General features: G+C 31.8%; 3 protein-coding genes across 3 annotated transcripts; all 3 read left to right on the top strand.

Moving 5' to 3' along the window:
• Window positions 1-7,520: 7,520 nt before the first annotated feature.
• LOC111710761 (uncharacterized) lies at window positions 7,521-18,876 on the top strand. Its single transcript, XM_023484888.1, has 14 exons — window positions 7,521-7,549; window positions 7,983-8,019; window positions 9,251-9,324; window positions 10,843-10,929; window positions 12,500-12,566; window positions 12,823-12,914; window positions 13,679-13,783; window positions 14,670-14,730; window positions 15,416-15,501; window positions 15,988-16,054; window positions 16,467-16,573; window positions 17,107-17,263; window positions 17,913-17,969; window positions 18,555-18,876. The coding sequence occupies exons 1-14, from the start codon at window positions 7,521-7,523 to the stop codon at window positions 18,624-18,626; spliced, it is 1,098 nt and encodes a 365-aa protein (XP_023340656.1). The 3' UTR covers window positions 18,627-18,876.
• A 2,276-nt stretch (window positions 18,877-21,152) lies between these two features.
• LOC111710759 (uncharacterized) lies at window positions 21,153-24,447 on the top strand. The gene is made up of 4 exons (XM_023484886.1): window positions 21,153-22,415; window positions 22,713-22,856; window positions 22,923-23,037; window positions 24,275-24,447. Exons 1-4 carry the CDS (start codon window positions 22,164-22,166, stop codon window positions 24,445-24,447), a joined length of 684 nt encoding a protein of 227 aa, XP_023340654.1. The 5' UTR covers window positions 21,153-22,163.
• Window positions 24,448-28,507: 4,060 nt separating this feature from the next.
• LOC111710758 (uncharacterized) lies at window positions 28,508-52,454 on the top strand. The gene is made up of 22 exons (XM_023484885.1): window positions 28,508-29,178; window positions 29,957-30,014; window positions 31,265-31,380; window positions 32,519-32,604; window positions 33,444-33,532; window positions 33,927-33,995; window positions 35,214-35,318; window positions 37,095-37,173; window positions 37,809-37,861; window positions 38,141-38,199; window positions 38,676-38,759; window positions 42,611-42,669; window positions 43,641-43,693; window positions 44,069-44,163; window positions 45,389-45,498; window positions 46,277-46,364; window positions 47,213-47,354; window positions 49,083-49,167; window positions 49,693-49,762; window positions 50,316-50,387; window positions 51,322-51,411; window positions 51,685-52,454. The coding sequence occupies exons 1-22, from the start codon at window positions 29,162-29,164 to the stop codon at window positions 51,797-51,799; spliced, it is 1,794 nt and encodes a 597-aa protein (XP_023340653.1). The 5' UTR covers window positions 28,508-29,161; the 3' UTR covers window positions 51,800-52,454.
• The last annotated feature ends 7,547 nt before the right edge of the window (window positions 52,455-60,001 follow it).

The following is a 60,001-nucleotide window of genomic DNA, read 5'->3' as shown; positions in this document are numbered from 1 at the left end:
TGAAATTTGATATTTTTTTCCAAAAACAGAGGGTCTGAGGAGGTCGGCCCGGCGTCTAAGACTAGGTTTCAGACTCTAAGATTCTACCCGGGCCTATCATTAAAATACAATATTTATACTACATCACTTTAAAAACAAAACCCTAAAGTAATATTTTAAAAGCAAAATAATAACTTTCCGGTTTTTTAAAATTTAGTTTTAAATATAAAAACAGTGTAAATCCCAAAACTGTTAAATAGGACATTTTATCAACACTCAAGCATGTATTTGATGTTGTTACAAATCAAATAGTTTTACTAGTTACTTAAAAGATAACTTAAATTTAATGGGTCCATGTCCACTGCACAATTGCTGTGTCTTATGCTTATTGGACATTTTCATAACTTGGAGTCTAAAAGTCGTCTTCTTAATCCAGAGTTTTATGATTCTCACTGTATAAATATATTTTATGACTAGAGTCTAGAAGTCGTCACAATCCAACCTTTGCTCACAGACTAAATATCTGTAATACTACGCTAAGCAAATTGAAGACCAGAGTTCGGAAATAAATATTCAACAATTCAGAGTTCAGAAAAAAAATATTGTAATAAATTTAAGAATGTTCTACTCATTAAAATAATTTGTCCAATATAAGTTAGGATGTACGCATTTAAACTCTAACATATGTTTACTATAAACAAACATAAAACTGAAGAAGAAAAAAACTTGATTTAACAATTTCTTATTTGTTCTATATATAATTATTAAATGTAAACAAAATAACAGCAAATTATTAAAATAATATGGCAAGCAATTAAAAAAAATACTTTTAAAATTTGTTTTTACAAGACTGTAAAAAATAAGCAATTTCAAATTTAACACTAAGACAAAACAGAAAGCTGTATCAGTATTTGCACATTGCATGAAACCGGATTTATTATTTTTTTTTCGGGGGGGGGGGATATTAATTGCTGTGCATAGAGGCCCCCCCCCCCCCTAACTTGACATTCATTGTAGTTCCTTTGTAAGCTATTTGCTGATATTTATTATGTACGTATTTGCAGTAAAGTATTTTTTATCACCTTTAAACACTGCAGTTGACGTAAACACACAGTCAAAGAGAAATTTGACTTACATATTTGAGAAAATCTGGTAAAAAATTTAAAGATTAATAAAAGCATGACGGTATATTAACGCATAATAAAGAAATCATTTTTAAACTGTGAATTACAGGTTTAAAAAGATTGTCAACGTGATTTAAAGTAATTCTCAATTTGAAAAGTTGAATTTTGGATATCCTTGTTTTTCTGACTTAAAATTCGTAATTTTTGATTGAGGAATCTCGATAAATGTGACTTTTGCCACAAACCCTGATTTTCTAAAAATTTTATACATATATCTTTGCAACCCAATATCGTTTACCTTTGATATTTCAAACTATATTAAATTATTTTAGATCACATAGTCTAAATTTGAAATATGAAAGGTTGACACCATCAGGTTCCAAACATATATGGATTGGAAAGTTTGTGTTTCTGTCAAAAATCAATTTCTTTACAGACATATTTTGAATTCCAAGATTGAAAAATGACGACATTATGTTGCTCTAACTAGGATTAAATGTAAAGATGGCATGAGAATGTGAATATAAATCATAGATTATATTGATCAGGTTGATGAATCATCTATAGGAACAAATATTAGGCATAAAATAAATATTGTTTACGTCACAATTACACAAACCGCGTCAGATGATTCATTTTGATTAATTTCTAGAATCTTTAATGAAAAAGAATATTAATGGTCAGCATAAAGCGCAATAAAAGCTGACATTCTTAGCTCATTTTATTAAAAAGGAATTGAGTCTTTTCCACAAAAACTCTGATTATAAACCCTATATCTATGCAACCCAATGCTGTAGACATTAGGAATTTCAAACACTGAATTATATTGGATCAAATAAACTGAGATTGAAATAAAAAAGTTTATACCATCATTGTGCAAAGATATCAGAGTTGAAAACTTTAGAATGGAATATCCCTAATCCTGATTTGTTAATTAATCTGGAGATTAATAACATGAGGAGGACAAGCAATATTTAATCTGGAGATTAAGAAAAAAGGAGATCAAGCATTGATCTCGATATTCAGCTCAGGTGTCATAGGTAAAGAGATTAGAAAATTTAAGATTGTCGCAAAGATTTAATTTCTTTGAAAGAAATTAAACCTCTTTGGCACAAAATTAAATTTTCTAAATTTTTAGTTTGAAATATCATATGTCTACAACCTGGGTTGCAAAGATATGGGAATTAGAAAAATTTTCGAAAAAAAAGGATTTACAAAATAAAAATGTATTTCAATTTTCTCATTATTTGCAGCCTTTTATTTTTGTAAATCGGCTCAGAAAAGAAGTTGTTATTAATAGATATTTAAAGGTTAGAGTAAAGAAATAAAAAAAGATGTTTCTTGCATTTTCCTAAGGTTAAAAGGGTGAACAGCAGGGGATCAGGAAAGGGGGGGGTGTATCCATGAATAGGGGGGGGGGGGGGTTTTTTTCTTTATGCTCTTGTTGTACTAACTACTGCCTGTGACTGCCTGAATTCTGATTATAAACCATTTCCGGTCTAACAGTTTAGCTAACAGGGTTAACTGTTTTATATCTAGAATTTATTTAATTAAACCTGTTTTCTACAGAATAGTAAACTTCTTTGTTGTAAGTTTAACGTGGTAAAGGCTGTGGTGTCGCTTTTAAACATCTAATTTGATAAATGTTTAATGCCATCATCGCAATTGACAGTATTCTTTTTTTCATTTGTGGATTTTCAAAGAAATTGTTTTAATCGAAACAAGCATTTTTATTTTTAATGTTTCTTCACAGTTGTCTATACAATATTATAATTCTTAATAACCCTCAAAATAAATAAAATTTAGAGAAAATTTTTAGTGACACTGAAAGTTTTATCGTCACAACACGTCAAAATAAAGTAAATAGGATTGATATATATAATATCAAGGATTTAATGCAAGGAAAGTGATTTCAGAGGTGTGCCCATTTTTTTTACTGCAGTGTACTGTCTTTAGGCGGAAGATTAAACACAAGACGGATATCACATGCCTGACATGGAATCCATTTTCACAAAAAAATCTATGAAATATTCTGTTCATAGGTAACTATTATGTGAATTTTCAAAATTATCAAATTAAATGCTTTTAAACTCCTCGGATACTAAACGAACACTGATGCAACTATTCTTGTTTACAAAGTACGCCCTGAGAGTACTGGTTTCAATATGTACGCAGAGAATTCGCGACCGCAATTAACTTTCCTTGCATTAGTACCTTGTATAATATCATATTCTTAAAATCATATTAAAAGCAATAGAACAGCGTTGTTTTGAATTTCTAATATATAAACTGATGAACTTCCTATAGCTCCTCATACTTGTACATATAATCAAATCTAGAGAACCTACAACGTCAACAAGGCGTACCAGTCATATTATATATAAATTTGGCTTGTCTGTTTGTCTGTTTGTCTGTCTGTCTGTTTGTATCCAATAAACGTCAAAACGGCTGAACCGATCGGGCCCAAATTTTTTGTGGGACATCTAGGGACCCCAGGGAAGGTTTATGAAGGATCAAAATTTCAAATATTTGTCTCCATCAAAATTCGATCGTTATTAAATTTTTGAAAATTTTGAAAATCCGCGAAATTTTTTGTGAAAATCCGCGAAATATTTTTGTTTTGTTTTACGATGTACACAAAGAGAACATGTTTACAATTAATTTAGAAGATGGGCGCGAAGCGCCCTCTAAGGCTAGTGTTATATATTGCTACATCATTTATATTTGTCTCAAATAACTTATATTAGGTCAATACATGTATTGTCTTCAAGAATCAAGTAAAAGTTGTATTTTTTATTTAAAAAGAAAAATATTGAACTTTCAGTGTAACTGACATTGCTCGATAGTTTTGAAATGAAGAATGAAATCACATATTTTAGTCTAATATACCCGTACGCGCCTCTCTTTTTCTTTATATCTTAGCTTTAAATGTATTTTGTAAAAAAATAAGAAAATAAAATTAAAAAGTATAATGGTGGATTTGCAAACAATTGATAAATGATTAATGTTTATTGAATCAAATGTACAATCATAAAGACCAGCATGTAAAATGGAATAAATTAAATAAAATTTTTTTTAATTTTATTAACTTATTTTGAATGAAGATAAGCTAGGTGCATCAGAATTAAATTGTTTTTTATTTATTTTATTTTGTCTCTTTCATGTAATAGGGTAATACCTGTTTTTTTTCTGTGATTTCTCCAATTTGTTCTACTTTTTCTTTTCTTTCTTTTCGTGACAAAACTCTAACCAGTTTCACTTATCTATTAGACTCTGAACTGTACTGTACTGCAACTTGACGTTATCGGCTAGTTGTACTGAAATATTTCAAAAAGAGTTTGTGACGATGTATGTGTTTGATTTGAGTAAAGATGGCTGAAGGTTGAGATAGATAGATAGTCTCAAGGATGATAGATAGATGGATAGATAGAGGATGGAGGTTTGAGCATATATTGTGTATACAGCTAACAATACAGTTCTCCTATTCTTTACATTTAAAAAATAATATTTTACATTTAAGTCAACCCTTTTTACGTTCATAAAAACATAAAATCGAATAAAAAAAATTCAAGTAAAATTCTTGAAGAACTTGAAAATATTGAGAGAAAGAGAAATTGAGAAAGTCTGTTGTGACGAAACATGAAAGCTTACGCTTTCTTTTTACACTTTCTCAGACAAATATTATGATTAGGTTGATATCAATCAAAGTTGTTGATTTTTAACTTGAAAAGGATTGTAAATCCCATTTATCAAAGGTAAATCATACATAAGATTAAAATCTTCTTTGTTTTCAATCAAAATTTCTCTTATTTAATTTACAGCTATAAAGAAATAAAACATTTTGCATTTTTCATATTTGTATATTTATAAATGAGCTTTTCTCAAATTTGGGCGTAAAATCAAAACTAGAGGAGCTACGATGTCACAAAGTCGTACAAGTATAAATGTTGCACAAATTTGACCCTCTTTTTTATTCTAGTTGGAAGTGTATTCTCTTTCCAACGTTGTGCAAAAAGCTTTACAAGTTATGAACAGGGAACAGGAATAAAGGGAAAGGAAATGGCGCTGGTCCGGCTAGAGAAAGCCAGTCGCACTGCTTTGCAGACCAGTACAGTAAACTGACACACACTCTTCTGGTACAGACACACAACATGACTACAGTCAAGGAAATTGTAGAACAATGTCGTCGATTATAATTAAATTTGAATAACGAGTAGTTTATTGTAAACTTTAATAAAATTATATTCTTTGCATAAAAATTTGGCTTTTTAGTGTTGACTTAAATATGTAAATAATATATTACATGTATATTAAACATATTTTTATTAAACAATTAACAATAAACAAATGTACTCTCCTAGACTGTACAAATCCCGAGATTCTTACGTACTGTTGTAACAAATTCTAGAAAACACGAAGACGATTACTACTGTGTAGCGAAGTTGACCGCGGAAGATTCACAATACTATAATACTATATCCGCTCCAAATGTGTCTCCTCATGTTCCCCCCCCCCTTACCGCCTCTACTTGTGGGGAACAGCGTCAGTTAGCTTTAGAATGTCGAGATGTGAACACCTCTGATCTGGAACTACTAACTCCTTCATACTGCCGCCGATGTCTACTCTAGCAACAAATGCTGCTAATGTCTAAGCCTCCATCATGTCCAAATCCACAAAGCAGTCGCATGTCCCGGGGTTGAGAGGCAATTCAAGTTCCTCCCTACACATGTTACAGACTGCAAACCCTCCAGGACCGTCGCCTAGATGTGAACCCTTTGCTGCCAAGATGCTGACACCTGTGAGCTGACCATCATGAAGCTCCAACTGTTCCATTCCTTTCAACACTATTAATCAATGTTATTTCATTTTCAACCGTTTAGATACTCCCAATTAAGGGCCAATATTTTTAAACTTTGCTTTTATTTCTCATTTCATGCTATTATTCAATAAAGTTACCGAATATCCCTGTTGTTCTTTTATTTGTGTCACCATTGTGTCAACAACTGTATAAACCTACAGTACAAACCTTTGGTACAGTAAAATGACACACACTCTTTTGGTACAGACACACACACATGACGTTTCCGCCCCCTGGTTATGAATCAAATTTTTAGACCGCGTCAGCTTTGAAGTGTCGCGACTCCATATAAATACTTCAACGTGCCACGCGCTTGTTTCAATCTCCAGTTAAAAAGGAGTGGTTGGGATACCCCTAATATATTTTAACTCCAAATTTCCGGTAATTTACCAAAATAATGTTAATCATAAATTACATACTCTACATAGTTATACACATATTCATTTAACAAAAATCAGGGATTACTAATAAAATTAGTTTATGTTTTTTATGTAGCAATTTAAATAATGTGCAAAATACTTGCAAAATTTTCAAAAAGTGGGTCAAAAAAGATCGATAAAAAATTCCCTGAAAAAAAATGAATGAAGTTATCGTAAATTTCTTTAGTTTAGTATTACACAGATGTTTAAAGTTAATGTATTTAACAGAAAAAAAATCATGCATTATATGACCTATTATAAATAGTCTAGTCTTCATCCGCCCTCACTTTCCCCATAGATAAATAAATAAACATAGATAGCTTATGTACGCAAAATCACCAAGAATTGTACAGTCCGAGAACTCATACTTCTAGGGGTCAAAGTGTACTTCAATGAAAAGCGGGGTGGTTTGGTATTTTAATGGATTTCATAATAGGGTGTAAAATAACTCCGGGAATGAAACTATTTGAACAATAATATTTCACTAAGCAAAATATCATATTGACGAGAACTGAAAAAGAATATGAGAAGGACTAAACTAACTTAAATTTCTCTCTACAGAACTCATGTACACCACAATTACTCAATGACAAAAGAACAGCCAATGTTCACAACCGACCTAGTTAATCTATATAATAGTAATATCTTTAAAACATCTCTGTACATTTATATCTTTCAAGATTAAAAATGTCGTCTTATGCGCAATCTAATGACTTTCCCCCTCTTTTAGTTACTGTACAGACACTTTCCCCCCCAGAGGGTGAAATTAATGTAAGTGGTCGATAGGGTTTGTGCGCATTTTTACTGAGACGTGCCACAGTCGCCACAGAGCCCAAAATTGAGTTTCGGCATAAAACTATCGGAACCCGAGTTTCGTGAATGGGTGTAATCAAAACAAAAATTGTAAACAAATACGGCCAGAAGATTCTTTGGTATCTTGGCACTATACAGCTTTTGCTCGCCGAACAAATTTTGAGAAAAATCATGGGAAAAAATATTGTAAATTATGTACACCAAAAATATATATATTATTTAGTATTATTAATATGGTTTGAATATTTTTGGCTATTTCGTAGCAAGATGAATTATTTTAGGAGTTAAAAATATCTGTGATATATAAGCACTGTGATTTTTAGAAAAATGTCTCTTCTCAAACTAAGAAGTAACAGGTTAAATAAAAGATCTGTTATGAGGCAATGCTAGATTTATAACGGTACCCTTAAAAGCTTGCTAGATCAAGTATAACTTAGATATTCAAAGATAAACACGTTTAAACGTAGAAAAACGACAATATCTTCCTCATTATTGATCAGATGAATGTTTTTAGTGTACCATTGTGAATCGGGCATTGCCAAATTTGTTTCAGACAAAAACTGGAAAATATTTTTTGTTGATTAAAAAAAATGAAGAACGAAGAAAACTTTGTTGAGTGAATATTTTTAGAGAAAAGTTTTGATAATATTTTGTATTTCACTTTATGAAGAATTGTCATTTGTAGATCAGTTTATTAAAAATTATCACTTTTTTAAAAGATTATAATTTGAAGGTCCTAATCCTAATGTAAGACGATAAAATAATAATAATTTTTTGCATAATCAATAGTGCGGAATTCACATCGTTCCCTGCAAAGAATCTGCAGGTGAAATCAAATTTATTTTTATAAAATAAAAGTTAAATAAATCTTTAACGTTTTTAATCATATGCACGAACTTTCCTTGTTGAAGAGTTCTTGAGAATATTACTAATATTTTGAATTTCTCATTAAAAGTACGTATCTAATCAAAACAATAGGCTGTAGGAGGTCACAATGTTGTACCAGTAATTTCACATAAATTTCACCTCCTCAGCTTTTGTCTAGTTTGCTGCAGTAGTGATGTTTACGGTAGAAAATGTCTGTTGAAGGCATTGATAAAAAGACATACAGCAATTGAACCCCAAACTGACATTTTCTTTTTTCTATGTTTTCGTAAATTTTCACTATAAAGTTGTGATTTGCAACTAACCTTATATCAAAGTATAAATCACAGTGTACTAGGAGCCTCAATTTTTACCCATTTAATTAAGATTTTATTTTTTGTTATTTTTTGTTGGACTTAACATATCTTTCAACGTTATCCTGGAATTCAAATCTTTGCAATTTGAAAGTTAATTCATGCAAAATGGGCTAGACTTAAATCGATAGCCAATCATAAAATGACAAGTTTTTAAATAAAATTTTTGTTATTTGGGAAATCTTTGGCATTTTAAAGTGGTACTCTACAGGTACGGTTTCCGACCAAATATTTATTGAAAAAAATTCACGAAATATCACAGAAGTAACGAAGGAAATTCATCTAAAATTTTCGCAAATTTTTTACGAAATTTTCAACCTCATTTTTGCGACATTTTCCTTCAATTTTCTTCGATTTCAATAGATTTTTTATTGTTCATCCTCTGACTTAACTAAAAAATAATGAAAAAATAAGCACGTCACGAAAGATTAAAGTTGTGACCTCCATATCTACATATTTATATTAAAGTTATGACCTCCATATTTACATATTTATATTAAAGTGTTGACCTCCATATTTACATATTTATTTTAAAGTGTTGACCTCCATATCTACATATTAATATTAAAGTTTTGATCTCCATATTTACATATTTATATTAAAGTGTTGACCTCCATATTTACATATTTATATTAAAGTGTTGACCTCCATATTTACATATTTATATTAAAGTGTTCACCTCCATATTTACATATTTATATAAAAAGTGTTGACCTCCATATTTACATATTTATATTAAAGTGTTCACCTCCATATTTACATATTTATATTAAAGTTATGACCTCCATATTTACATATTCATAAATTGTTGTTGTTTAGACTCAACGCCTGCAACGAGCCCGAAGCCTAGATAGAGGTAGAAACAGAGGATTACAAGAAAGAACAGAACAAAGGTTTATTTAAAGATCACTTACTTGGACATTTCAGAAAATTTTTGGACATTTTTGGCCATTTATGGTCATTCATTGGACATTCTATGGATCAAATTTCATAGATGGTGTAAAAAAAATCGTAAAAAGAAATTTTTATAGAAAGGTATTTCATAGGAATAAATTTCACGGGAATACACCACAACGAAAAAAATTTCGTAGGAAGACATTTCTTATATAAGTTTTAGAAAGACATTTCATTAAAAGACATTTTATGGAAAGGATTTTCGGAGAGAGGCAATATGTAGAAAGACAATTCGCAAAAAGTCATTAGTAAAAAGAAATTTTATAGGAAGACAGCTTTAAGAAAATCATTTCGTAGAAAGGCATTTCTTATATTAGAATATATTTAGAAAGCTATTTTATGGAAAGGCATTTCGGAGAAAAGCAATGTAGAAAGAAATCTGGGAAAATATATTTTATAAGAAGAGAAGAAATTTCATTTTTTTCGAAATATTTTCTATAGAAAAAAATGTAGATAAAGAAATTATATAGAAGATATTTTGTAGAAAGACGTCTCGTAAAAATACATTTCAAGGGGAGACTTTTCAGAGGAAGAGATATCAAGGAAAAGAAAGGACATTTCTGAGATAAGACATTTCTGAGATAGGACATTTCTGAGGTAGGACATTTCTGAGATAGGACATTTCTGAGATAGGACATTTCGAAGATAGGACATTTCTGAGATAAGACATTTCTGAGATAGGACATTTCGAAGATGATAGGATATTTCTGAGATAAGACATTTCTGAGATAAGACATTTCTGAGATAGGACATTTCGGAGATAGGACATTCGAAGATAGGACATTTCTGAGATAAGACATTTCTGAGATAGAACATTTCTGAGATAGGACATTTCTGAGATAGTACATTTCGGAGATAGGACATTTCGAAGATAGGACATTTCTCAGATAGGACATTTCTGAGATAGGACATTTCTGAGATAGGACATTTCTGAGATAGGACATTTCTGAGATAGGACATTTCTGAGATAGGACATTAATTCTGAGATTATAGATTTTAAAGTTAAGACTTTACATAGACATTCATTTAATAAAAAAATATTTTACATATATTTGAAATTCTTAGGTGTACAGTGTACACCATCAGGTTGTAATATTATATAGGGATTTTAGTTTGTGGTGCAAAGACCCAATTTCTTTGGTCAGTTTCCTTTCCTATTTCTTTTCTACTCTAATCGGAAGTCAATTTTATCGAAAATTTGCGATTGAAAACTATACATTTTTAAAAATGTACATTTTTAAAAAGAAAAGTTAATTTAATTCGGTTTTGCGGTTTCTTTAAAGTTTAAACTCTAGCTTTATATGTTTTTATCATTTTGAATTTTTGAAAGAAACTAAGTTCTTGATCTAAACTCTAATTTCATATAATTTTAAATGCTTAAGGTTTTCACCAACAAGTTGCAGACCTGTTGGTGAAAACCTTTGTTATTTAAAAATTTTTATTTCCAAATTGTTTAGATTAGGAGGAACATTACCATCATACAGGAGTAAACGAGCAGTTCTAAACCAAGATGTTAAACCTGTATCACAGTTTACCAGCCTTAGGTGAGAAGGGAAAAATGTGCACAATTATGAAAATATTTCACAAAAGTGCCAATAAGATATTTGTCTTCAAAAACTGATTTCTGAAACGTAGAAATCGTAAAAATCTTCTTCCCCCCCCCAAAAAAAACAAGGCAATTATTATAAATCCGCGGAATTTTTTATTATTGTTTTATCGATGAAAAATGCAGAAAGATTGGCCCCCCCCAAAAAAAAAAGATAAGACATTTCCCTCTATATACGCAAACAAATTCAAATCATAATTTCCAAGTTATGATTCATGTCTTACATGAAACTTTTCCATTTTTATATTTATATATTTACAATCTGTAATGTGACAGTTAAACAATTTAAAAACATCTTTACCTAGTCAATTATAAGAGAAAAACAAAGAAACGATTTATAATTTTTGTATCATGAAACATTTTACTGAATAATTAACAAGTTTTTCTTTGTAATAATATGAATTAACATGTTAGGGCAATTAGTTTCAAGCACTAAATACTGAACATAGTAATAAAGCTGTTAAAGGGACTGTAAACGTTATTTCAAGTGACACACTATGCAAATATTGCAATGTCAGATTCACAACGGTGCCCTTCAAACCTTTATCAATAATCCGGAAGATGTCGTTGTTAGAGGGGCCGACATTGCCGACAATTGGTACTGTCCGGGGCTTCTGGAACAGTCCCAAAGTCCCGGGACTATCCCAGACTTTTGGGTCTCTAAGATTGAGAAATAAACCCGATGGTGTTGGTACTCTGGGTCTTTGGGACAGTCTCAACGTGCCGGGACTGTCCTGCGCCTGAAAGGGTTTAGGAACACGATTTGGAGGTATTTGAGAAAAAATATTGGAGTTTAGTCATGTTGCTACCGAAAAATTCTACTTTTGGCCCCAAAACATTTTGAGGATCGTCTTGGTTTCTGCAAAAGAATGCTTCATCATTCCTCCGAGGACTCAAAACAAGATTTTTTTTCTTACATGTCTCCTTCTGAGCTGTTACATCCTACCAACCCCAAAAGTTATATTGTTTGGAGCAATACTGTTTATAGTGATTTAACATATTATGTTCCAGTTCCAAATTTCCACTCTTAGAAAGGGTGTGTGTAGGTGCTTTGTGGGGCAAGATCTTTTCTGGCCTCACAAACCTCCACAACTAATATTGACCTGGAATATTACTGTATTAACATCCTTAAGACAAATGTGTTTTAAATATTGAAAAAAATGCATTTAGAGGTTTCAAATTTAACCTTGAACCTGTTCCAGACATGTCTCAGTTAATATTTCAGCAGGACGGCGTTCGTACTGACACTGCCCTCAGAAAATATTTCACTTCTGGAGCAATGGTATAAGAATAGATCATCCAGTTTCTAGTTGAAAATCTGGAGCAATGGTATGAAAATAGATCAACCTTGACCAGTTTCTAGTTGAAAATCTGATGGCTATTCTCGATGATAAGCTTGAGGACGTCCAACCCCGAATATCCAGTCTCCAGTCTCTGAAAAAAGACTCTAGATAGCTTTTACTAACCCGCCAACTCTTTTAATCCACCCTTTATATATGATTGAATAGGAGAGGGTTTACACTGAATGGAAATCCAATTCTAACAAAGGAGGAAGAAGAGGAGATTATATCCAAGGTACAATTTATATTATTGTTATATTTTCAGGATTTTAGGTCGTCTTTACAGTCTCATCCATTGTGGGTAACTCTGTATCAATTTAAAGAATTGCATCGAGAATGTCTCAAATAGCAGGATTAAATCCGAATCAAGTTTGAATTTGATCACATATAATTTTATTTCTATTTGTAGCGTCATAATAGGAGAAAATACAATATAATCTATTAAACGCTATTAAAAAAAAATTTTAAAATGTGAATAAAAACTTTTGAAGGACGAGGATTCGGCCTGGGTTTGGTGGGCTATCTATCTATTCCTTTTCTGCCTGAGTATAGCAAACTTGATCACATCTATTCTTGTAATCAGGTAAACATTGCAATAACCATATTTTATGCCCTAACTTGACCAGATTTTCTAGAAATATAGTATTTTCAAGGATTGTCAAGTCATAAACAAAAAAATGCCAAGTCAATGTGAATCAATGTGTGTCCTGAATGAGTATCCAGAATGTTTGTCCTTATTAAGCGTCTATGATTTCCCTTCAAATGTGCGTCCTTATATGTGTTCTCAATTAGCGCCCCTAACAATGCGTCCTCCTCTATGTGTGTTCTTAATATGCGTTTTCAGTAGTTCCTCCTCATTGGGCGTCCTAAATTTGCGCTCTTAATAGTGCGTTCTCAATGTGTTCGTCGCCAGTGTGTGCTCTAATAGTGCATCCTCAGTGTGCTTTAATAAACATGGGAATTCAGTGACGAATTGGATACCGTCTCTGTTATGAATTAGCATTGTAATACCTGATTTCAAAAGCCATAATTTTATTATGTATACTAGAGAGAGTTTATTTTATGAAAACGGTAAATGGTTGTAAAGAAGTGTCTATAATGTCTCTGAAAGATAAACAGTGAAGACGGACAAGTTTACCTTGTTTCAGTCAAAACATAAACAAACAAATTGTAAACAAAACAGACGAAAATTTTACGGATTACAGTTTTCTCAGTAGGTATCAGTACTAAATAAATTATTTTAAAAGACGATATCGAATTTGTCACTGAATTCTCCTGTTTATTGGGACACCATAAACGACCTCAGTTTCCAATCATTGTTATAAAATATTTTAATATTTTTTACAGATTACTAGGTGTGGGGCTAGGAGGCCTCGAATACCTGGAAATATCGGAGGCTGAAAGCGAGGTTTTGATGTGGGGAGAGGCTGACCTAGGGAGTATTTTAGTAAAGTAAGTTGATTAAAACTCAAAGCTAGAAGAACCTGGAAAATAAAGTATTTTTGATAACAATAATCCCCAAAAACAGTTTGGAATAGGAAAACTGCAGTTAGACTTTTGACCCAATAAACATGGGAATTCAGTAACGAATTCGATACAGTCTTTTTAAATAATTCAGTATACACTAAAACAGACCCATTTCACGCAATACATTGATTTTTAAGCTTCTGGAATATAACGATTATCCATGTTTGCTTTGTAACAACATAAAATACAACTAAGATCGCATAAATGTCGACTTCCATTCCAAAGTTATAGGTCTTACTGTAGATATAGATTTGTCGATCTTCATTGTGCTGGAATCTTATTTGATACATTCATTTCAAGAAGTAGAGGTGCAATAAATACGACATTATCCAAATAATTTAATTTTTGCTAAAAAATACCTTTGAAAGTTGCAAAATCTTAAAGATATATATAGTCAATCCCATAATTGACAAATATTGACACATGACAAATGTTATTAAAGCCATTTTTTAAATATGTAAGCTTTAAATCTGCAGCTCAAATGACAAAAAAGTTCTAAAACGAGGATCGAACGATCAAATTCGTTAACTTTCTTTATCGTTAACAATTATCCACCGTTTAAGAACAGCTGGAACCGTTCTTGATCAAGAGCACAAATAACGGAACAGAACAGAACAGGGATGGAACGATAGGACAAACGATCCAACTGAAACGAGAAACGAAAGATTAAAAAAGGAACACGCCAATCCGTATAGTTGCAGCCGGATAATGTAATTTGACCTTTTTGCTTCGGTACCTTCAGGCGTAATCAAAATTTTTGTAGTTCACTGTTTTTGATCCGCTCCTTTCTAAAAGTTCTAAATTATTTTAGGGATGGTGAGATAACTGGATATGAGGGAGAACCCCTTCACTTTGCATCTAAAGATAAACAGGTAACTGTAAACTCAGGTTCGTTTCAAGTGCCGCGGACTGACCTGTTACATATTATTACATATAAACTATACAAGGTTACCCACAAAGGATGTGACTTCAGAGATGATTCTACGGAATTTGATTAGTCCTTTTTCTTGCATATAGGGCTCCTTGAAGGCCAAAACTGGCATATTTCTGTGCTTAATCATTTTATAAACCATCAAAATAATCAATTAACTGCAAAAACTAAAAATCTAGCGTTACATCGCCATATTTTAAGAGTGTTGGGTCGTCTTCGCAGTCTCATACTTTATGTATGATCCCAAAAAAGGACTGAAATATCCCAATTACACTGTCTTAAGTCAGCGATAGATGTTTCATTTAATTAATGTATTTATCCAATTTGGTAATCTTATCATGCTTCAATTTGAGATTGAGAAATCCATAGAACCCTGAAGTAGGAAGACGACATTTGACTAACCGTGTGTGTGTTCGATGTTGTTATAAAGCAAATAGTTTACCAGTAGCTTAAAATTTACTTTAATTATATGAAATAGGTCTGTGTAAATACACTGCAAGCAATTGTGCTGTATTTTGCGGTCATCGGAATATTCAAAATAATAACATGATTCAAAGTCGTCTTCCTATTTATCAGTTTTATGGGTCCTATTGTATGGTTGGGTTTTTAGAATTGATCATGTTCAGATTGAGGTTCAAAGTTTTGGATTGAACGGACCCAAGCTAGATATTAGCAACAGAAGTGTTTCTCTTCAGAATATTCACGATTTCAAGTAAAGTACTTTATTTATTCCCTATTTTTAAGCAACCTAATTTTATCCTTGGACAATTTAATTTAGCAGAGTTTATAGTTTAACATATTAAAGGTATTCACTGTCAGGTTGCAAAGATCAAAGAATTAGAAAAATAGAATTTGATTTAATTTATCAATTTTTAAAAAATCAACAAGATGTCAATTGTTGTACCCTAACAATTTACTTTAGGACTGATCATTCGTCTCAAACTCTAACTTCCTGTTTCGTATATCTTTTAACCAATATAATATTGTATACCTTGCTGCACCCTAGTTCAGGAGAACTATAATATAATATTGTATAGTTTGCTGCACCCTAGTTCAGGAGAACTATAATATAATATAATATTGTATAGTTTGCTACACCCTAGTTTAGGAGAACTATAATATAATATAATATTGTATAGTTTACTGCACCCCAGTTAAGGAGAACTATAATAAAATGTATAAATATAATATTGTATAGTTTGCTGCACCCTAGTTCTGGGGAATTATTCTTCTCTTCATCGGACCCTGAGTGGAAAATTCCAGAGGTTTGTCATTTTTAATAAACTGGGCGTCCACGGCGCTTTGCCCATTTTCGATTGTAAATTTTAATTGTGGCTCTATCTGAGTTTTTTTTTAGTTCTGCCCATCCATTAACCTTCTCTGGGGTCATGTGAGGTTTTATAAAGCATTAGGGCCAGAACGGTTCGGCTTTTAGGACGCTATGCGCCCATCCTCCATTTTCTAATCCCAATATCTTGCCAGCTCAATGTCGTAGAATATTGATATTTCAAACTTTGAATTTTGTTAGTACAACTATAAGTCTAGATTTGAAAGATCGAAAATTTACACCATCAGTTTGCATAGAAATTTAGAGTTTGTACATGAATTAATGTGGGTTATTTTTATAAATCGTTGATGATTTGAATAAATGTATGACAATTGTTTTTATTACTGCAGGGTTTGAAGGAGTTGAGAGTAGATGAACTGAAGGTTGGAGAAGGTGGAATTATATCTCCACCAGGGAACCAGCTCAGGGTTCAAGCACAAGGCCAAGTTAGGATCAGGTATCAGATTAGAGATGAAAACTTTAGAATTAGATACCCTTAGTATAAGCTCAATCTAGATATTCACAAGAATGCTTTTTATTTCTGCTGAATCCGCTTTTATCCTTCTTTTTGAATATTCATACCGAATTCCCACCGATTAGAATTTTCCCGGCTTCTGATTGGCTGTTCGGGTTTTTCCATACGCCACACTGATTGGTTGAATTTAATGCAGTTTCTTGGATACAAACTAAAGATCAAAATAATCTTAAGATTAACAAAAAGAGGAGATCTAGTATGAAATTTGCGGGATGTCCACAATTCTAAAGTTTTCAGCTCGGATCTACACAATCTCTATCATCACTATAAAAAAATGTCTCGATACCAAAGTGGTGATATTCGCGACTGGACGGAATTCATTTGAATTAGCACTTTGGCAGCCAACAAATATCACTTCATTGCAACATTAATGTAGAAAAAATCCTGTAGACCATTTTAAAAGAGATTCAGTGTAACTTATTATTCAAATTTGATCTAATATTAAATATTTAAAGTGGTGCGGAGGGTAATGTTGTGGAAGGACGAAGAGTGGAGCTAATATCTCGAGATTCTATTCTTCTTGAGTCTACTGGAGCCAGGGGAGGGGTGGAGCTAAGAGGGGGCGTATCCTTGGATACCGTCATGCTTCCCAGGGGAGGAGCAGGATTTCAGGTTCAAATCAATTGAGTCTTTTCCACAAACTCTGATTTTCTATTCCTTATATCTTTTCAACCCAGTGAATTCTGCTAGATCAAATAATTTAAGTTTAAAATATCAAAGGTTTACACCATCAGATTAAGAACATAGGGATTCAAAAATTTAATTTTGTGGCAAAGACTCAATTCCTTAACATTGAAGATTTAAATAGTTCAAATGATTTCATTTTTCATTATAAAGATAATTTGTCTAAGAAAGAATCTGTTTAAATAAACTGATCAATCGCTTCAAACTTTAATTTTCCAATCCCTGTATTTTTCAAATCTGTCTGTTGGTTTAAACCTAACTTCAGTATGTTAAAGTGTTGTAAATAATTTGAATTTGAAAAATTACAGTAGAATAGAAGAAAAGATTTCCATTTTTGAAACCTAAAGACTAAAGTTACTTTCTTAAAAATTGATATAATTAAAAGAAATGGAAAGTTGTGTGGGCTCTGCACACATGTTCAGTTATGATCTAAAAACTGAATTTATTGCACTGCACACATTTATGGGTTTCCAATATTTTCTACAATTTGGCGCGAACTTTTAGACAGTATTACGTAGTTACAACCTCATTTTTAAATTCGTGAAATAATGTTGAATAAATCTTAACTTATTTTTAGGATGAAATATCTCAATATAAGCTTTGTATTTGTTTACCATCAGGGAAACTCTTTAAGGTTAATATTTGAAAAAACTAAATTCCGAAAAAAATTTTGTTTATTATTTGCAATTTATAGTTTACAAGGCAGCAGATTTTTAAAATTTTAAAATTGATTAAAATTTCGTAATTTGATTTGATGTGCGTATTATTTACTCTCAGAAAAATTAGAACCAATGAAAAAAGTGATTTAGTGACAAACCTAGCGTAGCCTAGAGTTTATCTGTGACTCATAGAAGGTTCGAATTTCCATTGACTCAAATTTTTCTGAGAGTGAATGGTATAGGAAGACGACTTTATGGCAATACTTCATTTGTGTATTTGATATTGTTACAAAGAAAACAGTCTCACTATGACATTTATTAAATCACTAATTTAGTTCAATGGGTCTGTACTCTGTACTTCACTGCACAATTCCTGTTTTTCATATTCAATGGACTTTTTAAAGTTTTAACTTCATTCCAAAGGTCGTCTTCGAATTTCAGAGTTATCTGGTTATCAGGCCGTAATGTAAAGAGATTTTTAAATTGGCGGGATTCAATGAAAAGTGTTACATATATAAATAAATCCAGCTTTTTATAAAGTAATGTTTATTTTGTTTAAGGTTGAGATGTCTGAATTTCAAGAGGTTGGATGTGCAATGGTTGATCCGAGAAAAAGTCCTTGTAAAATATAAAGGAATTGATTCTTCCTCCCACAAACTCAAATTTTCTAATACCTTTATATATTTGTAATATGATGTCGTAGAGCTTTCATATTTCAAATTATGAATATAGATTACATTAGTTATATGTAAAAATCTCAAAGGTCTTATCGTTGTAAAGATAAAGAGAAAACAAAATTTGAATTTTTGGCGGATCAAGTGTTCGGTTCCATTGTTAGTTAAAATTCTTTAATATTTAAAATATACAATTTAAACTCAAAAACATTGTGATGAAATAATAGTGATTCATTTTTCAAATCAAATTCCATGTTTTTCTGGCATAAAGTATTAAAAGAAATTTTAACAAAACAAAAAGTTTTTTTAAAAATATTATTTTTGAATTTTAATTTTTTTCACAATATTCTTTAGATAGCTAGATGATATCAGATGTAAATATTTTGACTTTTCTATATATCTTGTTTTTCATTTACTCCTTGTTCATACATCTTAATTCAATCATATTTCGGCAATTTTGAAAGTTTCAGTAATTTGCCGCCCTTCCATTTTTCCTTTACAGTCCCTTTAATATACCCCCTTTCATTTTTCCTTTACAGTCCCTTTAATATACCCCCTTTCATTTTTTCTTTACAGTCCCTTTAATAATACATTTTTAATAATTTTTCTTCTAGAAGGTTCTCTCAGCCTACAACGTTACTCCTGATTCAATAATAATATAATATAAAGTATTTAAACAACGTTTAAAACATAGAGAAATAAAACGAAGAGGTGAAACTTAGCTCAGATGTACACAACCGACCTTTCTATTAATTGATTAATAGACAGTTCGGTTGTGTACATCACGATATTTTTACGCTGTACAGAGCGATCGTATTTCTAAGGAGTGGTTTAATGTAGATATTTGAATATTAGTATTGATAATTAGATAGATTAGGTCGAAAAAATGTAAAAAATAATTTTTTGTTTAAAACAAATATCAAAGTGTGACACACTTTTCTACACCCATTTTTCAAGGGCTTTTCAAAACTATAGTTTTCAGATCTGTAGCTTTAACCATTAAAAAAGTTATGGGCTATTTAAGAGATTTTTACATTCTCTGGTTTTTTATCGCCCTGCACCCTACCTTAGGCATAAAAATTACCAAAAAATCCTTTAAATTTCTATTTATAAAAAGTCAAAAAACTAGAGGGGGGAGCCAAATGCCCCCCCCCCCGCCTGTTTAGTGTTAGGAGCTCCAGGTCGTCATCGTTGTTTCATCTTTGTGGGTAACCCTGCGTACACTATCATGTTTATGATAAAGAGTTGAAGAGAAGAAACAAAAAAAAATGTTTGAAATCAGAATGTTTGCAGTTAAATTCATGCCCTAGAAACTTAATATTTTTGACAGAACTTTTAGCTAATAAATTGAAAACCTACAAATTTGAAAATTGTCAAATAGTTGCAGTCAACATCCTCGAATTCTCTTTAAATGAAGAAAGAAAATCTAAAAATTGGTCAATTCCATCAAATCCCCCTTTAGAAATACGATCGCTGTATATACAAGTGTACAGCGTTAGATACGTAAACATATCGTGATGTACACAACCGACCTGTCTATTAATTAATTAATTTAATAGACAGGTCGGTTGTGTACATCTGAGCTAAGCTTCGCCTCTTCGTTTTATTACTCTATGGTTTAAAACATGACACATTATTAAATTTAAAATAAGAATCCGTAAAAACTATTAAACAAATATTGTAAAACCAAGACCCTTAGTAAACCATCATTGCTATACATTTTTGGTCGGAAAATCAGAAATCCCTTATTCAAAACATTCAGTTTATTTCTCTCGATAAAAAACAACATTTAAGACAATAATCCTAAATGATCGTTAAAAAAAAACAATTGTTTTTCGTTTTTAAAAACGTTTATTTGTTATAAAAACGAAACGATCGTTTTTAGTATGAACGAAATGAAAAATGAAAGTTTGTTCGATCGTTTATAAAAACGATTAACAACCCTACATGTTACACCCAGTTCTGTGAAGTAACTAGGATGTAGATTTATTACTAATTCAGTCAAGAAAGGTTCCGCCGTTCATTTTCTAAAGTTTTTAATGATTTATCTATTGAATCTACCTTAAAAGTGAATCAACTAAAAAGTTGTTGAGGACAAAATAGTTCAACCAGGAAAAAATTAAAAGTACAGCACAATTTCATATCGGTGACATGGAAACAGATCAAAACGGAAACAGATCAAAAAAATCCCGGAAGCCTCTTGATCATTTGGAATTTTATGCGTTTTCTGCTGCTTTCTCGAAAATCCCTCAAAACTCATTTTATGAGGAATTTCCCGTTTTATTATTCCGTTTCCAGAATTATACATTCGATTACGCTTTTTATGGGTTATATATTTTTAGGGATTTCTCAATATTTTGATCCGTTTCTTCTTATTTTTGATCCGTTTGATGGTTTCCAGAAAAAGCTTCAAATTCTCAGTTTGTTGATCGAATTCTTCTTTTATTCGATCTGTTTCCGCATATTTTTGGACCGCTTCTTGTTTTTAAAAAAAATCATAATTTTCAGTTTTTTAATAGTTTTCTATTTATCAAATTATGGGTATGAAGGGACTATATGCGTTATTCAAGTGGCCTTTATACAATTAGATGACAATAGCATATTCACTATGTTACCTTTGAAACCGAGGGTCAATTCACTTGAAATTATGCTTACATAGGCTATAAAGTCCCTTTAAGGTCTTTATAAAAAATGGCACTGAAATGTTTAAAACTTTATTCCTAAAATTAAAGGATCCAAAATATGCGGAAACGAATCGAATCGAAATAAAAGGAAACTGGTCAAAAAAACTGAGAACTTAAAATTTTTATTGAAAACCGAAAACCGATGAAAAGTATGCAGAAACGGCTCAAAACAGAGTGAACCAATTAACAAACAGAGATTTTTAAACTTTTCCCATAAATTCGCAACGGATCAAAAATATGCGGAAACGGATCAAAAACAAGAGGAAACATACTCAGAATTTATAACGTTTTCTGAAAACCGGAAACGGACTAAAATTATGCGGGAACGGAACGAAAAAAAAATAAACCATTCAACAAACTAAAAGTTTATAACTTTTTCGGAAAACCGGAAACTGATCAAAAATATTCGGAAATGGGTTTAAAAAAACGGAAACAGATCAATACTGAGAATTTAAAGCTTTTTCCTGAAGCCGGAAACCAAAATAAATGAGACAAATTAACTGTAAATATAAAGGAAACGGATCCATAAATACTGTCAAGTTTGTGAGGGATTTCCGGTAATTCTTGGAAAAAGACGGAAATTCCTGAAAAAATTCCGTGTTGAGGCGTTTCTGTGTTGATCTGTTTCCATGTCACCGTCAAATCCATAGAAATGATCTAAATATAAAATCTTCTCTTTGCTCTGCTCTGAACCCAGCTCCGCTGCCAGATGATATCACTGCATTGGCGGCCCAACCATGTCAGAGTCAAGTGTCATATGATAAAAAATAGAGTTCAGCAGTGTTAAAAAATAACACAATATGTTAAAAATATGTTAAAAAATAACACAGAAACTACTGAACATGAGGAGGAGGCTTTTCAAGCCAACCACCGATCAAGCAATGTTTCAGAAGTTATCAACTTTTTTGTCTTCTGCTACATGTTTATCAATCTCTTGGTGTCTAACATTGCTACATGGACAATACGTGGATACAAGAGGTCTCTCCCGTACCTCAGGATAAACATCATTCTCATCCTTAATAGCTTTCTGGTGGAAACCTTCAACGTGATCGTTTCAATCACGGTAAAACTGTTTAAATTTTAACATTTAAGTATTCCGGCAAACTCTTGAAAAAAAACCAAGTTTTTGCCGCAAACTCAAATTTTCTATGCTCTGTATCTTTGCAATCTGATTATGGAATCCTTTTTTATTTTAAACTTAGACTATTTCATCAAACAGAATTAATAATTTGAAATAGAAAAGGTCTACAAAAATGGGTTTCAAGGATAAAGGGGAAACAAAGAAAGAGATTGTGGCAAAAACTCATTTCCTTTCACTAAAATTATTGAAAAACTAAAAAAATGGAATTCTATTTCCAAGGGACTCGTTTCTGTATTCTGTTCTGTGGTTTGGATACCCTACTGGATGGCCTGTATAGTGGTAGCTGCAATCTTCTACTCAATAAACCTGGCCCTACTTATGGCCATGACAATATCGATTTCCAGGCTACTTATGATCGTCAAGGTAAACACTAAAAGTTTACTTAACATCAAAATTAGAAAAAAAAACATTTGATAAATAATGTTCTAGTTTGATGAAATGATTGAGCTTGAGCCTGAACGGTTGTCAAGAAGAATTCTTCAGTTCTTGCTTGTGACTGTCATGATTCTGATGGCATACCCAACACATGTTATCTACGCTACTGGTATCTATAAGCCACATAAAGGGACTGCAAGCGTTATTTCAAGTGACTCTCCATACAAGGATGGCTATGTCTGATTCACGACGGTACCCTTAAAAGCTTTGACTGATCAAGATTGTATTAGAAATCAATGTCTATAATTAAGTTAACTTTGAAAACTAGTTATTTTTCAATTCTCGCTTCCCTACAAAGTACCTTGCTCATTTCTACAAGAATACATTTTGAAATTAACAGAATTAAATACTTTTCATCTTTTTAACCTAGAAATATAACAATATCTTTCACATCACAGATCAGTTAAAGGTTTTAAAGGGACTGACCGGCAATGTATGGTAGTTAAACAGAGAATGAATATTATTCAGTAATTTTTTAGGAATCATTTGAGACCTATGCATATACAGGGTGTCCCAAAAAACATGGGAATTCAGTGACGAATTGGATATCATCTTTGTTATGAATTAGCATTGTAATACCTAATTTCAAAAGTCATGATATTATTATTTTTGATAGAGTTTATTTTATGAAAATGGCAAAAGACTGTAAAGATGTGTCCATAATGTCCGCGCAAGATGAACAGTGAAGACGGACAAGTTTACTCTGTTTGTATACTGCAATTTTCTTGTTTTACTAAGTACAACCGTATGCAGTCAAAACATAAACAAACACAATGTGAACATAGCAGACGAAACTTTTACAGATTACAGCTTTCTCAGTAGGTATCACTTTACTAAATCAAAGAATTATTTAGAAAGACGATATCGAATTCGTCACTGAATTCCCATGTTTATTGGGACACCCTGTATTGGTTCAGCAAGAGCGCAAATTCAAACTTTAAAATCCTCAATCCTGCATCATAAAAACGTTTTATATATCCCAAATGATTCCCTAAAAATTTTTCCACAATACTGCATTCTCAGTTCATCACCATACAATGCCCGTCACTCCCTTTAAGGGTTCTTTCGTGATTAGAGCATTGTCGTCTTTGCATGATTCTAATGTATGGGAGGGGGGAGTTGTTTCCCTTTGGAGTTTTTTTAAGGTCTAATTTTCTGTACAAGCTGGTAATGAAAAATTTGCGTTCTGATCATGCAATGCACCTTTTTACTTTTCTAGGGGGATGAATAGGCAACTTCCGGAACATTTCACGTTTTTAATCCAAATCATGCTGAGGATGATCTTAATTTATGCCAAAAAAAACGCTTTGCCAGACCTAAAATGCAGAATTTTTTTATTAACATAGGTCATGTGTCACCACCAGTTCAGTTTTGGACTGGACTAAAAAGCTCTGAATCTATCAATCCTTACCTCATACTTGCCATTGCTCTTGGACTGGTTGGTATCATCTTAACCATGGGACCATATATCTATGGAAAATACTATCTTAACAAATACCACGCTATCAGGAACCTTTAAAAACACATGTTGAAGGTTGAGATATTTATTATGTTTGTTCATCATTCAGTAAAGATTTTAATTCGTTTGTTAGCTGAATTATCCTTCATTTTCATTCTATTTTTTCAACTGAATGGTTGTTTAGTAAAATCATATTTAATACATTTTTGTTTAATGGGTTGGAAATATTCTATCATAAATGTTCAACCAAGCTGTATTTTTATTGATACATGTTATAGTCTGGAGAAAGAAGGATCGTTACAAAACATGATAGATATGAAATCTATCATTCCGGCTATAGTGCTTCTATTCGTGATCGGGCTACTGGCTTTAATCTTACACGATGTCGATCATAGTCTCATTCCGTTCAATGCCGTCCTGTTGGTAAACCTCATCACTGGGGTTCTTGTTAATTTCGCTCACAATCCAAACATCAAACAGTTTTTCTTCCACAAGATGTCCTCAGAAGAAAACCATCCTAAGAGAGAAATTAAGCGGCTACAAAACCTCTATCTTAAAGATAAAACTTGTCAGAGTAGGAGTATCTAATGTAGTGGAAAATTCTTAAACGTCATTAAAGGGACTGTAATCGTAAATTCAAGTGACCAGCCATGCAAATATGGAAATGTTCAATTAACCCTATTCCTGCTGGGGGGGGGGTCAATTTGACCCACCCCCCTGTAGTTTTTTTTACATAACTCAAAAAGTATTGGTCTGAGGCTGTTGAAATTTTCTGACTTTTCTTACAAACCCAAAGCCCTCCCTTTAGGCCTAAAACCGGGCTTTAATACTAACTGCCTGAGTCCTCAGGCACACTGCCTAAATGACTGCTTTTGCCTGTAACAAACTAAATCTTTGTTTTGACCCACTTTCACTTGTCAGATTTTGATAAAATTTAGCTTTTTGGAAAGCCTATGACATAAGAAAACGGATTACACAAGTTTTGCGAAAAAAAATTGCAATTTTTTGCAAACATCCTGTCAAAGGAAATTTGCACATTTTTAGTTTTTCTTGATTAAAAATCAGGTTATTTTAAATTTTGCAAAAATTTTTGCATATTTGAAATGGCATGGTCAAGGGATTTTTAAAAATGTATAATTTTTCATTTTTTGGACAAATTTTTTTTGCAAACATTTTTACTATTTAACTGGATTTTGCGATAAAAAATTCAATTTTTGCAAATTTGCAATTTTTTTTGCAAATTCTAAAAGTAGAGCACAAGAGCTTTCTAATGATGTATCATTTGTCATATTTGGACATAAAACATGGGATTTAGAGGGGGGGTCAAATTGACCCCCCCCCCCCCAGCATATCCTGGTTTTCAAGTACCCCAGCAGGGATACTCTTTAATCTACAAAAACGCTTTCAATTCTTAAACACTTTGTTTGCTGTTTTAAGCTTTAAATTCAAGTGGTTTTCAACAGGACTCTCTTTACTCAATGAAGAGTCAAAGGTACCGTTGTAAATCGGGCATTCCCCTCTATGCATAGAGGGTCACTTGAAATTAAGCTTACAGTCCCTTTAAAATCCTATTTTTACTCAAATGTTTACCCCCAAGGATGTGTACCATCTTTTTTCAAATTTTGCCAATGAAGAAAAAAAAGTATCAAAATTTTACTTTATCTTTTCTAATAGAATTTTACTTTATCTTTTCTAATAGAATTTTACTTTATCTTTTCTAATAGAATTTCTAAAAATTTTCTAATAGAATTTCTAAATATTTTCTAATAGAATTTTACTTTATCTTTTCTAACAGAATTTCTAAATATTTTCTAATAGAATTTCTAAATATTTTCTAATAGAATTTTACTTTATCTTTTCTAACAGAATTTCTAAATATTTTCTAATAGAATTTCTAAATATTTTCTAATAGAATTTTACTTTATCTTTTCTAATATAATTTTACTTTATCTTTTCTAATAGAATTTTACTTTATCTTTTCTAATAGGATTTCTAAATATTTTCTCGTTTTCGACTTAAAGTAAGTCAGTCATTCTTAATTTATTCTCTCAAAAAACCCTATATACACAGGATTATCCTCAAAGGATGAGACTTTAATAACGACCTAAAACTCTTTAAATCTAATGATTTGATTTGGCGTTATATCATAAAAATATTCTTTTAATGGCCTGCTAAATGATATGTTAAAGAAAAAAATAAGTTTGCAGCCAAGGGGGAGCTGGAATGTAAGAAAAAATAAGTTTGCAGCCGAGGAGGAGCTGGAATGTAAGAAAAAAATAAGTTTACAGCCGAGGGGGAGCTGGAATGTAAGAAATAAATAAGTTTACAGCCGAGGGGGAGCTAGAATGTAAGAAAAAATAAGTTTGCAGCCGAGGGTAAGCTGGAATGTAAGAAATAAATAAGTTTACAGCAAAGGGGGAGCTGGAATGTAAGAAATAAATAAGTTTACAGCCTAGGGGGAGCTGGAATGTAAAAAAAAATAGGTTACCAGCTGAGGGGAAGCTGGAATGTAAGAAAAAAAATAAAATTACAGCCAAGGGGGAGCTGGAATGTAAGAAAAAAATAGGTTACCAGCTGAGGGAAAGAAAAAAACGTTATAAAAGAAGATTTCAATAACGACAATTTAATCATTATCTTTTAAAGACAAATCTAAAATTAAACACACAAAGTGTTTAGAAAAAGGAACCTGAATCCTTTTAATCTGGACAAAGGCCGATTTAATGAATTTGAACTGCCTACTGCCGGTTCAAATTCCAATCACCGATTCTAATCCTTCCTTAATCTTTAACTTTGAATCGGTGGTTTAGCGGCTCAAATTAATCTAATTCAATCTCAGGTTCATTTTTCCATATTCACGGTTAACCCTGAAGCTATGTATTGCCTGGGGGGTGTCCTTTATTTTATTTTTGTTCAAAAAACAAATATCAAAGTGTGACACATGTTTCTACATTCATTTTTCAAGGGCTTTTCAAAAATATAGTTTTTAAAATGGGACCTAAAATGTTTGTTTAACACAACAGTCCTATGTAGAACTAAAACACAATTTATCATATTGTGACAATTTGAACTGATATTCGATATTTTCTCAGCCTGATAAATTCAAATGTTAACATGAATAATTTATAGATTGAACTTTACGAAAGGGTATAAATAGCATTTTGTCTCTCCACAGAATCTAGCGTCAGAAGATACAAATAAACACAATCTATTAGATCGCTCATTCCTAAAAATTAAAAAATTGGGGGGATGTCTCCCCCCTGAAAGTATTTTGGGCACAGCTAGCAAGCCATTTAAAGGCGGAACTATACAGCATAGAGTTTGTAATTTCAAACTTTGATACAGTTTTGGATACTAGAACTAGAACTAGAACTAGAACTAGAACTAGAACTAGAACTAGAACTAGAACTAGAACTAGAACTAGAACTAGAACTAGAACTAGAACTAGAACTAGAACTAGAACTAGAACTAGAACTAGAACTAGAACTAGAACTAGAACTAGAACTAGAACTAGAACTAGAACTAGAACTAGAACTAGAACTAGAACTAGAACTAGAACTAGAACTAGAACTAGAACTAGAACTAGAACTAGAACTAGAACTAGAACTAGAACTAGANCCCCCCACTGCTTCAAGCTTTCTTTTTAATGTTGATGGTTTCTATAAGCTACCTACGTACCTCCATACCTAGTCCGTAGTCTAAAACAGAAAGTTCCAGTTGTTTTTATATTCTCTTCCTGCCTGGTTCAAAGTGTTAAAAGTATTTAAGTCTAGTCGATATCATCCGCATTCAATACCAGGATATTTAACCAGTCCTAGTCTGATATTGGAGACAAACGTACCAATCTCATTCTTGTTGTCCCGGAGACGACCAGTCTTATCTGATCCCGGAGTCAACCCAGTCTTATTCTTCTCCCGGAGACTAACAAGTCTTAGACTTATCCTAGAGACGAACCAGTAATAATATGGTGATATAATAAGATCTTCATGAATGGGGTGCATAGCGTACACGAAGTGTACATATTGTATATTTTGAAGCATGGGGCTGAAACTTGATGAAAAACAATGTAAAAGAGACAATTTAAAGATTTTTGAGAATTGTGAATCTTCTTTTTCAATAAATTTTACTCAACTCATCAAAAGTTTGTCAAATACGATTGAAGACGATTTTAAATCTATATTTAACCCTGGCTGGTCTAGAGGCCAGTTCCCTGGAGGGGGGAGGGGATCAAGGGGAGGTAAAGCCTCATTTTAGGGTTAACACAGCACATAAACGAGTATGGTTGAACCCTGCAGTTATTGTAAATTTGAACCGTCTAGTGAACCGGACTACTAAATCAAAATCTCCGGTTGATTCAACAAACAGTTATAGTGAAGAGCAAGATTCGTTAGATGGATACTCATTGAGATTGAATACTTTACCTCCAGGAGAGGTTGAGTTTGGATCCGTCCTGACTCTAGATGATCGTGATACCCTGAGCCTGGACGGATCAACACTTAGTTCCGAAGATGGAGAAAAAAGTTTGGAAGAACGAGCATCGTTTAGAACAACGTTAGCTCGAATCCTTTCACCCTCAAAGCTTGAAACTCTAAATCAATCCTCGTCTCTACACGAACCTCGAAAACTCTCTGCAACTAAAGTCGAACAATCACTAGTTTTAACGAGGCTAGACGAAGATTTAAATAAATCAAATCTGAACATTGGAGGAGGTCGGAGACTGACCTCAAACTATTCTAGAAGGGTTGGATTTGATCTCTCCACTTCTGATGAGAATCTGATGGACCAAAGTTCTAGGAAAACCCTCATCCATTGAACTAATGTTTCACAGAATTTTATTTCAAAATCGTCATTGATCTTTGAAATTAATTGCAGCATTTATTTACCAACCTGATTTTAAAAAAACATTCACAAAATAACCCTAGTTTTGGCATTTCCTTAATGTGGTCTGCCTTTTTAATGCTTTCAAAATATGAAAATATATCGAATTTCTTTAATATTTCAACTTTAAAAAATCGTCTTATTCTGGGTAAAATCATTCGTCTGCAGTAATTTTGAAAGGACAAGTAAGGCAAAGCACATTATGAAAATGATACGGCTAAGCTTATTTCATGATTGTTTCTTTAATGAATCCTTAATGTACATTCGAAAGGTTTCCATTTAGGATATTGCTGGTTAGGAAACTCATTTAAAAAATGGTAATTAGGAAAGTTTTCAGATTGAGAACTGTAGGTTAGGAAGGTTTTCAGTTTCAAAAATTGTGCAAAAAGGATGTTGTTGTCATTTAGTAAAGTGTATATTAGGAAAGATGTTATTTAGGAAATTGTAAATTCGAAAGGTTGTCAGTTTTGAATCGTAAATTATGGGAAGTTTTCATTTCGGAAATCGTACATTAAAAAAGTTGTCATTGTACATTAATTTGGACAGTAAGGAAATTTCTCACATAGGAATTTAAAAATTAAATGCTTTGAACTTTCAACTAGTAAGTAAAAGTGATTTAACTTTCAAAATAGTATATGCAATGTGCATAAATATTTCATTAATATTTCATTTAATGGAGAGGTTTTTTGCACAGAACTGAAAAGAAAAAGGATTCCGGGAAAGGTTGGAGGTCTGCAAGAAAATTATCCCAGGTATTGACAACATTTTTGTTCATATTATATTGAACGAAACCAGAAACTGATATTTAGTTGAAGGGGGGGGGGNTAAATATTTTACGGTGTGAAACTATTTCTGTAATAAACTGTGCCGGAGACGAATCTTTTTTGTTTCTACCCGTATTTTTTATCTGTCTCGGTCGGAGTAATGTCATTTTCATGATTTGTTCCTATTTTAACCTTGAATTATCTGGGAAAACTAAAAGTTTCCCATATTATAGATTGATATACATAAAAAATATTATATTCCAGAAGCACAATTTGTCACTGGATAAACACAGTTCTTGGCGGACATTTATTTTCTATTGCAAATGATTGTTCTGTAAATCCTTCGGATCTTAGTATCATGTTAGTTAAGAAACAAATGAAATATTTTGATGTCCCATTGGAACATGCATGGAAAGTTCCGGTTTTACAAGAACTTTTAAATACAAGAACGAATAATTTATATGTTGAAGGATTCGATGATTACGTAATAACTGAAATTATATATATTTTATGTAATGAGTAATAATCAATGTCGTCTTTTCTTTTTGAAACCTGTATTTTCAAAAAAAATTTTAAACAAATTTAAAATACACCATTTATATATGATTTATATCTTTGTGTGTGAATAAATCTTTATAATAATTATATAAATAGACTGAACAGTATTAAAAGGTCTTCTGCTGACTTCTTCATTTTATAATGCACTTCTGGGGATTTTCGTAATAATACATATAAAAATTAAAAAATGTTTGTTAAAGTTTTGATAAAGTACCATGACAAAAGATCAAACCGTCTTGAGTTTTAAATGTGTTAAAGGTATAACTTTGTAAGTGTATTGCCAAGCCCGATTCAAAATGGAACTCTTAAAAGCTCTGAAAAGTATGAATTAGGTATCAATGTTAATAGTTTAGAAATCTAATCATTTTCAACTGTGGTTTCTCTACAAAAGTGACTTGCGGATTTTAATACTGAAGGCAAATAAATAGGAATTACCAAATCTAAACACTTTTAAACCGACAATAGCTTCTACATTATCTATCAGATAAAGGTTTCAAGGCCCCAGGGGTACAGTTAAGAATCGGGCATTGTCATCTTTGCATAGAGAGTCACTTGAAATTACACGTACAGTCCCTTTAATGTACATCACTAGACTCAGCTGATTACACGTACAGTCCCTTTAATGTACATCACTAGACTCAGCTGATTACACGTACAGTCCCTTTAATGTACATCACTAGACTGAGCTGATTCCTGAACTATTGATTGAGGATCTAGTAATGGAGAAGGTGGAAGAGGGAGGAGGGAAGGATGAGAAGGAAAATGATGAAGATGAAGATAATAGCCTCTGCCGAAGGTATAATATGCAGGGTGCCCCAAAAAACATGGAACCTAATTGACATCTTAATAATCGTCTTTGTTGTACATGACGTTTTTTCGTGTGTACCTTTATATTATACAAATATTATCAACAGCTCCCTTTCATGGGATTTCCAAACTGTTATCTGCATTTGTGAACAGTTGAACCCAGATAACTTTTAGAGTTTTGATTTCAAATAGTTTATAAAACATGAACCCCATCAAATGTGCAGTGTATACAGACCCATTTAACTTGAAAGTGTTTTTGAGCTACTGTTAAAACTATTTGTTTTACAAAAACATGAACCTTGAGGCATTAGTATAATTTGTCCAGATTTTAATTTATTTATATTAAAACATATTTTTCATCAATTTTAAAAAGAACAATTTTAGAAAACTCGTTTTGAATTGGCAATTGCTATTATTTTTATCTAAAAAAAGCCCCTAACCTTTGATTTTAAGATTATTATGGTTAAGTACCGTAACCTACTGGATTTGCCCATTGTGAATATTAATATTAAAATTATTATGGTTAGGTACAGTAACCTACTGGATTTGCCCACTGTGAATATTAATATTAAGATTATTATGGTTAGGTACAGTAATCTACTGGATTTGCCCACAGTGAATATTAATATTAAAATTATTATGGTTAGGTACAGTAATCTACTGGATTTGCCCACTGTGAATATTAATATTAGGATTATTATGGTTAGGTACAGTAACCTACTGGATTTGCCCACTGTGGATATTAATATTAAGATTATTATGGTTAGGTACAGTAATATACTGGATTTGCCCACTGTGAATATTAATATTAAGTTTATTATGGTTAGGTACAGTAATATACTGGATTTGCCCACTGTGAATATTAATATTAAGATTATTATGGTTAGGTACAGTAACCTACTGGATTTTCCCACTGTGAATATTAATATTAAGATTATTATGGTTAGGTACAGTAATATACTGGATTTGCCCACTGTGAATATTAATATTAAGATTATTATGGTTAGGTACAGTAATCTACTGGATTTGCCCACTGTGAATATTAATATTAAGATTATTATGGTTAGGTACAGTAATCTACTGGATTTGCCCACTGTGAATATTAATATTAAGATTATTATGGTTAGGTACAGTAATCTACTAGATTTGCCCACTGTGAATATTAATGACTCAATCATCAATATACCCGGCAACGCTTTCCATTTCAACCAAGGAAACTCAGATTTTTTTATTATTTTTTTATTGAGGAATGAGGGGGGGGGTCCATTTGAGGACATTTTTATATAGTGTTTGAAAATATTTTAAATTATTTTTTCTTTTCCTGCTAACACATTTATACCCCTGTTGACCATAAATACAATTTCTAACCCCCCTCCCGTAGTTTTCTTTACCAAAACCCCTCTTCGATAACCAAACCAAACCAAAGCAAGCCTTCGTTCAAATTTATTTTTACTCTATGACAAAAGAAACAACAAACAGTGAAACGTTTTACTTAGTGAAAGATCAAATCCATAAATAACAATGCCACTTAAAAAATCGGATTTATATTTTCAGAAGTATTTATTAATGTTTTAAACTATCCCATCAAACCCTAAGACCCTTAATCAATGCTTTTTACCCCGACATGGAAAACAATAAGTTATGTTATTAAATATTCAATTACGTTAATACATTGTCATTTAATTTTATTATACCTGCATTTTATTGCAGGTTTGAAATATATCAGTTTACGTGTATTTGCAACTACTGTGTCCGAGTTGAGGAGATTAGTCAATCAGTTAACAAGTCATCATATCAATTGATCAACCAGACTATTATAGTCTATTATCACAAACGCCTGTTTATTGTTTTACAACCACATACTATTTTACTAGGCTTTATACATACTGCCTGAGTGCCTAATTTTTCCTTCGCCAATTAAAGTCATTTGACAAACAAATTACTAAACGAACCAGATATTTTTGCACGCACAACAAAACTTTAAACGAAGTTTAACTTGCTTTGGAACGATTTGACAGGTTCTTTAAAGAATATTAAAAATTGCTGAGTTAGGGTTTGAAAGCACAGGAGAAGATGTTTTTTTGAGTCGAAAGTCTGTATCCACCCCCTGGATGGATCAGGCAGAGTTAATCAACCATCAGGTTACACGTTCATTTTACAAATGATTTGCTTTACAATCTCATTCTCATTTTTTCTGTAATTTTACCGAAAAAAATGTTTCCGCAACAGTAAACATTGTGATCAGTTTTTGGATAGATTTTTTTTATCTGAGGGTCTTATCTATGCAAAATGTACTGGTGTGCAGGGGCACATCCAGCTATTTGAATAGGGGGGGGGGGTCAACCACCCAATAAAACTGGGATAAGAGGGGGGGGCACCAAGCGAAACTTGTGAGTGAGGAGGGGTGCAGGGGGGAAAATAGATAGATAAATGTTTCAAGGGTACCGTTGAAAACCCACAGTACCCTGCTTTGCACGGAGGGTCACTTAAGATTACGCTTACAATTGATTCCTTTAACATTAATTTGATTTTTAGGACACAAGGTTTGTGAAAGACTTTAAACCCTTCTTCTTCCTTTGCCAAATCAGTGGACTTTTCCCTCAGGTTACTTTTTAACCGTGATAAAATAGTTTAAAGGGAATACTTACTTTTTTGAAGATTTACATAATATTTAAATCTTCGGAATGAGGAGCTAAGCACTAGGGTCTAGGACAAAATTTATCGAAACTTTTTGTTAAAGTAATTATAGCGTTTTAACCAAATAAATTCCGGGTTAATATAAAAACATGGATTTTTACTTAATTAAAAAAATAAAATGTTTTGAAAAATTTATATTTTTTCTAGATTTGATACCTTAGGCGTCATTTGATCAAACAATATTGATAAAATCCATGAAAATGGAGTTCACTTTTCTGGCAGACACCATTTGGAGCGATATGTTTCGAAAATTGCGATAATACGTGTACTAACTAATTAATTAATTAATTAATTAATAATCCATTTAAATATTGTTCCACTAAACATAACATTTACAAGACGATTAAAATTTGATCTTTTTTAAAGGGAGTATTCGCGAAAAATGAAAGGGGTATATGTTTACGGCGAAAAATAGGCGCTTTTGATCGCTACTAATCTTACTTATATGAAAATGTCGTCTTCATTATCAATAATCCTCGAAAGAGGATCTACATGTTTTCAAAAGTAGCAATCAAAAGTGCTTATTTTCGCCGTAAGCCTATACCCCCTTTAATTTTTCGCGAATCCTCCCTTTAAAAAAGATCAAAGGACCAAATAGTATATAACGCTTAGCGCGCTTTTCATTAAGCTTATAAATCGTACAACATTTGTTAATAGTAATTCACAGTTTGTCCTTATATTTATAGATGGCTGTCAAAGAGCAAAGTTGACCTTTAATTGTTGCCTCTCCTCAACTCTTACGTTTAGTGGATTGAAAATATATAAAAACTTTTTACGATTGTTGTAATTGTAAAAATTTTAAGAACATTGATGTTATCCAATTTTTTATTTTTGGTCAAGGTCACGTTGATCCATATTCATAGTTTTAAGTCAACCAGTCTTCATTTTCAAGTCCATGCCCCCCCGTCTTGTGAGTTTCCCGTTAAGAAAAGTGAAAAGTAATTTCATCACATAACCTTAGTAAAATCACTTCTCTTTTACATAATCGGCGCACAAGAGAAGTGGTTCAACTACCTCTGTGCAGCTCAACCAATTCTCGATACTTATTAATACTTAAATCTTGGCCATGTTTAAGCGTTACAAAAACAAAGTTTGAATTATTTGAAGTAAAAATATATATTTTAGGAATTATCTTGGAAACTTCCGTTTAGTTGGTGTTACTGGGGAACCTTTGTGTCCTTGGCGCACCTCCTTATTCTCCTCTTCCTATTAGGCTTCTACATAGTTCAGGTTAGTCAGGAAAATAGAAAAAATTTAATTCAAAATGTTATCTAAAATTATGTTTCACATTCTTAAAGCCGGTTAAGGTAGGTCGAATAACATATTTATCTTTAAATACATGGTTGGTATACGCATATTTAAGTACATTTTTGAGTACTCGTTTCAAGTACATATTTCGAGCATACGTATGTACATACCTATTTCGAGTACAAATTTCGAGTACAAATTTCGAGTAACGACTAGAAAATGTATAGTTACTTTTAAAAATAATTAATTTAATTCATTTTGCAAAATTATGGATATACTATTGCAAAGGAGTTCATGACATGTTAATTCGCACAATTTTTTTCTCAGAATGTTCGCAGATGCGAAATTAAATTCTTGCTAAATTTAGTGCTTTTACTGATAATAAGCCGTTTCCTTCTAAAGCTGATTTGTAACAAAAATTAGATTAAAAATAAAATGTTTAAAGGTTACAATGAATAAAGTCATATATTTTAAATGTTATTTAGCTTTAAAGCTATAAATTATAAACTTTCTAATGTCATTGAAATCGTCTAAATTCGTTCAAAGTCCAAGCTTGTTCGTTTTGGTTGATTTAAAGCTCCAAACTGGTTTGTTTAGTTTTTTTAGCTTCAAACTGGTTTGATTAGCTTTGTTTTTAGCTCCAAACTAGTTTGTTTAGGTTTGTTTAAACTCTAAACTGGTTTGCCCGATTCACAGCAATACCCTTTAAAACTTTGGTTGATCATCGATGACAGAGTAATCTCTGTGTTTATCTTAAAATGATGTTTAAATTACTGGAAAATTGTTCAGTGTACAGTGTGAACTCAGAACAGATAACTTTCAATAAATATTATAATGTTTTTTTTGAAAATAAAACAGCTTGCAAACAAAGTTTCAAAAGTTTCAAGATTTTCTGTAGGTAAAAATTGATAAATATTGATAAGTTTTGATAAATATTGATTAATATTGATAAATATTGATAAATATTGATAAATATTAATATGGATATGAATCGAACACGCTACTTTACATTTTGACGGTCACTTGAACTTATAGTTTGATTAAAGCTTCGAATTAGTTTATTTAGCTCCGAACTGGATTGTTAGGTTGGATTAAAGCTCCGAACTGGATTGTTTAGGTTGGATTGAAGCTCCGAACTGGATTTTTTAGGTTGGATTGAAGCTCCGACCTGGATTGTTGTATGTATAGGTTGGATTAAAGCTCCGAACTGGATTTTTTAGGTTGGATTGAAGCTCCGAACTGGATTGTTGTATGTTTAGGTTGGATAAAAGCTCCGAACTGGATTGTTAGGTTGGATTAAAGCTCCGAACTGGATTGTTTAGGTTGGATTAAAGCTCCGAACTGGATTGTTTAGGTTGGATTAAAGCTCTGAACTGGATTGTTTAGGTTGGATTAAAGCTCCGAACTAGATTGTTGTATGTATAGGTTGGATTCAAGCTCCGAACTGGATTGTTTAGGTTGGATTAAAGCTCCAAAGTGGATTGTTTAGGTTGGATTAAAGCTCCGAACTAGATTGTTGTATGTATAGGTTGGATAAAAGCTCCGAACTGGATTGTTGTATGTATAGGTTGGATTAAAGCTTCGAATTGGATTGTTTAGGTTGGATTAAAGCTCGAACTGGATTGTTTAGGTTGGATTAAAGCTCTGAACTGGATTGTTTAGGTGGGATTAAAGCTCCGAACTGGATTGTTTAGCTTGGATTAAAGCTCCGAAATGGATTGTTTAGGTTGGATTAAAGCTCCGAACTGGATTGTTTAGGTTGGATTAAAGCTCCGAACTGGATTGTTGTTTGTATCCTACAACCTAGCCTGGATAGTTCATATTTCACATTCAATAGGTAATATAAAGATAAATACCTATATTGCTGGTTCAAATTTAAATCACAGATTTAACGTAAAAAGTTTAGGAAGGATCTGAAGTGTTGCTTCAAAGAAATTGAGTCTTTGTCACAAACTCAAATTTTCTAATCCCTATATCTATGAAACTTCATGTTGTAGACTTTTGATATTTCAAACTAAGATAATTTAATTTAACAGAATTCATAGCTTGAAATATCTAAGGTCTACGACATTGGGTTGCAGAGATATAGGAATTAGAAAATCAGAGTTTGTGTCATCAAAGACTCAATTCCTTTAAGCCGACGGAAGGTAGTTCAAACTAATTACATTCAATCAAAGGTGTAATGTATAATTTTTACAATTTTGATATATGTAATTTTAATCTTCATTATTGATTTATAAAAAAAACGTGAATTTAGTCTTTTTTGAAAGAAAAAAACTACATTATACCCTATTTATTTAAACAAGGTTATCACGGTTCCTTTGGGATTTTTAAATTTTATTTTCAGAAATAAATATGTAACTTTTCTATTTGATATTTTAAAATTTTTGATTATGAATTGTTAATTGTTTCTACAACTCGAGTTGATTATATTCAAATAATATTAAAGAAAATAATAGAAAATTATTTCAGATTGGATTCTCGTATTTTTTCATCAAAAGAAGACCTTTAAACAAATCTGGCAGGTGAGTGGTCACATATTGGGATCTTTACAATCTATGGCTTTTATGTTTTTACTTTTTCTCAAATGAATCCCAAAAAAAATTTTCCACAACACTGCATACCTTACATAGACGGTCACTCCCTTTAATTGGTAAGATTTTTTTTTAAAGTCAAAGCTTTCTGGGAAAAACATTGGCGGGACAAAAGTGTGGCATAATTAGTATACATATCTACTGAGTTATAAGATAGTAAAGCCGATTTTGTACTTTTGAAGTTTTTTGTTTTAATTTTACATTTTCCAGGGTTATAGGAAGTTCTACAGATACCTGCTCGCTGATAGGTCAGATCGTAGCTGTATCAGGTATTATTATTATTATTATTATTATTATCATTATCATTGTTATTATTTTCATTTTTATTATTATTATTATTTTCATTATCATTATCATTATTAATATTATTATTATTATTATTTTCATTATTATTAATGTTATTTTCATTTTCATTTTTATTATCATTATTATCATTTTTATTATTATTATTATTATTACTATTATTTTCATTTTCATTATCATTATTTTCATTTTCATTATCATTATTAATATAATTTTATTTTCATTTTTATTATAATTAGTATTATATTCATTTTCATTATTATCATTATTATTATTTTTCATTGCTTTTATAAATTTTTTCTGACTACTTCTTGCAATGCATTAAAAATTTTTGCGGCACTTTTTGAAAAAACATATCTCGCAAATTCCAAATCTTTCCATTCATCAATAAAAAAAAGCTGATTTCCATGTTACTTGTATCATTTCATTCTGTATAATTCAGGTTTACCTGGAAAACCTTCATAGGTTGGGAGATCATGTTTATCCTGACCGCAGCTGCCCTGCTGGTCAAATCATACTCAGACAGGTAGCTGGTAGATAGACGGACAGATAGATAGATAGATAGATATATAGATATATAGATATATAGATATATAGATGTATAGATAGAAAATAGATAGAGAGATAAATAGATAGAAATACATAGCAAATATCGAGTAAACATAATATTCTGTAAACCTGCAGTAGGTTGTACATTATTAACAATTCATTTTGTAGACTTATAAATAATGACATTATTCATTAAAACTGCGTTTCAATCGAATACATTAAAATCATGTGATATACTTAAATAACGCTATAAACATGTGTGGAGATAGATTAACAACATTATAAATATAAATATGTACATTAAACTTTAACTGTGCGGTAAATACGTAATATAATTGTCTTAATAGACAACGACGTAGGAATTGTAATTGCATCAATTCACATTAACTAGTGACATTAGATATTTAAATAAAGTTAGTTGATAGAGTAACTCCGTACTGATTAATGTGAGAGAGTTATCCTAAAACCCTGTGTTGATATAAGAAGGCGGGATCATCCCCATCATTTGGGATTGATATATGTAGTTTGTTGACAGCTAGACTTGTGTGGCATTTACCACGAACTGAAACCCTGTGTTTATATAACCAGGTGAGATCGTCCCCATCATTTTGGAGCGATATATATAGCTTGTTGATAGCTAGGCTTGTGTCCTTGTATGGTATTTAACGCAGATTGAAACCTTGTGTTGATATATATAACCAGGTTGGTTTTGTTCTGGTTGATAATGGCTTGTTGAATAGTTCCGCTTGTGTCCCTGTGTGGCATTTAGAGCCAGGTGGGTTGTGTCCTGATTGACTTTAATAGCAGACGAGTTGGACCTGGATAGATACGTTTCGAGAATGTGTTATGGAGTAAGAGTTTATTACATATAAATGTTGAAAAATAGTAAATTCTTCGGTAACTTCAGCAAACAAAAATTTATCAAGTTAAAAATGTCGATCATGCTAAGCTATTCGAACTGGACATTTTGAAATAAACTAATTAAAATTTTCTTTTTTTAAGAGCTGGAAAAGTCAAAGTCAAAGGTAAAAAAAATGTACTTTATCAAACCCTTTAAAAATTAAAATCTATATCAGAGGCACTTTTTGAGTCTTCAAGAGAGATTGTAAAAAATTATCTTTTTTTGCATGACCCTATGTAGATAGATATTTAGAAAAAGATGGATCGGAGGATTGCATAGATTTCACTAGAAGGGGATCATTCATTTGGCATACAGTCCCGTTTGCCTCATATAGTCGTTATTTGTACTGTACTGCTTGCCAAGGCTATATTGAAATTTTACCCGGTACAAGAAATGAACTGAAATGTACCGTAAGATATTTCTTTTAAATGTATATTTACAGTTAATGTTTGCAAAACTATATAAGCTGATCAATTTATCAATTTGTGCAATACATCAACAATTTTATAACAGTAGTTTATTATACCAATTTTTTCTTCCGGCTTTTTACTTGTAATTGTACAGAAGTGTACAAGGATTTTTACTTGTAATTGTACAGAAGTGTACAATGTTTTTTATTTGTATTTGTACAGAAGTGTACAAGGATTCTTACTTGTAACTGTTCAGAAGTGTAAGATGTTTTTTATTTGTAATTGTACAGAAGTGTACAATGTTTTTAACTTGTAATTGTAAAGAAGTTTACAATGTTTTTTACTTGTAATTGTACAGAAGTGTACAATGGATTCTTACTTGTAACTGTTCAGAAAAGTGTAAGATGTTTTTTACTTGTAGTTGTACAGAAGTGTACAATGTTTTTTACTTATAATTGTACAGAAGTGTACAATGTTTTTTACTTGTAATTGTACAGAAGTGTACAATGTTTTTTACTTGTAATTGTACAGAAGTGTACAATGATTTTTACTTGTAATTGTACAGAAGTGTACAATGTTTTTTACCTGTGATTATACAGAAGTGTACAATGTTTTTTACTTGTAATTGTACAGAAGTGTACAATCCTTTTTATTTGTAACTGTACAGCAGTGTACAATCCTTTTTATTTGTAACTGTACAGCAGTTTACAATGTTTTTTACTTGTAATTGTACAGAAGTGTACAATCCTTTTTACTTGTAATTGTACAGCAGTGAACATTGTTTTTTACTTGTAATTGTACAGAAGTGTACAAAGTTTTTTAACTTGTTATTGTACAAAAGTGTACAATGTTTTTTACTTGTAATTGTAAAGAAGTTTACAATGTTTTTTACTTGTAATTGTACAGAAGTGTACAATGATTTTTATTTGTAATTGTACAGAAGTGTACAATTTTTTAACTTGTAATTGTAAAGAAGTTTACAATGTTTTTTACTTGTAATTGTACAGAAGTGTGCAATGTTTTTTACTTGTAATTGTAAAGAAGTTTACAATGTTTTTTTCTTGTAATTGTACAAAAGTGTACAAGGATTCTTACTTGTAACTGTTCAGAAAAGTGTAAGATGTTTTTTACTTGTAGTTGTACAGAAGTGTACAATGTTTTTTACTTATAATTGTACAGAAGTGTACAATGTTTTTTACTTGTAATTGTACAGAAGTGTACAATGTTTTTTACTTTTTTACTTGTAATTGTACAGAAGTGTACAATGATTTTTACTTGTAATTGTACAGAAGTGTACAATAATTTTTATTTGTAATTGTTCAGAAGTGTACAATGTTTTTTACTTGTAATTGTACAGCTTAATTTGATCAATAAAGTGGTAGATACCGTCGTTTTCTGGATTGAAAAGTGTTCAAATCCCGTAATAAAAAATGCGTGAGCCACTTTAAGTAGAGAGTAATCAGTTTTCCAAATTAAAAACATTGATATCTAATTCATACTTGATCAGACAAAACTTGAAATTACGCTTACAGTCCCTTTAAAAAATGACAGAAATCAGAATCTTTACAAATATAAATATGATAATGTTGAATTATAACTTTATAAACACGATATGTATTGCGTGCCATGGATCCATTCTTTCCATTTATGATTTTAATAAATTGGCCAATTTAATTAAAATTAGGAAATATAAAACAGTTCTACACATTTGGAAAAAAGTCCAATAATATTTAAGAATTTTTTTGCTTAGTAGACTTTAGAAATGGGGTTATGGATCGAGGACTAAAAACGCCATGCAAGTAGTCAGAAAAAAAAAGTTTTTCAAACTAAAACCTAGGACTGACTTTTAAAACAAGTTTATTTCAAGTTTCTTACATAGATTATTATTGATGGGGATAATTTTTAAGTCTGTAATGAATCATTGAAGGGTTTTTTAGTTTAAAGGTTCTCTAGAAGAAACTAAGATTTTTAACCCATTTCATAACTTGATTTTATAGAATATTTATCAAAACGATTTTTCCAATAGTTTTAAAATCGTTTAGGTTAAAGCCTTTTGTAGATGCAGTTTTTTTTTGGGGGGGGGGAACTTGGGCGCAAAAAGAGAGAGAAGGCATCTATCTAGTCCTTTTATCAGAGTACACATTTAGCATAATGTAATAAACGCTAACTTAACAAGCATACAATTTTGAAATGAGATAAACATATCAGATATATTGTTGAGCCTCTTAAAATACAATTTTGAAATGAGATAAACATATCATACTGTTGAGCCCCTTAAAATACAGTTTTGAAATGAGATAAACATATATTGTTGAGTCTTTTAAAATACAATTTTGAAATAAGATAAACATATCAGATATATTGTTGAGCCTCTTAAAATTGGAAACAACCTTAAATGTTTAAAAAAGGACCTCTATAAATTTGTATCAAGGAAGAAAACAAGGGAGAAAAAACGTTGGGAAGAATTTTAAAATATTTTTATTTTAAATGTTCCATTTTCATTCTTATATATTGTAGGTTCTTTTGCGTGGAGGAGAATTCTCATAATACAACAACAACAACAATACCATTTACAGGTCAACATTTACAACCCAAGATTTGTTTACAAAATATACTGGTTTCTAAAAAGTCGTAACTACATCTTAAAGGGACTTTACGTGATTTCAACAAAGCCTCCATAATGAACAATTAATATACACTGAAACTATTTTTTAGCTTGAAAAGTGATTAATTCTTAGTTTTTAATCTGTAAATCCCTGTTATTGATAAACCACAATTTATAATAAAAAACATTAATAAATTATGCATCAATAATCAATGATCATACAAAGGTACCATTGGTAATCAGACTTCCCACTTAAAAAGGAGGGTCATTTGAAATTACGTCCTTTTAATAACCCGTAAAAAAATTTACTGGGAAAAAACCATATTGTTGTAGAAAAGTTGTTCAGTCCATTTCCCCCCCCCCCCCACTAACTCCTGAACTTTGACCATGAATAATTTATGACCTTTGTGCTGTTGTCATGAGGTCAAACTAATTACAAAACATGAAGACTACCGAACACTGTACAAACCTCTGATTTGTATTGATTAAACGTTTCCTACAACGTGGTGTCAACATTTTAAAATAAGTAATTCGGGCTTTGCCATCAAACTCCATTTTGTTTTGGTTTTTATATTTCAGCAACCCAATGTCATAGACCTTATGATATTTCAAACTAAGAATTCTGTTTGAAATACACGACTGTATTCAAAATCAAAAAAGGTGTTGTTAAACCCCATACCTCCAGACTGGCATGGTACCCTGACATGTACCAGTACGTCGTGGGCCCCCTGTCCTTATGTACGTCTAAACACTCAATTCCTTCTATCTTTACAAGGTTACCAACAAGGGTTTTAAATGTTTTAAAAGATTGCGTCATCACAGAAATTTTATTTATATAAACCAAAATTCAAATGTAACCAAATCATAACTTTTAAATTTTGGTTTAAAAAAGAAATGAAAAGTCGTCAAAAATGGCCTTTTGATTGATAGAAATTATTTCAGGATCTAACATAAAGTTTCGCCAAACCATCCTAGCTACAGTGGATCAACTTGATATAGGAAATTTTTATCGATAAGTCCCGTTAATTATTTTTAATAAATCTGATAAAAGATTCAGTTTAGATATATATATAGTATATTATCGCTCATTTTTATAAACAAAATGTCAACATATTTTTTCCAGTTGAAATTTTCAATTTCGAAAACCTTCCTTGGAGTTGTGGAAGGTGCCACAAAAAATTGGGCTAGATCGGTTGAGCCGTTTTAACGTTTATATGGACACAACCTAACAGCAAACAGACAGACAAGCAAAGTAATAGAAAACAAGTTTCTTAACAATCATTATAATGCTTAATTTAGGTTACCCACTATTAATTTGTTAACGAGAAAATAAAATTAATTAAACATGGCGACTGATACAAAATATTGAAATAGTGAGGAACAATTCTACCGTCATTATTCAAGATGTACTGTTCTGGATCCATCTGGCCTGCAACCTGCTATGTCTAAATGTCGTCTTTCTCAGGAACAAAATGGAATCAAAATTCAAAAAGTTGAAATGTGTAACCGGAAAATAACAAGTAACGAACTCGCCTCAAACTTGAAATGTCTTGTTACTAAATCTTTGCAAATGATAGTATAAGCAAATGATAAAACTTAGGCAATTTAATCCTGCAGAAATCACTGCAGAAATTTACTAACCTATCAAAATTGTCTCCAAAATCAGACTCCAGAGAAATAATTATAGAAAAATTAAAGTACAGTGAATACCAAAAAAAGTTAAATTCTAATCCCCTTTTTCTTGGTAAGGAATGTGTCTGACAATTTTGTAGTTTGTAGCTGAACTACGTTTTAAAAATTTCGTAAATAAATTACAATATCATTACAATATCATTATCGATAGTTGTTAAGTAAAAAAGAACAAAAGCGACGTTCATTGCACACAGGCCCGTAGCCAGGGGGGGTGCAAGGGTGCAGGTGCACCCCCCTTTCTTCTGAAAGAGGGGTGCAATGACGAATTTGCACCCCCCCCCCCCTAGTCCCATATAAAAGAAATTGTTTTCATAAGTTTCTAAAATCTAGTTATAAATTATATAGCCCGAGTAAGAATTGATTTACAAACCAAATTATAATCTATTTGTGCGTTACTCATTAAAAGCGTGACGGCGTTTTTGTGTACTCTCTCAACTCATCCCCTAAGTCATGTCTAATTAAAACAGTATGATTTATTAATTATATGCATGAGAGTCCCATGGAAATGAAATGGTAATCTCCTGTACACTTTCAGACTTTTAGCCCTTGACCGGTGTGCTATATGTTTTATGAGTCTGTTTTTTTTGAGGCATTTCCGTGGTGAGGCGTTTCCATAGCACCCCTTGACCCTTGAAAGGCTTTTTTTAAAATGAATAAGAAATGAGATCATATCATTTTCATATTGTAAAGTCAAAGTAATAAATGATTACTTGCCTCTTTTAGTTAAGCAGTACTCCCTTAAAAGCTCAAATACACTTGTTAAAAAGGTTAGCCTTTATAGTGTGCATTTACAATGTCATAAAAACAACCATATACCACTGTAAAACCAAACAAACAAAGAACCCCTCAAAAAAATTTTTCGCCTCCGGCGCGTCATATTGCACCCCCCCTGGACAAATCCTGGCTACGGGCCTGATTGCACATCATTCTTTTCAGTACTACTTTCATAAGCCTTAAACAAATATTGATCATTTTTTATTTTACAATTTTGTGGTTAGTGAGGTGTTTTTTATGATGTTGATTTCTGTGATATTTCATGCTTTCTCCTTCCTACACAAGCAAATAAACGAACTTCTTGGCAAACCAGACAGTGTATTTCATCTGCAAGGTAAACGTTAAAAAATGGGTTCAATTGTTACAAAGTGATCTCCAAAATGATTGGAAAACTCCGTCATTTTGATCTTTTATAAAATTGTTCAAAAATACCCATTATACATGCTCCCAAATATTATTCTTGATAATTTTGTTACAAACATTTTGAAATATTTGGAAATAATGATTTTAAAGGTTTTTCTATTTTTGGGGGATTTTAAAATTGGAAATTTTTACTCCGATCGCTTATAAACAATTTACACTGGATCAGTTCAATGGTTTTTGCATTTATTTTGTGCGATAAGACACAAAACTGACAAGCCTGCAATGAGGGGGGAAGGCTAGGCGCACCCTTATATCCTCCGGCAAAATAACACCGTTTTGCGTGAAATTCAATTTAATATGATTAAAATCTATAGTAAAAATCGTAGTAAATCACGTTTTTAACAAAAATTTAACAACTGTTGCCCCAGTGAGCAAGAATGATAGCTAAAAAAATATGATTAATATGTTTACTGTTCAGGTTATAATAGAATGTTATGAGGTCTATAAAATCTAAAATCAACGATGCATTTCTCTAAAATAAGCATCTTAAAGTTAAGACATGTTGCCGGAGGATATATGGGTGCGGCTGGGAAGTGCTTCCAGTGAGCGCGTTTGCCGCAACTCTATGTTTGTGAGTAAATTACGGGATGGAGGCTGAACGAGTGCGGCTTGCCTCCCCCCCCTCTTTGTAATTAAAAAAAAAAATATTTGTATTTAAAACTGTGTTAATTTTATCTTTTAAATGTCAGCAATTCATGATCCACTGGATGATATGGAGAGTATAAATATGGAGAATGTGCTGAGATCTGATCTTAAATCTGCAAAAACAAGATCTAGGTAAATCTAGGTTTATATATTGCACAATTAGAAATCTATTAATGCATTGTCTTAAATGGACGTGATCATAATTTTAGTTGACTCTCCATTTATAGATTTTCAACAACTTTGAGACTAAAAAAGTTTTCTGTAAAATCATTTTAAGTAGACGAATTTGACTTTTTTAAAAAACTTGTATGAAAAAACCATTAGTAAAAAACAATATTCAGAACATGCTTACATGGGTATCTAAAGATTTGCCTGCTGATTACGGAACATTTGTTAGTTGTTCAATATTTAAAGCTTGGTCAATTGAGTTAAGGCCCAAAACGGACTATTTTTGAACTCTAACGAAATTTCCCTGAAAAATTTAGTTTACAGTGATTGCTGGAATTTGATCTCATGGCTCTCTCATTAAATATATTTAACACATTTAAAATCAGCTGTTTCCAGGCCGGGCCTACATGCAGAATAAAATACTATTAAAAGTGTTGCAAACAAATGAATAGCAGTATTTGCGATGCATGTATCCCTTATTATAGGAAGTACATAGAACTAAAAGCTTACAAAAGTTGTTAAAAGGTTCAATAATTTATAAACTTTAAATTAATGTTGAAAATTAAAGAACAAATCTGCAATTGTGTTAAATATTTTGAAACTAAATAACGTTTACATTTTTTTAGATTTAATGAATTACTTGGAGTTAAAAACTAATAATAAGTCACAATCTAAACTACATTTTAAGTTTCAATGTAACCTTCCCAGCACACTGACATCAAATTAAATTCATAATGTGGACAATAGTTTCATTTTTTATTTGAAGAGTAACATGAGATTAAGTCAAAATTAGATGGTTTTTGTTTGTTTAGAAGAAGTTCGAGATTTGGAGGTCCAGGAAGAGAAGGAGGAGGAGGAGGTGAAGAGGGAGGAGAAGGTACTCGTCCTAATGTTGGTATCAGTATCCGAGCACTTTGGGAGCAAATGGAGGAGTTGATCGATCTGTTAGATCAGGTAATAGAGGTTGCCATGAGCGGGGGAAGGCAGGCGGCCATAAGCCACTACATTTTTCCCTTCCATTCCACATATTAACTTTTTTGTCTTCCCGGCAACCATAAGCCACAACCGTTTGGTCTTCCATGCCACAACATTTGAGTCTACCAGCAATTATTATGTTTTCAAATTGTAAATGTAGTGCACCCGTTTAGGCAAAAAAAAACCCTGAAAACCATTGATTTTGTATCTATAGATTTTCTAACTCAGGTTGTATAAGTTATACTTTAATATAAAGGGTGAACCTAAAAAAACCACACAAAACAGATTTTTTGGATTATTACTAAGAAAATCCATATAATAATGGATGAAAATCCGCAAAACTATTATTTTGGGACCAGTTGATAGTGGATCTACCAAGAAAAAATGGATAAAAAGCTTAAATCCATCTTGAAATCACAGATAGAGACCTATCTCCAGAAAAAGCCACATGCCAGTGATGGTAAAATAATAAAGTGGCTGTATATTGGTGCAGTCCCCGGTCCTGACACTCTCAATGCAATCAAAAAAGAAAGCCTGAGAAGCTTTGTTGTCTACCAGAAGAAGAAGTTTGCAATGCATGGGTTCTGTGCTGATCACCTAAAGGGGAACGGACGACCCTCTGTTCCAGGAAGAAAGATTGCCCAGGTGAAGAGACTGATGAACAATAAGGAACGCAGGAGCACCCGGTCTGTTTCTAACAGAGTTGGAGTCTCTCAAACATCAGTTGTAAGAATCATGAAAAAATATGGATATAAAGCATACCACAAGTATAAGGTACAGAAAATGTCAGATGAGCATAAGGAGAGGCGTGTGGAGTGTGCAAGGATGTTCCTTAGTGTTTATGGGAGAAGAGTGAGGAATGACAGAAAGTGGGGAAAGATCATCAATACTGATTTCAGTGCCAAAATCACTACTTTTGCTACCCGAAACTCAAAGAATGATGTTATTTGGAGCCTCTCAAGAGAATCTGCTGGTGACATGTTGGATGCACCAGAGGAGAAGTTTACCAAAGGGCACATGATCTGGGGTGGAGTGTCCTACCGTGGTCTGGTTCCAAGGACTGCTCCAATCTTTGCTGGTGATCTCTACAATGAGTATGAACCCAAGCCAAAAACCATCAACAGTATAATGTATGCTGATATGATAAAGGAGAAAGCTGGACCTGCAGTTCTTGAGGTATATCCCGATGGATCAGGAGTGTTCCAAGATGATGGAGCAACAATCCACAGGGCAGAAGTTTCCCTTAGGGCAGTTGAAGAAACCTTCACCTCTAGAGTAGACCACACAACCAAAGCACCAAAAATGGCTGATGTATTGCCAATAGAAAATGTTTGGAGTATTCTTAAGGGAAAGGTTGCTGAAAAAGAATGCTCTAACGACCAACAGCTGAAGAAAGCCATCATTGCAGCATGGAGAGAGATTGACGATGATAAGGCTCTATGTAGACATTTGATGGCATCTCTGCCCCACCGACTACAAGCTGTTATAGACAAAGAAGGCCGTCAAATCCAGAAGGAAGACTACTAAAAGTTTCAAAATACTCAAATATATATGTAACCACTAAAATATATCTAATAAAACTGTTTGAATCATAATGCATTAAACAATTAGAGAAGAATTTGTATTATGTGTGGTTTTTTAGGTTCACCCTTTACATTCAGTTCGTTTATTTGGTCCTTTATTCGTTGCTACATGTCTATCATTCAGGTCAACTCTGTGTTTGGTATGACCTTGCAGTTCCTCGCTCTGGAGTACCTCATCTTCTTCCCTGCCCTTTTGTACTTCGTTATAGGTAAGTCACAGACTACACAGACTGCTTATATACTCTACCTGGATAGGCTAAGTGTCCCGGCACGCCATGCCACGGTTCCATGTAATGTTTTTTGACTGATATCTGACGGCCACTTGTTGCATTCAGGGGTAAATTTTTACAACTTTTAAAGAAATACTCAAATTTTAAACATAAAACATAACATTTATGAATATTGTCTATTTTTAAAGATTTTGCATTTCTTATTATTAAATGAATTCTCTGTATCTAAAACTGTACCCTGAGCTATATATATATATTCTCATCTAGAACTGTACCCTGAGCTATATATATATATATATATTCTCATCTAGAACAGTACCCTGAGCTATATATATATTCTCATCTAGAACTGTACCCTGAGCTATTTATATTCTCTGTATCTAAAACTGTACCCTGAGCTATATTTATATATATATTCTCATCTAGAACTGTACTCTGAGCTATATATATATATTCTCTGTATCTAGAACTGTACCCTGAGCTATATATATTCTCTGTATCCAGAATTGTACCCTGAGCTGAGTTACCTGAGTTTGGCTGGGTTCCTAGTCACCTGTATCATTCTGGGAATTAGGAAAACTATTCAAATTTTCATTTTTTGTAATATTTCATTTCCTATTGACATTTCATCGTTTTTTGGATTAAAATTATGAAAAAAAAATATTTAAACTTTGCTGCAATTTTTTGATAAAGTTTTGTAGAATCTTAAATTTTTATTTTTTCTCTAGCTTTTGTTTGAAAAACAATTAGCATTTATTATTTGTGAATTGTAATGTTATTATACCTTAAGTATGCTCAAATCAACAGACAATTGTTACCTTTACAGTTATAACATGGTGTAGTTATAAAATGGTTTAGTTATAACATGTTTAGTTATAACATGGTTTAGTTATAAAATGGTTTAAGTTTTCCAGATTTCCGAATAAGATTAAATTGGATTTTCCCCTTTTCTGAAATCCAAGAATGAGGTAGTTGGCATGTGTAAGGCTGGTTCAACTACTTAATCATTTTTAAGCTTAAACCAGTGGTAGAACCAGCTGTACTTAGTTCAACTACCATTCTTTATTTGCAAAATTAACAGATTTTGTAAAAAAGTTAGTTTTAATTTGAGTAATAATGTTTTGTAGAAGTTTTGTATTTACTTCTGTGTGTGCTAGAGTTCATGAGGAGTCCCAGGCACCAATTAATACTTTGTACAGGTCATACAAAATATATTCATTTCCGGTTTCGGGACAAAACTCGACCCCCCCCCCTTCGTTAAAAAGGCTGGAAAACATATTTGATGTATAATCTAAGTTTTGCAATCCAATTCTTCCCCGAGAACCTTTTATAAGAGAGGACGTTCAGTACAGGCGTAATTTAAATTTAAATGAAATTTTTGACAAAGGAACTGAGTTTTTTTCCACAAACTCAAATATTCTTATCCCTATATCTTGGCAACCCAATTTCGTAGACCTTAGATATTTCAAACTATTATTTCTGTTAGATCAAATAATCTAAGTTTGAAATATCAAAGGTTTATACCCACTGGTTGCAGAGATATAGAAATTAGAAAATTTGAGGTTGTGGCAAAAACTCAATTCCTTTGACTAAGTATTGCATCTTGAAATATCACAAAAATGATTATTCAATTACTGACTCATTATACTAAATCCATCTTGAAATCGCTCATTAACCAACTTTGTGATATTTTAAGATGCAATACTTACACAAATTTGTCAAAAATTTCATTGTAAAACAGTTTAAGAATTCAGCACACAAAATGTTAATCTTAAGTAGAATTGAAAAAAGGGTTTCAGTTGTGCTTTTTTGAGCGACGCGGCTGGATTTTTTAAAATCACACTTTAAAGGCCATAAATATACAATTTAAAAAAGTAGTTTTGCCCGGAAGAGTCAAATGTGGTGGTACGGAAGGGGAAATAGTGGTGGCTCATGGCTGCCTGCCTTCCCCCGCTCTCAGTACAGGCGTAATTTCAATTCAACCCTGATTCACAACAACAACCCTTTAATCTAAAAAATTCGTTTTTCTTTCTAAATAAACGTAGAATCTGACAATTTTATTCTTTAACTCTGAAGAAAAAAATTTGCTGGTGACAAGTATAATTATATAAATTGTATTTTTGTTTTGTTCAGGGCGTATGTGAAAGGAGATGTTAGCATTCAAGATTATGATATTGTAAATATGTTTATAACAAGACTATCCACAACCACCATAGCAGTCAGGTAGATAGATAGATAGAAAGATAGATAGAAAGATAGATAGATAGATAGATAGATAGATAGGTAGATAGATAGATAGATAGATAGATATATAGATAGATATATAGATAGATAGTTAGATAGATAGATAGATATAAAAATATGCTTGAAATATTAAAATCTTTAGCATTAGTTCAAAGTAAAAAAAAAATGAAAATAAAGACAACAATCATTCTTTGTTGATTGTTTATCAATTAAACATAAACTTCAATTTTTAATAAATCTTTTTATTTTCAGAACCTGGAGCAAGTTCCCCATAACACGGCAAACATTTTCCATCATATTTATTTGTGTTTTTGGGATTCTGGCTCTTTTACTACAATCAGAGCACACTAATGTGGCCCTGAATTAGTGTATTCACATATAGAGAGTAGTATTTAGAGACAAAGGTTTAACTGTGGTTTCACTCTATTCCTACTCATGTCGTCTTCTTTTACGGGACGACCTTACCGAGGGTAGGGGTGCAGAGCCGCTATAAGCACCACAAAATTACCTCCGGATCCTACTGATATGCAGAATGACCTCCAAGTCCTGCTAATCCTCTCCTTGCCTCGCTACGTCTCCAAGCCTTTGCAATTCTGTCTCCGCGTCCCGCATTTAGATCTCCGATTGCTGTTTATACTTTTTACAGCTTAACCAACCAAAAATTTAAATAAATCTCTTCATAGTAGAATCCACAATACTTTAAACAATTACTTAATTAGCATTTCAAATATTAGTTCTTTTCTTGTGAAAAGTTTACACAAAGCATAAGATAAAAGCATGAATTCAAGAGTTTCTCAATTCTGTTATGTGAATTGGTGCTCATACAGTTCGTACATAATACACCTTTATAATAAAAAAATCAAAAAGTCTAATAATTGAGGAGTCTCGCAACAATTCTTTTTGGGTTTGGTCCAAAAAAAAGACTAAGGGTAAGAGTAGGAATAGGGCAAAATTTTTTTTAAAAAGTACCTTGTAAAAGTTTTGAAATTTTCCTTCATTTTTGACATATATATAAAATGTTACACGTGTACAATTTGCATAAAAATATCTTTAAAGAAGAGTTTGGATAATAATATATTTAAATCTTTTATAGCTATTGTCAAATTATGAAATATTTTAGATTTTACCTTTTTTATTCAATTTTTGAAATGTGATATCAATTGAATATGTACATATAGATATATAAAAACGAAAAATATAAAGTAAAGACGCCCGTTTTTTTAAATCTTTATTTGAACATTTACATTTTTTATTTTAAAAAAAATATTTTTTAAAAGGACTAAAGACATAACTTTCATAGAATAGGATGCACGATTCACCATTGGATCAAGAATGAATTAAAAACCCATCAATTTTTCTATATTATATTTAGATTAGAGAAAGGTTTACTGTAGGTATACTGTTTTGAATATGGTATACCATCGCTCAACCTGATTTCCTACGCGTATGTCTGATATGAAAGTTTTACTAATTAACTTTGCAAATATATAGGAATTCAAAAATTGATGTCCAATTCCTTTCAAGATTATAAAACAATACATTTTCAGACAAAAAATAAGTTGTAAAAATGTAATTAATATTCTTTATCATTTAAAAAACGAATAAACAAACGTTGAGCTTTAAGGAAGCTGTTAACCTCTGTGATTTTAGTATTTTTACGTTAAAATATAAAATCTTTGAATTTAGATAGATATCTTATATTTAATCGTGAGTAGTAAACCATGAAAGTATTTATTGAACAGTAGATAATTTACATATTTAAATTGCAAAACATAAGTAACAGAGGAAGCGTATTGAAAAAAAATACATAAAATAAGTATATTTAGCAGATAGAGTTGGAAATAGAGGAGTTTGGAGGGAAATAGGGTGTCCAACAAAAAGAACAGTTGAGGGCCGACTTAAAGATTTTTTTTAAAAAATGTGAACTAAAAACGGTTCCAACATTTTCAGTTTTTCAGGAGCTAAATCATGTCAAAGAAAGTTCGATTATTTCTAAACATTTAGTTTAGTGAGACACCATCACAATATATACATTATTGTGGGATAATGGTATTCCAATTAGCGACTAATATCTCATTTTAGGAATTTATGGGGGGGGGTATCAAAATAGCAAGGGGGGTCAAGGAAGAGGGGGAACGGAGGTAGGAAAGGTAGGAATATAATAGAAAATAAAAGGGATATGTAAAAATGAGGGGAGGGTAGAGTGGGATTATGGGAAATGAAATGAGGGATATGGGAAATAAAATGAGGAATTATGGGAAATCAAATGAGGAATTATGGGAAATAAAATGAGGAATTATGGGAAATCAAATGAGGAATTATGGGAAATGAAATAAGGAATTATGGGAAATATAATGAGGAATTATGGGAAATAAAAAAGGATTTATGGGAAACTAATCCGGATGTTTTCATCTCTTTCTTCTCCTTCTTCCCCCCACACAGAGTCAACATATCTCGCCACCCAACCTTTCCTAGATCTCCCACCCTACAATTTATAAAATAATATTTTAAAATTAGTTTTATCTCATAGTTAAATCATCAGAAAAGTACATGAATGAAATAAAAGAGTCTTAAAGGCAGAAAATAAAGGGCATGTCCCATATCATATTAGATCGTCAATGGGTCTAAATTACGATTTTCGGGACTTATCAGAAAATTTAAGAAGATTGAATCATTTTGTAAAATTGAATAAGACTTAAATAAAAATTTTCTTGAAGAAAAGGCTAGGGTTTTTCTAGGCTAGGGTTTTTCGAGTATTATGTGTTTATTTTGGCACTAAAGCTTGAAGATAATCTGATATGATAAGGCACTGTGTATAAAAAATCGCAATTAGAATTTGTTGATAGATCCCATTAACATATATATCACTATTATAACTATTGATTTGATTATCAAGTATGACAATCCAATGTTAAAACCTTGTAATTAAGGGGATCGACTGTCGACATTTTCAAATGGAGTTAAATTTTCGATTTACAAAGGTACCCTCTAACTCTAGCCTGTGCACAAGCATGGAGATTGGATATATAGATCGTGAATTTGCGCTTTCTCTGTAATATTGAGTATTGGATCTAAGCAGCAGGGACATGGAACGAAATTGGCGAATTTATATCTTTCTAAGATAAAAAAGACGATATCTTTCTCAATACATGTTAAAAGAGTACAGCATTATGAAATAAAACCCTATCTCGGGTTGGGTCCCTTTAAATGCTATTTACAAAACTGCAAGAACTGAATGAGTTGTGCGGTTTTTTGTGCAATCAATAAATTTCCTGCAAGTTTTCGGAATTCCAAGGTTATAAGGAAATACAGAGTAAGTTCTAGCTCCAAGATCACTTTATTACCTTCTTCTTATACAATGTATACAAACAAACCGTACGTACAAATATATTTTATATAGTATATGCAAATAATATCGAGTTGTCTGGAAACATCGATTTATTCAGATTATAAAGTTTATATACAACAAAGTCCTGAAGCATAAAATGGCGTCTGAGAATTCTATAATCCTTAATACTCTGGGAATCTTCACTGTTGAATTTATTAATCCAATTTCTATGGTTAGTGAATTTGAAATAAATTACTAAACGGTTGAACAATTTAAAAATAGTTAATTTTATCAACATGTGGAAAAAGTATTCATGGAAATTGTTTGGATTTAAGTTTTCACTTTCGATTTAAAACCAATCAACAACGATTCATAACTGCCTGGTTTATATAATGATTAAATCCAAATACCAGGAAAATAACCCAAGGTAAAATATTCTAAGCCTGTAACTTAAGATAAATTAGCGTCATGAAACCCAGGATCGGGAACCCGGTTTCACAAATTGGGTTAAGTATTTTTGTACAGTGGTAGGCGATGATTATATCAATACAATGAAGACGACTTTCAATTAAAATTTTGATTTATATCAAGCTGTTAGAGAAATGGATACAAAAAAAACATAGAAATCAGGAGAGGCTGTCAATTGAAAAGGCTTCTATTTGGTTACGTGTGAAATTGTAATAAGAACAAAGCTTGATAACAATCAAAACTTTTGTAATAAAAGTCGTCTTCATTGTTTTGATATAGATCGTCTACTACTGTAAATAGCAATATATTTTTTTTGCAAACTTTGTTTATGTTGAGATGAAGACGATTAAGGGGGGGGGGGTCGGGAAAGGAGATGAAAAGTGAGAAGTGAAGAAAAGGGAAGTGGGGGAGGGAGGGAGGGGGGTGGGGGCTCAGTTTCTATAAATACCTGATACTCGTATAGTCCTAGGGGTGGTGAGTGAACTAAAGCATTGTCAGGTTTCTGCTGAGAGATTGGAGGAGGTAGAGCAGGTACTAGGTCAGGTAGGTATACTACTCTATATATTTACAGCTCTATGGATATATATTTAGCTAGATATACTACTCTATATATTTACAGCTCTGTGAATATATTTAGCTAGATATACTATTCTACATGTTTACAGCTCTATGGATATATTAAGTTAGATATACTACTCTACATATTTACAGCTGTATGGAAATATTTAGCTAGATATACTACTCTATATATTTACAACTCTATGCAGTTATATTTAGCTTGATATACTTCTCTATATATTTACAGCTCTATGGATATATTCAGCTAGATATAGAGACTACCCTATGGATATATTTAGCAAGATATACTACTCTATATATTTACAGCTCTATGGATATATTTAGCTAGATATACTACTCTATATATTTACAGCTCTACTCTATGACCATTCTTAGCAAAAAAAAAAACAGTACTGTTATATTTTCGTTTTTGTATCAGAGCGCCTAAAGTTTTTAAAGTTCAATACTTTTTGAATTAATGTCACCAAGTAGCTTTGATTCCAAAAGGTATAAAATCTCTAGTTTACATGCATGAATATTTAAATTTCTCCATGATTTGCCTGAATGAATTCGAGAAATTGATAAGCAGTAGAAACCAGCAAATCTAAAAATAAGTTTTAAAAAGATTAACAAAATATATTATTCTTAACCTTGTAATATTGTATAACAGTAAAAAGTTTAACGATAAACAAAATCTCAGAATGTAAGTTTAAGAAATAGGAAAAAGTGCTTTCAAATTATATTACATTAAAAACCTTTAAACTTAGGCTATACTTACTGTAACTACACATGAAGTTTTCATTATGTTTTACAAAAAAATCTGAAATCAAATCAATCAAATGTGAATACAATAAAATAGCGTTCAGACAGTATGATTCAGTAGGTAGATAAATCCTATAATATCTTAACTTAATTTATCATAAACAAATTCTTAACAGAAATATTGTGTTGTCTTACTACTCTTAGATCTATTTTGTGGATAAGAGGTATTTTTTGAAGACATTAAATTTTGATTAACATATTTGTGGACAAATAGTCCACCAGGGCATTGTGAACGTTTGCAGATAAATATATATCTTAAATCCTTGATGATATATATCTTAAATCCTTGATGTCCTTTTTACATATAGATGATATATATCTTAAATCCTTGATGTCCTTTTTACATATAGATGATATATAATGTCCTTTTTACATATAGATGATATATATCTTAAATCCTTGATGTCCTTTTTACATATAGATGATATATATCTTAAATCCTTGATGTCCTTTTTTAACATTCCAGGTTATGAGGCCCCTCAAGAATCCAGAAGATGTTTAACCTATTTCAAAATTGTATGCTCGAGCTCGATAAGTTTTTAAAATGATAAGATAAATAAATCAGTTTGAAAACTGTTTTGGATAATTTCTTTGGTAAGAGAAATGTTTTCACTTAGTTTAATAATAGCAAGGTAATAAAAAGTATTTATTATTAATGTAATTCTTAATAAAAAATGGGCCATTCTAAGTTCTAAGGTAGCTTTTGATTCTGATTGAGCTACATAACCCCCCCCCCTCTCTCTTCCTACTACTTTCCCCTACCTATTGGACGAAACACCTCCAATTGTAGGATTTAAAAAAAAAGACGGCCAATGTTGCAAGCTTGGCAAATCCCGTCATAAGTGTTAGTTTAAAGATTACATCTATGTAAAATGATGTACTTTAATGATGAATATCTATCTATCTATCTAAGTAGGATTTTGTTTTGTGTTAAATCTGTATATAAATTTGGCTTGTCTGTCTGTTTGTCTGTCTGTTTGTATCCAATAAACGTCAAAACGGCTTAACCGATCGGGCCCAAATTTTTTGTGGGACATCACGTGACCACAGGGAAGGTTTATGAATGATAAAAAAATGTGTTTTAAAGGTTTTTAATTTTGTAAAAAATTTAAATTCTTGAAAATCCAAGAATTTTTTTTTAAAACCGCAAAATTTTTTGATCTTTGTTTTAAAATGTAAACAAAAAGAACATGTTCACAATTTTAATAGAAGATGGGCGCGAAGCGCCTTAAAAGCCTAGTAATTATAGATTCTTTTAGAGCACATGTAAAGCCAAAAAAACTGTAATGAAAATCCTTCGCCAAAATTTAGGGAGAGGGCAAATTTAAGACGTTGACTGAAACTTCCACAGCTATTGGGGACAACAACCGTTACATTTACTGAAGTCTTAGCATCTAAGCCCCCAGCCCCTCTGAATACGCCCTTGCATCAACCCATTGTTAATTTATACACAAAAACATTTTGGACTTTATTTGTAGTTTTTGAGTGTTTGTTTTGTAAATACCAAAATAAACAAAGAATATTTAAATATTATAGAAAAGCAGGGGCGTACGAGGGGTACCAAGCCCTCCGGCCCCCATACGCGTGCCCCCCTTGTGGGGGGGGGGGCTCTTTTAATATTACATCTGCTTGCACTTTCCTTCCTCAGGCAATCTAAATTCTACATTGCAATTGGATTGCAATCACCCAAAGTAAAAGATTAAGAAAAGAAATAAAATATATTCTGATTCACAACAATACCCTTCAAAGCTTTATCTGATCAAGTATTGCATTAAATATCCATGTTTCTCATTTTGAAAATTGATTATTTTTATTTGTGGTTTCTCTACAAAAGTGACTCGCGCATTTCTTGCTTCAGAAACGTTGGAGAAATGAAGGAAGTAAAGAAGGAAGAAAAGAAGGAAGAAAAGAAGGAAGAAAAGAAGGAAGAAAAGAAGGAAGAAAAGAAGGAAGAAAAGAAGGAAGAAAAGAAGGAAGTCCCCTCCTCCTGAGACCCAACAATCCAGTCATGATCCTTAGAATTATCCTATACAGTAAATAGAAGAAGATAGAGGTGCAGCATGATATCGAGATGATACATCCAGGAAATATATTAACCATGGAAGATGTAAAATGTGATTGGATGGTTAATTGTTAGATGGTTGTTTGGTTAGATCACTAAATGATTACATGTTTTAATGATTAAATTGTTAGATAGTTTGATGGTTAGATGATTAGATGGTTAAATGGTTAAATTGTTTTTTGGTAAATAGTAAAAAATTCAAATTGTTATTAAATAATTAGATAGTTAAATTGTTAGATGGTTTGATGGTTAAATAATCGGATGGTTAGTTGGTTGGATTGTTAAATGGTTAAATTGTTATTTGGTTAGAAGTTTGACTGTAGTAAATACCCTACTCTATAAACTGCTCTCAGTTTCATATCTATCCAGGTACAATTCAGTTCCACTTAGTTGTCAATGTCTAAAGCCGGTTACAATCGTGAGCACGATCTCATGAGCTATTGATGTCACCCAGACACTAATTCGTATTATATCAATTACAAACCAATGGGCGCGATCTCAGCTCATATGTTTCAACGAGAACCAAATTACTCTTGGTATTAATCAAATCGGAGTCTCTATAACAACTAATGTATTTGAGGTTTATATATTACAAGTTAAAGCCATGTTACGTATTTACAACACAGTTAAAATAGGCGCAATTAAGATGTACGTCATTATATATATATATATATATATATATCACATGATTAAACTAATCATGCTACGTATTCATTTGAAGTGCAGTACAAATGAATAATGGGTTTTAGCTAGAAGTTTACAAACTAGATAGTTAATAATGTACAATGCAGCTTGCAGGTTAACAGAATATTGTGTTTCCCGATATTTATCAATTGACTTGCTAGAGGGTCAAATGGTTGGATGGTTAAATTGTTAGTTGGTTGGATAGTTAAATGGCTATATGTTAAATGGTTGGATGGTTAACAGGTTAAATGGTTAAATTGTAAGATGGTTAAATAATAATATGGTTAAATTGCAAGATGGTTAAATAATAATATGGTTAAATTGTAAGATGGTTAATATGGTAAGTTGGTTAAATTGTAAGATGGTTATATGGTTAGTTGGTTGGATGGTTAAATGGCTGCATGGTTAAATGGTTGGATCTTTAAATGGTTAAATGGTTGGATGGTTAAATGGCTGCATGGTTAAATGGTTTGATGGTTAAATGGTTAAATGGTTTGATGGTTAAATGGCTGCATGGTTAAATGGTTGGATAGTTAAATGGTTAAATGGCTGCATGGTCAAATGGTTGGATAGTTAAATGGTTAAATGGTTGGATGGTTAAATGGCTGCATGGTCAAATGGTTGGATAGTTAAATGGTTAAATGGTT

This window comes from Eurytemora carolleeae, unplaced genomic scaffold (genome assembly GCF_000591075.1).
Source record: "Eurytemora carolleeae unplaced genomic scaffold, Eaff_2.0 scaffold968, whole genome shotgun sequence".
In the NCBI taxonomy this organism is placed as follows: Eukaryota; Metazoa; Arthropoda; class Copepoda; order Calanoida; family Temoridae; genus Eurytemora; species Eurytemora carolleeae.
The sequence above is the reverse complement of the archived record's forward strand: the minus strand, read 5'-3'. Positions and strand labels throughout refer to the sequence as shown.

Bases quoted from the DNA above. Each gene is read 5' to 3' on its own strand.
- LOC111710758 (XM_023484885.1), top strand. The intron at 30,015-31,264 runs GTATTGACAACA...GTACATCACTAG, and splicing joins CTGCAAGAAAATTATCCCAG to ACTGAGCTGATTCCTGAACT. The intron at 33,996-35,213 runs GTTACTTTTTAA...TATATATTTTAG, and splicing joins TCAGTGGACTTTTCCCTCAG to GAATTATCTTGGAAACTTCC.
- LOC111710761 (XM_023484888.1), top strand. From the start codon at position 7,521: ATGTCTCTTCTCAAACTAAGAAGTAACAG. The intron at 8,020-9,250 runs GTGAAATCAAAT...GTTGTTGTTTAG, and splicing joins TCCCTGCAAAGAATCTGCAG to ACTCAACGCCTGCAACGAGC. The intron at 10,930-12,499 runs GTGAGAAGGGAA...ATGATTGAATAG, and splicing joins TCACAGTTTACCAGCCTTAG to GAGAGGGTTTACACTGAATG.
- LOC111710759 (XM_023484886.1), top strand. From the start codon at position 22,164: ATGTTAAAAAATAACACAGAAACTACTGAACATGAGGAGGAGGCTTTT. The intron at 22,857-22,922 runs GTAAACACTAAA...ATAATGTTCTAG, and splicing joins GGCTACTTATGATCGTCAAG to TTTGATGAAATGATTGAGCT. The intron at 23,038-24,274 runs GTATCTATAAGC...TTATTAACATAG, and splicing joins ACATGTTATCTACGCTACTG to GTCATGTGTCACCACCAGTT.